We start from the raw sequence: 72089 nt of genomic DNA, 5'->3' as shown, positions 1-72089 counted from the left end.
AATGTATTATTTAATACAAATAATCATTGAATATGTGGTGCAAGAAGGGTTACTAGGAGAAACGTAAATTCTAATCAACAAAAGCATCTGATGTAGCTTTAGTTAGTGATTTCCAATGGACAGTGGTACCTCGGTGGTGTCATTGGACTTTTGCCTAAAGGCTAAGACTTTTAGTGCTGCCGTTCTCTGGGGTATTATAGAATGGATCTGATATGCTCCAATTCTCCAGCCAAGATTTTAATGTGATAACACAACCCTCCCTGCCTATTTACCAAGTGCGATGAAGGTTGATGAACCTTCCATTCCACCAAACTTTTTCCCTCTCTCTGTTTATTACTTCTAAGGGGGGAGGGGGGGTTTGTAGAATGGAGACAATGAGAGGTGAAGGATAGGAAGACAACATGAATGGAGAACAAAGAATGTGAAGCTTTTGTACAGTTCAGGAGAACCCACCTCCAGAATGGTGGAAATTTATCAAGAAAGACCGAGGGATCTCAATATCTACAGCTAGGAAGAAAGAAGAGAGGAGATGTGAAGATAGAACAAAGTACCGAAGGGAAGTTTACTTCGAAGAAGGAGAAATGTTGGAACAAGATGCCAGAATCTAAAACTAGAGGATCAGAGACTTTGATGGAATGGAAGGACGTTTTACTTTGCTGAATGGTAGATAAGTGGAACAGCCTCCAAGCAGAAGTGGTAGAGGGTAATACAGTGAGGGTATTAAACATGCATGGGATAGGCATACGGATCCTGAATCTAAGACGAGGCCAACGACTGATTAAGGGTTGAGTCTTTACAGCAGGAGAAACGGGCCGACTAGAATGATCTGAAGGGGTCTAATCTGCGGGCAAATTCAGTTTCTATGTAGAGAGGGGAATAGAGAGGAGATGGAATGAGGGGGCTATAAATACATAGAGTGAAGAATAATGTAGAAGGGGACCAAGTATCTAGAGAGGGGGATCTAGGAATACCTAGACAGTGAGGACTATAAACAGTAACTCTACTAGTTGACCCTGATTTAAACGGGGGTTTTAAATAACAAAAATAAGAATTAAAATAGGAAAATGTAAGCAGGTAAAGCAGGAAACGCATGCTTTACTATAAATCCTTATTTTAATTAAACATGCTTTCATAACGGAGACATTAGACACAGATATATGTGAATTAACTATAGATATCATCATACACACATCATACATATCTTATTAAAATCATTTAACTATTTCACTAGATATTAACTCAATATAAAACTATATTACATTTTGTTGCTTTTCTTGTAAAAAAAGAAAAGCTTTTTTTTAAATAAATAAAAAGGCGCCTAATATTTTTTATACTAAAAAGAATTCTAGATTTTTGTAATAATTACTATATTGAGTGATTTTTATTGATTTTTGCACCTTTTAGTATTGTATTGTTATTGGGTGAAGAATACTGGAAACTTGCAGGACTCACATTCTCACATTAGGTAGGCAAATGTGCCCCGAGGCTAACCTGCCTCCCATCCAGTTTTATCAGGTGCTATTGTCTCGCTTGATAAATGGGAACAGTAAATCGGCCTCATTTACATGCGCTATAACCCTCTCCACAGATCTAGCTGCCATCTGCTCTACTAGACGGGGGTTACCAAGGACGTGATTAGTGACTCGGTCTTGGCTCCAAAGGCTTTGAGTCTTAATATTCTGCTGCAAACAGAAAAAAAACCAAACGTCTTCAAGGGTTTCAAGACTTAAGTTTATATTTCTTATTTTCCGACCTCCTGCTCTTATTCGCAACCCATTGCATGAAAGGGTTAATGATTTAATAATAAATACAGGCACAGACCAATAGCGCGCCGGTTAAACATGCTAAGCCATCTATTTATGCTAGATAAATAGTAATGAATTAGTAACTAAATTAAAGTCGGAACTTTAAATTAATTATTTAATTTATATAGCAGCAACCTATTCTGCAGCGCTGTACAATAGGAGCTTATTCTTCATCAGGAATACTAGTTTATACATTATATATCCCTTTAGATTGTAAACTCCTTTGAGAAGGGCCCGCCTCACCTGTTTCTTCTTCAAGTCAAATTGTTATATTATATACTACTTGCTATGTCCTGTTTACCCATTGTACAGCGCTACGGAATTTGATGGTGCTATATAAACAATAAATAATATAACTTGCTTCTAGACTGTTATTAAAGGGCCTGTGTAAGTCTTCTACAGCCCTAAAAAAGGTCTGGTCTAAAAAATTTTCATAAAGTATTATGTACATACAAAATATATTATATTTATAGCTTTTTTTAAAAATCTATTTTAATGCAATCTTCCATGCAACCAAAAAACAGAGTAATTATAAATTAAAAATATTTTACTAAATTTGGTTTCTAAAAAGCCCAGATTAGAGCATTTATTTTCTGCCGGGTAAGACAAAAAGATATGTTTGAAAAAATAAGAAATTCTGTTTCAATGTTTTAAACCCTGTTTTATGATTTTATTTTCTCCTAGTATTTTATTCAGCTAAATGTCAAAAATAACCGAAAAATAAAAACTTATTTTTAAACTGCTGGTATCCACAAGTAATTTTTACAGCGTCTCGAATCTGTTTCATCCCTTGTGACATTTTGTACTCCTGTCTTACTCAGAAGTTCAAAGGTGGTTTATATATCTATAATAAAATAATACAAAAAAATGTGTGACTTATATATCTGTAATAAAACAATACCAAAAATATGTGATTTATATTTCTATAATAAACAATACCAAAAATATGTGATTTATATTTCTATAATAAACAATACCAAAAATATGTGATTTATATTTCTATAACAATACCAAAAATATGTGATTTATATATCTATAATAAAATAAAACGCAAAAATAAAAATATGTGTGTGCTGCTGACAGTCATCAATAATAATAACAGAGTTATAAAAGATATAAAAACTATTACTAAAAACTATCAAGTTTTTAAAAAAATATAATATTTGAAAGAATGATGCTATTTATAAGTTTATCAAAGATGTTTCAGTCCAGATACAATCCCAAATCACAGAACGAATCACTTTAAATAATAATAAATAAAAAAAAGCGATGTGTAACTAAAAATCTAAATTTGGGAAAAAAAACAAGAAGAAAATTTTTACTGCATTTCTTTGCATCATTATAATTGTATAAACTAACCCTTCTTTAAAACATGCAATGCCTCTTTCCTCCTCTGATGCCCCTCAGATCAGAATATTTGCTGGGTATGAGGGCATCGCAGGGTTCTACAGCCCTAAAAGCCCAATAATGTGTATAGAAACAGCAGAAAAAGGCTTTATAAATTTCATTGTGTAAATATTACACGTTATTTGTCTCGTAAATTATTCACTTATATGAATAGTGATCAATAGGTCACAAAGTCACATATAAAGTCTTCATAGAGCCCTGCCCCTAGCCACGCCTCTAACCACACCCCTAAAACATAATAGCCCCTGTTTGGCCATTTCCACGCATAAATGTTTCACGTCATAAACGTGTAAGGGCGGCCTGTGAATCAGAAATATATATTAAGTCTTTTAATCATCTGGTTGGTTTATTATAGTCCATACCACCAGGAGTGTGGAATAACCGCAAGGTATCATGGGAGCGTATCAGTTCAGCACGCAATTAATTAGCGCCAAGAATATATTATTCAAGACTTGTGCCATTCTAGAATTCGTTATTCCTTATTCATGGAGCAAGAAGTGAGACGTCTCTGGAGGCTAAGTGAACATACTCAAAGGATGGATTTATTGACCAGTTCCTGCAGTAGGACTATTACTGTGTTCTAACTACTGGTTTCACCGACATTAAACTTAATGGACTCGTGTCGATGACATTGTCATGTAGCTTAATAAGAACATGGAGACATTCTCAGTAAACGACAAAGCAAAAATGAATGAATCAATAAAAATATAAAAAACAAAGCATGCGGCCTCATCACCACCAGTCTGGACCTGCCCAGAAACACAGATTCTTAGTTTATGGTTTTGATTTTTAAAGGTACCTTAAGAGAAACCAAGAACTATAGAATAGAGTGAGATATACATTCCAGCTCTAGAACAAGCTTGTTCAGTAAACAGCATGAGTAAAACCATTTTGGCGAGTTGGTGGCTATGTTTTTAGTACAGCTATGTCTACTATGTTCTAAGCTTCTTCAGGCCACCACGATCCACATGTCTAACCCTACAGAACCTGGTCCCAGCTTCGATCCCACCTACTTATGGTAAGGTAACGTAGAGTAATGGGCTGGAAGCTATATTTTTTGGGACACCTTCTGCTGCTGTAGAATGATTGGTGGAAAGCCAGAATTAGAATTCCTTGGCATTGCTGCCTATGAATTCTACACGTCCTAGGCCGGTCTTTTCCAACCCCTGACTCTCAGTATGCAGAATTCATATAAACCTGAATACTGTGTATCTGTGTGTAACACTGTATACATCTCAATATAGTATAACATATTGGACCTGAGACATTTACCTGACTTAGCTTAGGGTTAAAATATAGTAAAACACACCCAAGTATCAGCAGGTAACACACCCAAAAATCAAGAAGGGATTTGGGCAGGGCTCAAAATTCTCTTTGCATATTTTAAAAGATAAGGAGAAGAAATTCCTACTTAACAGCGGAAGGATTACATTGTTTCCCAACCAGGACAATTAGTAACCTTCAACAAGTCTTCATAAAGTCCCTACTTAGTAAAGACGCACAGTACACGCGTGTGTTGGGCACTCTGATATAGATTTTTTTTCTTTATCTATCGGACATTCTAATACAGAATCGTTTTGATACTCTACTGAACGCATCATGGTGATGTCTTTGCGTACCTCTACATTCTTAATTACCTTAGTGGTAAACACTTGTTAGGTGTGTTTTTGTCCACTATAAAGTTCTTTTTACGGCGCTGCAAAACAACATGTCTCACTACATGTTTAAAACTCCATAATTATATAGGAAGGCAAAACAGTCACCCTGGTGTTTGCGTAGACAGAAAGGGGAATACTTTCCGTATGAAGAATCACTTGGTGCAAGGCCAGATACTTCTCGATACGAGCGATATCCTCACAAAGCATAAACATATAGACATATGTCTTAGTCTGTCAACTCTATATAAAGAAAAGATATTAATGATAAGATAATAATATTCCCCCTTTTTTTGTGTGCGCAAACACCAGGGTCACTCTTTTGCCTACCTATATAATTTCTTATTATTACTCCTCTACCATTAAACTCTTGAGTTGTCGATTATTGAGGATGGGTCCAGGCGGTCTTCCTAAGGGTTGGTGGGGAGAAGAATGCAGAGAACGTCAGGACGGGAAGCCGATGAGATAATGATAGTTGTGTCAGATGGAGACACGGGTCTCAGCTTCCCCAAGGGCCCTTAACATTTAAAGTAAACATTTCCAAAACAATTAAGATGAGGCAAAATCAAAAAGCCATGAAGACGACGGTTCTCATTTAACTTCAGTAAACGGATGGAATTCCTTTGTGTGTGGAGGCCTCTGCTTCTTCTGCATGATGGCGACCTAATCCCTACATCTACATCCCATGTCCGTCTCTTTTTTTGGGGTTTTAGAATTAAGACCACATCATGGTTCAATATATCACGTGGTTTCCTAGAGAGCTTCCTGGTTATATTTAGGGGCCGATTTATACCCTTCTCCAGGAGCACCCATGCACGTTGACTTTCGTGTTAACTACAGGTACTTAACGAACTTAAGTGTTCCCAATGGCAGCCAGAAGCTTGTAAAACTGTGTCTGTCACTTTATTTTCCAATCGTCAGAGACTGAAATCGAATTCCTAAAACCTGATAAACCGGTTTAAGGAGCTTGTTATCTCCAACACATTGCTGTCCCAACAACACATTCCACAGTCTCCAAACATAACCTTAAATCCACTTGTTATTCCAACATCTTCCCATCTCAGTAGAACATGTCTAATTCCTCCTCCACCAATAAACTGAATTCGATCCATACAACACTGTATATGATACATGACCTTCCTCCAAAGGTGTTTATCAAGGCGGTCGATTCTACATTCTGTTAACATTATAATAGTAATAAAGCCAGGGGAACCTAAAATATAACACAGGCCACTTATTTTTCAGAAAAACTTGGAAGGCTATGTATGATTCAAAGTGGTGCAATCACCATAGAAACCGATGTTCCTGCTGGTTGCTCCAAAAATGCCTAGTTTGGTGGGACTACCAAATACTTCATACTGAAAGCTGGAGGAGGTGAGGTTTTTCTTATGGAACATTTGGATGTTACGATTTTCCTGCGGAATAATAGCGGAATCTAAAACCCGGCCACGTCCGGTGGGAAGAGTCGCGTGTACTCTGGTGTCCCCAGTGCTGGACACAGGGATGTTGGTAAGTATGCATCGTGCGAGTGTAGTCGTCACAACTGCCCCTCCAAATTTTGGCCACTATGCTCTTAAATAGAAACAATAATATATTTTTTTATTTCATGGCTTTTTTTGTGCATCTTCCAATCGGATATATATCGCCGTCAGCATCAGACATGTAATAACTCATAAGGCCAAAGCTACGCGCGCACATGGATAAAAATGGATAAGCCTTCTTCCCAAAGGCCGCAGCATTCAATATCTCGTAACTAAATTTACTGTATGTCTACCGGGGGTTCCGGATCCCAACCCCCTACCTGGATTCTATTGCATCATAAGGTCTGAGGTTTAGATTTCATCACCTGAGTGTTTTATTTTCGCTCCCCTCCTCCCCTCCTCAGCCGTTCCCAACAGCTGTCTCCTGGTGAATTAGCAGAGCGGCTGTGCCTAAGGTGTGAGGAGCAGGCAGCTCCTTAATCCAGCACCTGATGCTTCATCGCACCTTCTAGACATCACTTATAAATCACTCATTCCGACGAACACAGGAAGCATGCGCTGTGTCTGTATTCTTAAAATCAGATTAAAAATATACTTTTTAATTTTTTCTAAAACACTTCTAGGTTTTGCCCCATAATATAAAGTTTTCAGGCAGCTGCATATTAGCCGTTTGTATGAGGTTCTCGATCTGTTATCTGAGCCCCGATCTACTAGACAAACACCCCGACTCCTTATCATACTGCCTGTGGGGAACAATAGAATGGCTCAGTCTCGATCACCCAGCCGGCCATTCTCACTGCTGAAAGTCTATGGAGGAAGGGACTTCATTAGCATTGCCATAAAGCGTCAGCTCAGTGTGGTGTTTGAGCCGGGAAAGTCACCCAAAATATCACATGACCGACAGCAATGGCGGCTCCAGGTCTGCAGATAAAGGGAGTTTATTGGAACAAAATGAGATAAAACCAGGTTTTTGTCACCGACCGACATCACTGTATACAGTGCTGTGGGTTATTACTGTATACAGCGCTGGGAGAATACTTTTAATTAAATAAAGTCAAACCGACAATTCTTTGTTAATATAACATTTGGACACACCATAGATTGCTCATGCCACTGGTATTACTTTATAGGGATATCTAATTGCATATTTCTAGAACTGGATAATGTCGCAATAACGAGAGTTGGTAACCCATAAAAAGGTCGGCTCCTAATGGTTCATTTAAAATGCACTGAACATCCATATGATCCCCTAGAAGCAGGAGACATATTATATATCATAGGTATCATGCGACAGGTGTACCCTTGTATGTTACCCCAGTGATTACATTTTGGAATATACATGCAGTAATTATATTTCGGTTACCTCTTTAGGTAATACTTCCGCTCTGATGATGACACAATTCATTAAATTGTTTTTATTTTTCTAATTAGCCGTTGGAATTTTGTAAACAGATGTATAGGAATTTTCAGTGACTCAGTCCAAAACGCTGAATATAACCTAATGCCAGGGAAAATAACGATACAGAATAATGGCTACAATCTTAAACAAGCTTGTTAGAACCGTAGAATTTGTCAGCAGATCGGCCCTATTCGGCCCCCAACTAGTCGCCCATTTTCCTGCTGCAAAGGCCGAAACCTTAATCAGTCGTTGGTCTTGTCGTCTATTCAGAAGCCATAGGCCTACCCCGTGTATTAAAAAAACCCAGTAGTTACCAAGCTTTCTTCTGCATCGGTAACTCCTAGAAGGTCTACTAGATCTTCAGAACTTCAATCATGGTTTTAATGAAAAAGACATCGATGAAAGAGATGGCTGAAAAGCCATGCTCCGCAGAGCTGACACTCTAATATTCATTGCAAGTCATGAACACAGTGGTCATGGTCCACATTATCAATGAGATGAAGCATTTTTCAACAAAAGAACCCATTTTTGGAAGAGGCTTCCAGCACAAGTGGCAGAGGTCAACATAAGACAAGGCCAAAAAGAGGTGTTTTATAGCAGGAAAAACGCGCCGATTAGATGGGCCGAATGGGGCCGATCTCCCGGCTAATTCCAGGTTTCTATTCCTCCATGTCACAAACTCAGGCAATGCCAAGACATTGTCTCCTTAACCACTTAAAAGGGAGACCATTAAGGCAGCTTATGGTTAATTAATTGTCTCTCTGAGTGTGTGCCCTGACCCCCTAGATACATTTCTGCTGTGTATAATTATGACCTCTCTACGAAATCGCTTATCCTGGAGAGCGAGCGTGTGTCAGAGGGCTCTGGAGGTAATACATCGCATATGTCAAGCATCCGGCAAATTCACAAATCTGTCGGCACTATTAATAGGAAAGGTTTACGTGGCTGCCATCCCAAGTTCAATCAGCTCCTTACGGCACAAACGCTTCCCTGTCCTCGCGTGTAATGCGCGAGAAGAAAAAACAAAAATGTCCCGCAAGAAGATTTTAACTGTTAAAACCCGTCCAGGAAATGCAAATTCTGCTTTAAGAATGCTGATTGTGAAATTTGGTTTATTTTCTGTATTCTTTTCCCAAAGGCAGACATGTTTAGCAAGAGGGGTATTGATGATATCCGTATGTTAAAGACTAGACGTCTCATGTGGAATGGGTGATACTTCATATGATCCACCTTATACCCAAGGGCAATTAATGAGCCTATCATTACTAAGAGGGTAGTAGATTAGCGGAACAGTCTCCCGGCAGATGTGGCATGTAAACACGCATGGGATAGGCACATGGCCCCTGAATCTAAGACGAGACCAACGACTGATTAAGGTTTGAGTCTTTACAGCAGGAAAAACAGGGAGACTAGAAGGGGGCCAAATGGGGCCGATCTGCCGGCAGATTCTATGTTTCTATCATTTTCTCTTAAGCCAAGCAGGGCAATAAAGTTCCCTCCTGTTTTTATACCAACTCCTTACACGGAAGGAACAAAGAATGGGATTTCGGTTGAAGGTAACACTGGTTGCTTCAGTTGCAGAATAGATTACCGGCCCCTGTCTCTTTCGCTTCTACAGCTTGTAAGATTTTGAGATGTTTTGGGTACGGACTGTCGAAAAAATGTTCACTGAACTGAAAGTGGATTACGTTCCCATCACAGATACAAATCAGTGATTAACCCTTCCTGCCTTTTCAGGCCCCAGGGGTCAAAGCGACAGAGAGGGCTGGGCAGAGATAGACGCTCTAACTACATAGAATATTATTATTTATTTACATGATGTCATCACAGAATTTGCCGGCGGATCGGCCCTGTTCGGCCCTGTCTAGTCTGATTCAGGAGCCGTTTGCACCCCTGGGAACCCTCAGGGTTTGACCCGGAGTCTCAGGGTTTTTGCCCCAATCTCAGGGTCTCAGGGTGAAGGGACAAATTTTCAGGGTCACACAGTCTGAATTTCTCACAAATTATAACCATAGCTCCCAACATTCCCAAAAGAAAAAAGAGGAGCGATTGTTTTAGGGGGTGTGGTTAGAGAAGTGGCTGAGGGTGGGGCTTCAGCAAAGTTTTTATGTGATTTTCTCACCTATTGATAGCTATTTGTGTAACTAAGTGAGGCATTTACAAAGCAAAAAAAAAAGAAATATTTATTTTTATGCACACAATTCTATAACGGAATAACGGATCTGCCACGAGTATAGAAATTCGTGAAATATGGCATTCCCCTGGTGAGTTTCTGCATTTTCCTGTAATACAGAGTAATGCGGAGCAATGCCACTTTTCTCTGGTTTTTAGACTTAACAAGGGGTTTTCTTTTGAATAAGGAGAACTTTTTTCAGATATAAAAAAAATTAGCAAAAACCCAAAATGGGAGTTTCCGTCCATTCCTAGTCGCAATGGCTGATGCTGAGTCAGGCTGATACTATCCCTGCAATTCCGCGTTCATCTTCTAGAATCGTTTATTATATATATATATATATATATATCTATATATATATATATATCTATATATATATATATATCTATATATATATATTACCCTCTGGTCTCCAAAATAAACAAGAATGGCTAGGAATATATATATATATATATATATATATATATATATATATATATATATATATATATATATAATTTCATGTTTATAAACATTTTAAACTATTTTTTCTTTTTAGAAAAAATAACTCTAAAATACAAATTATTTATTTAATTTTTTTATATAAAAAAAAATGTATTTGGAAACAGGACGTTTTATACGTAATTTGAGCAAAATAAGTAGTCACATGTTTAATATTACTATTCCCTATTGATGTTTTCAGAAGGCTCGCATTCTAAAACCTTTCTTCTCCAAATCATGCATCTGTGCAGACATCTTTCATGAATCCAATGCGTTCATTCATGCACAAATAATTCCTGCTGTTCAAAATTCCAAGGGCAGGGTTTTCTTTTTTTTTTCTTTAATGTCCCAGGGGTGTTGTAATCTGAGGTATCTGACCATGGATTAAAGAGCTGGCAGACATTAGATAACTAAAGGCCGTCCAAAGTATGACGTTAGGACCAAGAACCCGCCAAGACGACGCGTTGTGTTCTTCCGAGGTAGTCTTTGTTTAATTGTGTGCGAGGTGAAGGTTAAAGGGACCGTCTCGTCACAAACTAGGCTGGACACCTGTTCTTAAGTTGCTGTCTTTATGCGAAGAATGAAGTATTTATCCCAATGACTTGTCTGGTAGAAGAAGACCTTTATCAGGCTGCAAGTTTTGATAGGATCTAAAGCAGGGATAGAGGTAGACAGAGACAGCTCTATGGTTTCTACTTCTAGTGGCCTAGGTGAACCATGTTCGAGGTGCCACCAGCATGCACTTTTTTGCCAACATAACTGGGAACTTTAAGGTCCAGCTATCCGTAGCCCTTTCCTTACAGGATGCGGGTATTAATACCCTTCCTTGGGGTATTCATCAATTTACCAGTTGAGGGCCAAAGTCCTACAAAGTGAAACGATCACCAAGAAATCTAATGTTTGAGATTTGGAACATGTAGGTCAAAATTCAGAAAAAAATGCCGTATAATGTTTTATGCCCGAGAACGAGGTAACGAAGGAGGAGAGTTTTTACGCTATAGCGTGAGGCCAGCTCTGAATATATTCACAAAACCATTTGATATTCTTCAGCGATCAAAGCGGACTCAGTCACTCTAAGCACCTTACTGAAATCCCTTAGTAATTACGCTCATCTACCACTCCCTATGACTTTAGTCAATTGCTGGTTTAATGTAGATTTACTATCTGTGTCTATTGTTCTAGGAACTCAGATCTACTGACATTACCTACACCTGTGGTTATTAAGTCATGTTTAAAGGAGAGCCTAAGGTTTTATGATTGAAATCAGGTGTGGAACCTCAGTGCTTAAGGATCACACGTTCTTCCAATACATTGCTCGGCGATGCACAAGGTTACGTGTTAATCATAAATCTCCGTCAGGATTATAATCTTTTTACGTGTCAGTTCAAGGAGAAGAAAATCAGAGTTTTTTTTAAAATTTAAAATAACATGTTTTTAAACTTTATATTAAATTAAAAAAATCCAAAAATGTCAATTTTAAAAAATTATTTTCGTTACATTTTTTTTGTGCGTTCCTAGATCTTATGTTTCATACACTTCCTGTCCAATAAAACTTCCCAGCATGCATCTGGCCTCTTTTTTCCATTTTAAATTATGTTGCTATTCAGGATGCTTAGTTGGCATTCAATTTTAAATATCTAAAGTTTTATGGTATAAATTATATTTATGTATTCTATAAATTATATATATATATATATATATATATATATGCTTTTCAAAATTTCTGTAGAAAGAACCTATGTGCCTACTTTTGGACCACATGATAAAAAAAAATTAATCAGCCTAAATTTGACACAAATAATTATTACTAAATAAATAATCAAATTTAAAGCTGATCTGATTTTTTATTTATTTATTATTATTATTTATTATATTTATGAACAGATGGTCCAATCAGAAGAATATTGTCTGAAAAAAAATTATGTTGCATTCAAACATAACTAAACAGCTTAAAAATGTTAACTTATATGCAGTGAGTTTGTTATATTGTTATATATCTCGATATTCTGTTGAGTCAATAACGGCATTTTAGGATTAATTGTAATTTTTTCTTATAAAGTAACCACCGGAACCGGTTATAAGGGACCTGACTATACTACGTCCTAAATATTCTATCACGGGGCGATACATCCCAAGCTTTTACCTGCCTGATCTGAGCACACCCATATATTCACATGCTATATCACCCGTATTTTACATACTATGAGTCATATCCTGTTTGCTGTAAACGTTCAATAAAATTCACGTCTCACGTGTGGATTTTACGTATATTTTTGTAAGATACTGGATACAAGATGATAAATCGCTCAGGTGCCTTGTACTGAGAAGAGTAATTATGATTACTTGCATTAATATATATATATCTATATATATATATATATATACACAGTAAATATACAGTATATATATATATATATACTGAACTGAAATATATACTTGCATTAATATATATATATACAGTAAATATACAGTATATATATATATATACTGAACTGAAATATATACTTGCATTAATATATATATATATATATATATATATATATATACACAGTAAAGATACAGTATATATATATATATATACTGAACTGAAATATATACTTGCATTAATATATATATATATATATATACAGTAAATATACAGTATATATATATATATATATATATATATATATATACTGAACTGAAATATATACTTGCATTAATATATATATATATATATACACAGTAAATATACAGTATATATATATATATATGTATATATATATATATTAATAAAACATTCATATTTATTTATAAGGTGGCCAAACTTTGGTAAAGGGCTGGATAGGATTGGACGAGCTGAAAGGAGGAGGACATGGCATGAAACTAAAAGTGTCTGGTGCCAGGGGTGTAACTAGAAACCACATGGTTTCAGTGCAAAAATTGCCCCGGGCTTCCCACCCCCGACTTCACGAAGCAACATGTCCCGCAGAGCCAACTTTGTCCCCAAACAGCCTTTTTTTGCCATCTTAGCCCCCAAACACTCTGTTTGTGCCATCTTTGTCCCCTCGGGTGATCTGTATGCTCTCCATGCAGGTGTTACCCGCAGCTAGCAGCTTTTAAAGGGGAGGTTACAGGGGTCGACCGGGCCCCCTAGAGTGGTGGATCCGCTCGCAGTTGCTTACTTTTGAGATTATGATTCTCGTCCCTGTCTGGTGCTGTTAAAAATCATGGAAGCAAGTATTTTCTTCTTTTTTTTTACCGAGAAGGTAAGAAGGTAGTGGGTAAGAGGAAGAGCCTTCCAGCAAATGTGGTAGCAGTTAATACAGTTACCTTCACTAATCTCTGTTGTGCAGGCAAGAAGACTTTCACTTATTGTACCTCGGCCGCGCTCAGGGATCGAACGCACCAATCCAATTCTACTACGGCTTACCCAACAATTCAGACCCAGCAAAGAAGGGGTTAATTGAAATGAGCAGTCAGTGTTTGCCTGCATTCTGCGGGGCAGCTGAGAAAACAAGACCAGTTAGTTAGGCATGTTTTTGTCTGCTATGTAAGCAAATTAGCAGCAGCTCCTGCGACTCGTCTTATATCCTTTACCAAAGAACCCAGGAATCTTAGGTGTGTGCAGGACACGCATGTAACTATTCCCATCTTACATGTCGTTGGCGAGGACATAAGGTGTCAGCTGATTCTAGACACGTCTGCCAGCGGACTCAGAAGTCTACAGATCGAGAGCAGATTCTTCTCTCCTCCCTCATGTACATAACCAAATATGAAGCATATGTATCAATTTTTTGTTATAAATTAGGATAAAATAAACAAGAAAGGTAAAAAACATAAAATATGTTAATATATGTTGCCAATTTGTATCTTTTTTTTTATGTTTGAGATACAATGAACCAGAATATAAATAAATAAAAATCATATTTTTGTACTTTGTTTCCTAATCGCAGCATCATTTGTATACATTTCCCTAATCACTGCTCAAACTGTTCACTGCAATCATTCTCATTACAGATGGATTTTCTACTGCTGCAATTTGACCAATATTTCACACGTATATAAACACGTTCTTAATGGCCCTATTTGGCAACGTGGCTAATATTTTGTAAATATATTATGCTCACATGCTTGCTTAATTTATTATTTGCCCCGGAGAGTCCCTCAATGCCACTCTATATTACGGGGCAAAAACTACAACTCTTTTAAAAAAAAAAGAAAAACAATACAAAATATTTTCAAAATGTATAAGAATAAAAATTCTTGTGGGCTGGTAGAATTTTTAAACGGTTCACATTTTTTAAGATAAACCCGATTTTGTAGCGTTAAAGATTTTGTCTGCCTGTCCGACTGAGTTATTTCCGATCGGAGGAAACCACATCCTACCTGCCCGGGTGCTCCATCTGCCCCGACGACGAGTGGTTAATGTGTGAAGGCAGCGGAGGAAAAGATTTCATAAACCCTGATGTTTTGACACTTGAAAGTGTTTAAAATCTTTATTTTCTCCAAATCTATAATTTTTCCCAAGATATATATATATATTTTTTTTCAATAAGCAATTTTCTGCTTCATATCATTTCTTTGCGTGGATGAAGGACTGGCATTCCCATCAAGCATGTCTGACCCGGGTTAAGATTTTAGGCACCCGTCGGGAGCCACGATGGGAACATGGTCTGGGAAGAGCTGCTATTCTACAATAAAAATGACAATATAAATGCAAATAAATACTGCTATTATTCTTATTATTATTATTCTTATTTTTATTATTATTGTTATCATTATTATTATTATTTTAAACATTGACAGGCCAACGTTCATGGCAAAAAAAGCATATCTTTTTTGGCAGACTATTACCTATACAGAATCTGCCAGAAGATCGGCCCCCATTCGGCCCCCGTCTAGTCTCCCCGTTTCTCCAGACTCAAACCTTAATCAGTCGTTGGTCTCGTCTTAGATTCAGGAGCCGTACTGGCGGACCAAACCCGGGGGCCGAATGGGACCGACCTGCTGGGAAATTATTATTTTTTAATTAACATTTAATAGCAATAAAAAATTATATATATATAGTGTAGGAGGTGTAGAAATGGTTTCCAGCACGTAAAGGGTTAACTGCCTCCAAACCGTATTTCTTTTAAAGGCATTTAACGAGGGTACTGAGTTGCTTGAGTGTTTTTTTTTCCCACCATGAAGTTGGATGGAGCCAACACTGACCACGGGTCACGCGTGTTCTTTGCATCGCAGCCTTTGTCTCGTAAATGTGCGCCCCCCCCCGGGCTCTTCTCACTAAACAGTGCTTAAAAACATCTTGCATGACTGCACCGCCTTCTACACCCAGCTGATAGAACTCCGTCCATTTTTATTTTATTTTAATAAATAGATTTTAGTGACATTTTAATGGCAGTTACAAAAGAAAGCAATGGCCACATTTACCGATTTCTATGACCTTTGAGTTCTGATTGACGTTTAAGAACAATTATCTCAACAAGAGGGGGGGTAGGATGTGAAATAATTCACAAACATTTGTTTCCCACCCATTAAATCAATGAATTTTAAGAAAAAAGTTTAATTTTGATATGACTAGCCATTATATTTCTTCTTTTTTAATTAATTAATTAATTGATATATTTCAATATTAATTGGAAAATCTTTTAGGAAATACAGAGAGATCGGTGACGTTTTGCGTTTTGTCCTTGTGTACCCGTCAATAATGGAAATAAATATAATAATATATCTGTCTAAAATAATTTATTAATTTAAAATTAATTTATTATATATATTTATATAATATATTAATATATATGATGTATATATAATATTTTCTGTGTTAAATAAATAATAAATGTATTAATAAATTTTTGCCTGCCTGCTACCTGAAATTCTAGATTTTTGGTTTATTGGATGCAAATTAAGCAGCCAATTAGGAAGAATAGACCAGATGCATGCTGGGAAATGTTCCTCATGTATGTTATTTTCATTTATCTATGACCTTCCTCTCTGTAAAATAAAACTGACATCTAAGCCTCTGATCCTCTAGCTTCTTGTTGTAACATTTCTTAAACCGTCGATTAAAGTCGCCTCCCACGAGCCCCCCCCGCCAACGATTTCCTTTTTTAAGACAGATAACGTTTCCGTGTCCTGTGAAATGTTTGTGTCAATCACTTCATGCCGATCTTTCCAGTTTCGCATGTAACAGGGGAACCCTTCATTTTGAAGACGCTGCCGGGACCTTCATTTTAAATATTTTTAATGACGGTGTTTCTAATGACTCACATCGGAAACAATTAAATACAAAAACAATAAAAAAAAAACAATAATAAAACAAAGTAACAAAAAAGACACAAAACAAATAAAATACATTCTTTTCTTTCGTTGTGTTTAAAGAACTAATTCACGTGACATTGGCAATAATTGAAAAAAGAATGTCCAATTTTTTGTGATTTTTCCTAATTTCCATACATTATTATTATTATTATTTATTGTTTTATATCGTGCCATCATATTCCGTAGAGCAGTGACACAGACTCCCAGTGGTCTTCTCTCTATATAGATGGTGGGAGGGTATGGCTAGTTGCAGGTTGGTTGTAGCCACCACGTGTACTCCACATTTCCATATTGTCCCTTTTGCATGGGGGGGATCTATAGAACCCCCTGCCCCATATGCATTTGCCACTATGGCCACCCCCCAGCTATTTATGTGCAGGAGCTGTGTCCGGCCAAACCCCTGCATGTGATATACGTACCTCCAACGCTGGCGTCACAAACACTGTCAGTGGGAGTCTGTTGAGACCCCCTATGCCCACTTTTAAGATTTTAATGGGAAAGCTTTCCTGCCACTGACTGGCCTTTTCGAGCAGCCAATCACTGATGAGGACTCTACATCAGGTAAGTGTTTAAAAAAAAAATCTTTCTAGGTATTCAAAGAGTATATTAGCACACGTTCTTCTTTAGCGGGGGTTTCAGGGACTGTCCCTTTAAACAAGGATTGGGTGGAGTGCAACACTATAAACCCCCCAGTACTACCCCCCACCGAGATCTGACATGCTTAGAGACACATGGGCAAATCTATCATGTTCCCTCGTCCACTCACACTTATACACTCATACACTCACACCCGTTGCAGTACTCCCAGCCTGTACTTTGTCCTACAAGTTGATGAGCATTTTGAAAGTTTTTTTTTCTTAGGCGACAAATGATTTGGGAAGAGTGAAAGAATAGAGGAATCAGAGGCAGGGCGAGTTTTGTAGACGGTTGAAGACAGGAAACAGGAACACGTTTACCAGAAAAGGGAAGTGGGGAAAGAAAAGGGACCTTTAGGCTGACAGCTATTGAGAAAAGAGAGGAAACTATTATTATAGAACACACAGTGGATACATGGAGCAGTTTCCCAGTAGAGCTGGTTGAGCCAAACATAGCAATACCATTTAACCTGGTTAGAAAGAACAAAAAAAAAAATGGGATTTTGATGCTCCGATGCCCTTCTTGCCTCCTTTTGATTCTTCTCTTTTCTAGGAGGTCAGAATGTTTTCTGGGTATGAGGGTATCACAGGGTTCTACAGCCCTAAAAGCCCCGATAATGTGTCTTAAATGTCTCAAACTGGAAAAACAGGCTTTGATTTCATTCGTTCAGATGCCTCATCAGCCACTCTGCATGATCTTAAAGCCATAAAAACCCTACTTGCCAGTCTCTGCTCTATGAGTGATTAGGCTGAGACCTTTTGGCACACGCATCGAACTCAATGCCTACCGAGTTCCACAAAGACGCACTTGAGTTTTGACCGAACGAATAATGTGAATAACAGAACATTCCCAAGGACTATGTGTAACGCCATATTCCCCCATTGACCCGTAGAAGGGACACTCCGGCCGCCATATTCACTTTAATGCATATGATAACCGAGCGCGCCCTTAAAATGATGCAGTCCCAGCTTAAAACGTCATCTGTTTGCCGTGCAGGACGTGTTCAGCCAAACACACCTCCCAACATGTGATACACTTACCGTCGATGAGCTCCAGCATTGGCTTGGCCAACGTTCCAAGGAATGGGTGGTCTAATGACACCATGTGCAGAAACCGATCCCATTGAATTCAACGGGAGTGCTTTCCTTCCACTGATTGGCTGCTTCAAACACAAAATACTTTAACATAGATTCTTCTTTGGTAAGCCTACCATGGACATTAAACTGCCCCTTTGGGTTGCACCCACATCCTACTGAAGAACTTTGATGACTCCAGAAGAGTTGTTTTCGAGTTCAACTTTGGTAAAAGCCCAACTAGACACAGATAAGGTTTATGAAGACATTTACCAACCCGAGGATGTTGGGTAAATCGGTGAAGCCACTTCTTTATATGCCATAGCATATTTTACTTTTCTTTAGAAATAATTAAGGGGATTGGTTTATTTAAAGGATGTGGTTAGAGGGAAGCGCAGTACATTTCAGCACAGGAAGGACCACGCAGTACGGGCAATGAGGATCAGGGCCTGGACTGGCGAGGCAGCCCATTTTTACGGTCACGTAGCTTGTGGCCTCACGGCATCGCCCACCGGCCCACCAAGAATTTGCTCGGTGTGTCAGAAAGTAGATACTAGGAACGGCCTTCCATTAGAAAACTTTGGTCTATAATAAAGAATGTAGATGCCCCATATTTTGAAGGGTATCCCAAAAAGCTTTGTCGGGAAATTAGGTTTTTATTTGTCTTCTTATTGTAGATTTTTGTCGCCCGGGTGTCTTAAAATAAGTAAAAGTAAAAATACAAGGAGGAATAAGGGCTTTTCAGGGCAGGTAGGACAATAACAAACTTTATTGGTTATTCTATCTTGTGTTTTGTAAATTTATACGGTCTCCCTTTGCCGCCAGCAGACGCTTTCAGTTTATAATCTAATGGACTATATACCATGTTTGTTATCACAAAGGTCATTTTTTAGAGCTTTTTTTTTCTTGGTTTTTTTTCTTGCGATAACAATAATGCTACAAAATGCTGCCCTCTAGTGGTAGTCAGCCACAACGCCACCAGGAGGGATTTTCCATATATGGAAATGGGACTTTTTGGAGTTTTATTTTTTTTCTGGATAACTAAAAAAAAATTTAATTATTTTGGGGATCAATGTCTTGAATTCTACTTTTTCACTATCCCTTCTTGATTTCTGATATGTCCTGCGTAATCTCTGCAGTGACCTTGTAGATGGCATTATTGGGTTATTATTTTAAGGTTAATCCTATGTACAGAAGGCAACCTTGATCTACCCCCTGAAAAAAAAGTAAAGGAGCTGTTCCGCTACTTTGCAGAATTGAACACCTTTGTAACTGAACGTAGCGTTATCAACATCATTCTTTCCATTGCTGGATTCCAAAACCTTTACAGGAAATAATTCCTTAATTACCGTATATCCGGAACACTTAATTGTATCATGTGATATAAAAGCAGGCATTGATAGGCTGTTGCCATAGAAAATTGAAAAAAAAAAGCTTCTTAAAAGTTCCTGTGTTGTTTTGAAGTAAGCACGTTATCAGAGAAAAGAAAAAAATGACTGATATGCTGAAGGTTTAGTTGTCTAACTTACAAGAGAGTGTTCTTAATGTCTTGTCTTGAAGTGTTCTTCAGTGTTGTACGTCAAACACGACATCCAATCATGTTGACGGTATGTATGCTTGACACAAGAGTCTTCCAGATAAGCCTCTGTTCCAATGAAATCAGTCATTGGGTAAGTCTAGACGGGAAAAGAGGTCCAGGATAAAGCAGGTCTAGTTGATCTTGGAATAAGACAGCTGCATAAGGTAATGATTTGGAAGAGAAAGATTGTTACAGACATGAGACTCCAGAGACCGGGGTTGAGTCATCTGAACAGGCTCTGAGATGTTTTTCTTCTCCCTAAAAGTCGTAAAAAAACTTAATAGCTCTGGTAATGTGCCTTCCAGCCCTAAAACCGAGCCTTGACATCCTTAATAGAGTCAACAGCTGTCACTACATAGTGCTACTGACTCTGCATTTATTGCCCCAAATGTAGGAGTAACGCATCTATGTGAATAAATCGGTAATTGTCTCGCCTCTGGATGTCTCTGGGACTGGGCTTCTTCCGCCATTGATAAAATTCTATGAAGAGTCACCTTCAATCTCAGTGGCGCGACCGGCATCCCATCTCGGGCATCGCCATTTGTAACAGCGCCACCTAGCAACGGAGAGGTGCATTACACCAAAAAACCCTGCATGTCAATATGTGATGTCCTACCTAAATTACTCCAAGATCTAACCCGAAGGATGTACTGTCCTTGAATTTACTTTTTGGGGCTCTTAAACTTGACTTACTTGGTTACTCAGCATCTACCTGGGAAGTGACATCTTTCCTGCATCACATTCAGAGACTCAACATCCATTAGACCTCACTGTGGACCCTGCTAGTAATTGTACATCACAAGTTGTATGTCACTTGAAGACATTGTATTTTTCGGTACAATATCTCTTTAACAGAAAGCCAAATAGCATATTTTGTTTGCCAAGATGAAGAAAGAGCATTGTGTTAGAGTCATCCATAAGTTTGTTTTATAGTTCGATAGGTGGGTGGGAAAGTAATTTATAACTATTAAAATCCCCCCAAATTCTGCCAAACTAAGGCATTTACTGAGATAAAACTCCCAGCATCTGGCCATGTTTGAAATATACACTTCGGTTCGAAAGCGGTTTTCATGGAAAACAAGGACATTTCTGGCTGTAACATAATAACAAAAGGGGTTTTCTAACCATCAATTTGCCTTTAAACTTAAACTAGGATCAGCGAACACAACTTGCCATTGGAACACAGGAGTGATGGGAGTAATAGGAGTGATGGGAGTGATAAAGGGCCATTGGAACACAGGAGTGATGGGAGTAACAGGAGTGATGGGAGTGATAAAGGGCCTCGGTATGCTTATGAAGAGATTCCATAAAAAATCAGCTGTTTCCGGCTACAATAGTCATTTACAACATTAACCCCGTCTGCGCTGGATTCGATCTCAGGGAGAGTTCTGTATAAAAAGAACTATTAAGCAGAAAAACAAATTGATGGTGGCTTATAGGAAATCAATTAATTTATTTAATCTCTGTACACTAAATATACTTTATTTCACATGCTAAAATAAGTTGTACGGTACAGTTATTTGTTTTATTAAGTAAACAATAAAACCATTTTTTATTGTATCAAATATGTATAATGTGTCGTTAGAGTAACAATGAAAAAAGTGGATTATCTGATCAGTTAGTTTTCAATTAGATCATCAAACAAATACAGCGTTCATTAGACTGTCTATATTAACTAGATGCAGAGATATCAGCGGCGGCATTCTCCAGATGTCTCAGAACGAATGAGCGTTTGGTAATGATGCGCCCCCTACTGGAGGTTAGCATAACTACACTTTAAAAATATCATTTAAAACTATAACCAGAAAGCAAATTTCCATACATTTTGGATTATTCCCTGCTCGGACACACGAAATACTGAAAAAAATGTGTTTTTCTGATTTCCTTGTAAATTTATTAATTTTCCATAAAAAAAAACATTCTTTATATTAATGTAATTTAAGACTGCATATCCACAATTTAGCGTGCAAACTGAAACTATAACCTCCGTTTACCTTCATTTTGACCCAAAAGTGGGATCGTTGTGGGAGATCCATCCCTGAGCTGTCTGTGGGCTAAATTAAATTACTGAAAAAAGCTATTTTTTGCCTTTTTTTACTTTGATGGGTCACTACTTGCGTTTCACCTCCTTTAAACAACATAAATCTCCATATCTTTCACTTATGAGCAAATCATCTGTAAGAGTTGTGTGAAGGCTCGTATTATGGGTGAGATAACCCAACCCAACGGTGCAGACCAGTAAATCAGCTAGGATATGTTTATGGGCTATAATTTTGTGTATTGCTATGATTTATTGTTTCCGAATTATTTATGTACAAGTGACACCTGAAAAATATAATTTTTTTTGTGAACGCTCATGCTTTTGCTCTCTTTCCGGATGGATTTACTTGACTTTTTCCGCGGGAAGAATGGAGACAGGGTCGGTTTGAACTTCTGCGTCACACATTCTCTTGGGTCCCTGGAATTGAATAAAAAAGAGAAAGGAAAATGAATAAGTTCTGTACACACTGGCTGCTGGTTTGTATTTAAAACATTTACCCCCCTTTAAGTTAAACTAGGCTCGTAAACTACTCCAGATGGACTCCTTGGTTACTTATCTAGGACCCTTGAACACTTTTATAGCACTTGTCATGAAGATGTATAATCCCTTTATATTTAAAACCTAGAACAATTGTGTTTCGTCACAGGCCCTGATTTTTGAGCACCATGCCGTAGAATGTGAGCTTTGCTCTCCACCTTCTTGCGTCTACCTACAACGCTTACAGAGAATGAAACAACTTACAATTGCCTTGAAGAAGCTTCCGAGTGACTGCCTCTTCTCGGTCCTCTTCATCTGACTTTCTGAGTCGCCTCCATTCTGTGCCACGGCCGGCTCCGGAACTTGCTGTTGGACCGAGCTGCTGGTGGCTTCGGGGCATTCTTTGATCTCCTGCTTGGTGGCTTTTTCCGCTATTGTTTTCTTGTCCTTTGAGTTCTCTTTGCTTTTCTGAGCTGGAGTTTCTACCACAGCTGAGACCACAGTTTTTTCATTTTTACTGACCTCCACCCCGTCTGAGATGTCAAGTGTCTAATATACAAAGACAAATGCCACAGGGATATGTTGGATTTATCTGTTTGAATCATTCTGCTGGGAATTTTTTATTTTTTGGGGAAAAAAAATTCTAAGTAGGTCAGCTTATACTTGATGATGGACTTACCAAATATTTAGAGTTTGAAGGTAATTTTTATGCCCCGGAAAAATTATAATATAATTCAATAGAGGTAGGATATTCTAAAATGACGTTTAGGGCCAACTAACCCTTCCGCATAAAATGTACCCAACTATGGGGGTTTGACTGAACCAGAGCTACTACCCCTTCTGCTTAATATTGGGGCTGCACTAACCTCTACGACATTAGAAAGAGGCAGTGGTGTAAGCAGACTTATGGGTAAAGCATTGTCGAAAAGACCCAATAATCATTTCTAATGCCCGAAGCCTCCAGGGCAACCCGTCAAGAGGCATTGAAATTCTCCTGTGCCGTTGGACCTAGCAGGACTAAAATCCATATGGCCAGAAAATACATTCCAATTTTATCATGTTAGATGCAGAAAGTAGATTTGAGATCAGACATTACAAACCAATAAAAAAATTTAGAGCTGTAAATAATTTTCCTAATACTTCTTGATCTAGATTCTTCCAATCGGAAAGAGCAAATATTTCAAAATGGCTTCCCCAAACTCAATAAATGTAGGAAATGTCGAGAGGGCATGTAGGGGAGGTATTTTTAAGTCAGGAAAATTATGTCGTTATCAAGAGCGTAAGAGGTGAGTACCAGTCAGATCTTATGGCTATTTTATAGTGTAATAAAAATATCTAAAAATAAAAAATATAATATATATTTTTTGAAGTTTTACATTCATTTAGAACATATTGAATCAAGCGACTTATTTCACTAAATATTTCTGTAGGGTTTAGAATGCCCACGGTCCACAATTTTGGTTGAAATTGTCACTCTAGGAAGGAAGAGCTCAATATATTATTATTAGTATTCATATTATATTTACTTTTGGAGACAGAAGATAGACAGATTACAAACCATCACCAGTATAAACCATGAGAATTTATTAGCACTTACTGGTGGGCTAGCCTTTTGCTGGTTAGTCTCCTCAGAATTGGTATTACCGCCATCCCCAATGACTGACTAAAATTACAAACAAGTATTTTTTTTTACAGTTGAATGGTTTCAAATAAACAAGGAAGCACAACAGTAAAATATTCACATTTCCCAACAATAGGTTTTTTTGTGGCTAAGTAAAAAAAAAAAAAGTAAAATATCAAGTTGTTAAAACCAAATCAAAGACATATTGTTGCGTCATCTGCATGGTGTGCAGTCAACCATATTTATCTTCGGCGTTAGGCCTAACCCAGGGAAGTGCCACTGCCACCCATTCTGCGATGTGGTCCTTAATGTGGAGTGCTGGGCTATGATGTCATATCCCAACACAACACTTTTTACAGATGTGTGACGTTGGGGGGAGTAAGCTTGGCACAATCCTCCATAGTGTTAACGGGTCATTTGGGAATCAGTGATCTCTTTTTGTAACTGGCCCATTCAACAGTGACGCTAAAGGTAGCCTGATTGCCCAAAAGGGTGTAGCAGAGGGGCTGGTGCTACCCTAGCCATGGTTGGCCTAGGCCGCCATGGTTGGCCTAGGCCACCATGGCCAGAAGTTTGAAAAGGAGGGGCAAATTCTAAAGTGAGGATTCATTGTATTCGGGGTCAGCCCTTTCAAAACAATTTCTTGGTTCTATTCATCAGAAAGTTGGTAGTAAGTAATCACAATACAATCATCCCATTGAGGAAAGATGAACGTTGCTTATGGAGACATCTCTGTTTGTATCCAATATAAATGCAGTTCTTTGCAGTGTGTGACATTTTATCACTGAACTGGTGAACATACCATTTATTAATGCTTAGTACTTCTATAAGTATTGGATGGAGATAAGCTGGATGGAGATAATAAACATCTGATGGGTGTAATTATCATCTGAATTCCCACAGGGTCTGAAATGCATTATTCATCTTCAACGGAAAATATTAAAGGGTCTTAAAGGGATAGTAAAATTCATGACAAGTGCTAGAACACATTTGATTTAGCAGATATGTTGAGACATATGTAGGGGCCCTAGGTAGAGTCCTTGGATGCTAATTAGTGCTGAAGGCAACCAACCAGTGTATGTTATGTGTACGGACTATGAGTCAAAATTCTGATTGGTCGATGGTCTTACCAGCTGCTTGAAAAACATCATCAGTTTGGGTTTAGCGTTTTTCCCATCTTCAGGTTTCTTCTGTTTGTCTTGAGTCTCCTGTCCTTTGGGGCCGGTGCCGGCAGCTGCTGCTGCTGCATCAGTATTGGCTTTGGCCTCTGGTTTTGCTGATGCCTGTTCAGCAACAGGGAAACAAGGAAAATAAAGGGTTAATATCTCATTTTTCTAAGGTCTACACCAAGGGACAAAAGATTGCACCATTTAACAGAACATTATTTAGAACATATATCCTATTATTATTTATATAGTGCCAACAATTTACGCAACACTGGTACATGAGGTAAAGAGGGCACGGCTTGCAATCTAAAAGGGTGAGGAGAAACACGAGGTAAAGAGAAAGGTGAGAGGTAGTGTGGGGGGTGTATTAGTGGCAGAGAGGAGCAGTGTTATAGAGGGCCTTATATATTAGTAGAAGAATTTTAAATTTAAGTCTTGGGGTATTAGGGAGCCAGTGGAGGGTTTCACAGAGTGGGGAAGCAGAACAACAATGTTTTGGATAAACTGCAGAAGAAAGAGTCGAGACAGAGGAATGCCAACCGGAAGAGTGTTGCAATAGTCGAGGCGGGAAATGATAAGAAAACAAACCAGAGTTTTTGGGTGAGGAATAGACGGATGCCAGATATGTTTTTTTTAGGTGCAAGCATCAGGATCTGGTGAGGGACTGAATGTGAGGGATGAAGGAGAGGTTTGAGTAAAGGATGACCCCAAGGCATCGGCTCTGGTTGGTGGGAGGGATAGGTTTGTTGTTAATGGAGATAGAGAATTCAGGTAGTATGGTGGAGATGGAAGAAGAGAATATAATGAGTTCAGTTTTGGAAAGATGAAGTTTCAGGTAGTGTGGTGACATCCATGAAGAAATAGCAGACACCGAGAGAGATCAGGAGAAGACTTTGGTAGATTTGGGTGTCATCTGCACTTAGATGATATAGGCCAAATGAGTTGAGTAGTTTTCCAAAAGATGAAATCTTAAGAGAGAACAGCAGAGGGCCAGAGGGGAAGCCAACAGAAAGTGGAAGAGGTGAAGATGTTTAGCCAGAGAAGCTGACAGATATGAGGAGATCCAGGAGATAGCTGTATCTCTGCATACAAACCTTGGTAAAGAGAGGATAAGTTGATAAGAAGAGCAGCCTTATATTTCTAATGGTTACTATGTTCCTTTGGCATATATAATGACGTGTTAAAAAAAGTACATTTTGGTATAACGCCATACCCCTTTTATCTTCACCATGCCCCATGACATGACATGACAGAGGGAATGATAAGGCATGGCCAACCAAGGTAACTGATTGATTAGCCATAATTCACACAATATTTACTTCTATTTTTTGTATTCATTTTTATTTTTCATAATGCTGCATAAAGGAGATTATATATATATATATATATATATATATATATATATATACGCCTCCTAATATTAATACGGTTAAAGGTGATTTTCCTAATACCTTTTAGTAAAACACCTATATATTAATGTTACAGAGGTCACTTACATTCACTGTTAGTTGAATGACTTGTGGATCTTCTTTTAAAGACTAAAGAAACAACAGTACAGGATAAAAATCTTACTGTGATATTCATTACATCATAGGTATGTTTTACATAACAAAAAAACGTGAAAAAAAGAAAAAATAAGCAAAGAAAAGTCCACAACAAAAGAATCCCAGAAAAGCAATGTAAATACTGAAGATGTATTATTTATTTTTTCACAAACTTACGTTTTCCTTGATCTTTATAGACTGTGGATCAGCCTTAAATGACTAAAGAGGGCAAAAAAAAAAGTGGAATAATAGAAAAAGTTATGACAAATTTGTTTAGGCTTGTTTAGGATTTATTTTTATGTTTTCCTTTTTCAAAGAAAAACCGTCCAGAGAAAAAGAAAGAACATATTTAAATTTGTATCATGTGTGATACAGGAAGATGGGGAAAAAAAAGTGCCGAATCCCCGAAGATAGATGACAGATTATATATAGGTAAAAAAATGAAGCTGAAAAGCTTTGCAAGATGGAAAAAAATGAAAGAAAAGTATAAGTCTGTACCTTAAATACAAAATTCAATTACCCAGAATAGCAAAGACCAAAGAAGGAAAAACCTTTGCTCCTTGAGAGACTTCCAAGACTTTTCTGTACCCTTCTGGTGCGATAGTGGCTAGGAATAGTATGCAAAATGGATAGTAAGCAAGTTTTTAAGCCCATTTACAAAGCTTATAACAAGAATCGTTAGTTCGCCACAGAAGGGTTATGCTCCAGAGATGATTATCCAACATATTCAAGGAGAAAATCATTGGAACCAACCAAAGAGATACTGTAACGCAAAGAACTTTTGGAAAATAAAACTACGGTAATTTCATTGTGAAAGGAGCTTTCATTTTTACAGAAAAGAACAGTCGGGAAGAGGGTTAGTGTGTAATACGGGTTTGTATTTATAAGTTAAATAAGGCCCACTATGAGCTGCTGTATGGACCAAACCATGTTTGGGGAGAAACCATTCATCTTAAAATACTGAGCCAAGTCCAAATTAAGGACAAAAAGCACTCAGCTAGGTTCGTCTTGGCATTCCCCAATGGAGAACTTGAGTTGTGTCTACCAACTTCAGCGTGACTTACCGAGGTTTCATATAACTGTCTTGGTTCATTGGATTAGCCCGAAGCCAAAAGGAGTTTAAAGGAGGATAAAGCACTTGTAAGATGGGCATAGAATAGAGGCAAGCAGTACATGCTACTAAATGATTGGTGGATCGTGGTAAGCCTCCACCCCTTAGCTTTTCAATGTACACCCAAAATATATAAAATACTGTTGGCACTATGGGAGGTCTTATTGGAGCAGGCTATGGTTTTTACTTAAACAGACACTGTTGGCACTGTGAAGGCAAAGAGACCCTATAATCATATCTGAGATATCCCTGCATATCCCTCTTCTCTTTCTCTGGGTAGGTGACCGATGTTTGACCATGAGACTCCCTTACCCACCTCCTCTCCTACTCTCAGCTAATTTAAAGCTATCTGGGGCTAGCCCTACCATATGCGACCAGAGCCACCATCATAAGAAGAGGGAGAGCTCCAACACTGGGAAGTTCACAGCTATTCCTATAATGTTGCAAATCAGTTTTTGCCAACCTTTCTCCAAAATGGAACAGGTCCTGGAGACGATTCATTAATTGGTTTCCCTTCATCCTTCGAGATGTTGCCTGTGTTCTGTGATTGTAAGTTAGGAGTAGTGTCCTGAATTAGTATTGGTTCTGGAGCTGATTTCTCTACGTTTACAGACACAGATACAGCTGCCTGTTCCTGTGCAACCTAGAAGACATGTCAGCTATTAGGCAAGGAATAAGATGGTACAGGAGATTCAACTAAACAAGGTCATGTCCGTGCCCCTCTAGCTTTGCATGTGGTAATAAGCAAGGAAAGATATATACCCCAACCCCCCCCCCCCCCCACAGATACACAGGGCTTGATTCTATGAACAGTCTAAAATCTAGATTTTGGGAAAAAATGAAGACTGTATATTAAAATCATGACTAAAGATACAGAATGCCATGTGTTGGATCAAATGCTAATATTATTGTTTCAACATTAACTTACATTCTCTTGGATCTTAACGGGTGAAGGGTCGCCCTTAAAAGACTAAAGACAAATTAGTTAGTAAGGTTATGTATAAAAGTAAAAACACAAGATTCTATCATTCGATCATAAAGGTTCTTTTTAATAATGGGGCCAGCCTGAGATCTTAAAATATAAGCCACTTGGAAATTGGCCCAGAGGAGGGACAGGGTCTAGATATCAGAGGAAGTCAAGTCAGTTTTGAAGACGGAAGAGAAACATCATCCAAGAAGATATCTGATTATTATCTTCAGGATTTAATTTGCGTGTTTCTTTTGTGATTAACAGAAAACAAGCCACCATGAAGAAGAGGAATATTTCCAAAGGAATAGTTGTACTTCCAGAGCAAAATCTGGATAAAGAGATAAAGACAAAAAAATATAATGATATGGAGAGAGGAAACAGGTTTCCTTCAACGGTACCAATGAAGACCACCATTTGTGAAATTGTGTTGGAAAGAAAGGTTTGACATGGAGTTAACTTCAGGAATATTTTATTGGACTCCATGATAAATGCTTCACATTTGCCAATCAGATCCACAAAAAATTGGCTGGGACCACCTCAGATGGACCTAAATGAACCTTTTAAGGTTTGTCTTAAAAAGACAAAAGAGTTATAGATGTTACATTCACCTTCAGACTACCCAAAGCTTTAGTTATTTCTTGGTAGAACTGGTGAACCCTACGTTATAGAAAAACAATGATGGCCAACCTTTCTCCAAAAGGGAATAGGTCGAGAGGAGGATTCCTTGGTCGTTTTTCCGTCATCCTTTGAACTTTGTGTTGAGTAAGGAGTAGTGTCCTGAGCTAGTACTTGCTCAGGAGCGGATTTCTGTGAGTTTACAGACACAGATACAACTGCCTGTTCCTCTGCAACCTAAAAGACATATTATTCATTGGGTGAGGTATCCGTTGTGACGACGCGGCCTAGCTAACAAGGCGACGTGACTTCGTACCATGAAATCATGTACGGTATTCTTAAATACATCTAGAGCCAAACACTTACATGTCCAGTGGGTTGAATGACTTGCAGATCTCCATTAACAGACTGAAGAAAGAATTAGTACAATAAATATAAATGTAGTATCACCCGTGTTATACCGGTAGATGCTAACTATATGAGCCATCCCTTAAAATTTAGAATGTAAGAAGAAAAAATCAGTAGAACCCTAGAGCATATGTTAAAGTCCACGTTTCCATACAAGATTGTAGAACAAGATAGGATTTCCTGACATGCGGCCATCTCGACAGAAGACAGAATTCCAAGGAATTGCTCAATGATAGACAGAAGAACCCACACCGGTCTTCAATAATTATAATTAGACAGATAATTATAGATAGAATAGGTATTTTTATATCTCAAATGTAGGTAAATCAACTTGATTAGAATTGATTTTATGTCCTTTGAAGTCTGGAATGATGTTGCATGGCAATATGAAGTCAAACTCACGTTTTCTTGAATCTTTACAGATGGAGGATCTCCTTTAAAGGACTGAAGATAAATCAGTTATAAGTTTTGATGCATAAAAAAAATGAAAAACTTAAGTAGAATTTCCATGCGGCTAATTACCGCCTAACAAAAAAGTATTACATGACAAGGAGTATCGACTACTTTAAAAAAACAAAAAGTTAGCGATTCATTTGGTAAAGTAAATAAATCTACTGATCGTTGCTCAAGTAGCTCCAAAAAAAGCTTGAGGATTATGCAGAACATTAGTTGAAGTTTAGAAGAAATTCTATGACCAAAACAGGTGAAATTTGCCCAGGACAAAAAAAAGAGCCCATAATTATTATTATCGTAAAGTTCTCTATCGACGAAACCAAATAAAACAACTCCTTGTCTACAGAACGTTAATTGGATTTCATTCGCTGGTGGTAGCACTAGATCGATTTGTCTCTGAAAGCCTAGGAGAACAAGATTCAAGATGATTTCTATTCTATTCTATTACAATTTCAAGAATGCTCTTTCTTTTTTTCCCTAAATCATACGAGCTGTTTTTCTTTTTTTTATATTATATCCTCCTGAAAAAAATATATCATAAAATTAATTCTTAAAAGAAAAAGCCAAATGAAGTCTAAATTGCCTGAGAATTATCACACCTATCCATAATGTGTAGCTTAAGAGATAGAGTCCACCTATAAGACAGATCAAACCAAGGTAAATCCTGTCAGAGCAAATGAAATATCGCCAACCTTTCTCCAGAAAGGCAAAGGACGTGGGGTGGGTTCCTTTGCATTTTTCACTTCATCGTTGGTGGGCTGTATGGAGGTTTGCGACTGTTCTTTGGGGTTTGGTGCCTCCTTTAGTACCGGTTGCGGTGCGGCATTTACAGACACAACATTCTGCTCTCGTACCACCTAAAACACAGATATTAGTAAACAGCGGGGTATTTGGTGCTACGAGACAATGGGCTGGAATCAGCGACGGAGCTTGGTCTATCTCAACTAATTGAATAGCTATCCATGCATGGGTTTGAGAGAAAAGAAGACAAAAACCAGTGATATATTTGGCCAAATATATCTGTTTTTATCTCATTTTTATGCAATTGCAACACAGATCTACACACTAAACTAAGATTTCCATGTTTCTCCTACAGCATACTTAATTCATTATTTTTTTAAAAAAATAATAATTTTAATTTAATAGTTAAATAGTAGATCAAAATTGACTGAAACTCTATATTAAAAAGTAATTTAAAAAGTAGTACAATTTAGACAAAACATCAATTGAACTTGTTAAGAGCTAACAAATAACCCCTATAAAATCAGTTTATTTGTTCGTTTTAAGTTTTGACTTTCTCTGGAAAGAAGTTGTCGGTGCCTGTTCTTGTTTACATGATCTCAAAATGTTTCCGACCCCAAAATTCTGACTGCTACTAAATTTTACATGATTAAATAATTGGGGGGGGGGTTGGGGGGCGGCGAAATTTTGGAATTCAACAGTACCAGGAGTGATGTTTCTAAGGCTGCATTTTGGTTACAAAAACTGTTAAATTCAGTAGGTGGGATATAATTTTTAAATTAATGTAAACAGATGTAAGACTTTTCGATTTCAAACGGAATTTTATATGGGTTTCCTGTATTGCCTGTGAACGTCACGCAGAGTAGAAATAGAGGAACCGTTTTGATCTCATGAGACCGTCTGTTTGTTCGTGAACAAAATGTATAAATAGAAATGAATAACAGAAATCCCCCAAATTAGAAGCAAAAGTAGATTGCTAAACTGAAATTACAGTCTGTAAAATAGAAAGAAAACAGCTGACAAATTAAAACGCCATCATTAACCTGTTGTTTTATTGTAACGATGGCCAGCTGTGCCCAATTATTGCTTTATTATATGGATTAAAAATGGACTTACACTCTCTTGAACCTTATTGGGCGGAGGATCTGATTTGAAAGACTGAAGAGAAAATTATTTTGTTAATATTAATTTGCTAATATAGGAATTTACAGTTTTACATGAAACGGGCAATAGAGTGCGATACATTGACATATTTAGAATTGAAAACTAAAAATGATTTATTTGGTAAAACAAAAATCTAGTATATGCTTAAAATTTAATTTATGATTTTTTTTTAGAGCCAAGTCATAAGCCATGCCGGTAAGATTTTTGTATGTAAGAAATCGAAGATTAATAATGGAATTCAAAGGACTGTATAGGTGGACATACTTGGCTTGTGAAGAGCAGAGGACTGCCGAGGTGGCTGTAATTCCCCCCCTCGTTTAGTATTTTGGTGTTCACAAGGATCCACACAGACACTCAAGGGGACTTAAGGCTGACAAGCCTTACAAGCCTGTGTTAGCATGCTTGTGTCTCATTGAGCTGTGCCTGGTCCATGGCTTGGCTCATACATGGAACCAATGGGTTGGTCTACCTCTAACCGCACATAAAAAAACTCACTATCTTGCTTTATAACTGATACTATTGTCCAAGAGAAAAGAAAAAGTCCCCAAGATCATCTCAAGAGGTGGAAAGAAAAGCAAAAAAAAACCAAAAACATTTAAAAGAACAAATATTTCACAAGAAAATAATCTTTCTAAAAAAAACCCGAAGATAGTTTAAAGATGTATCACAGGTTTTCGGGTGACATCTTGGGAAGTTAACTCAACGTCGACAAGATTTTACTAGTTTATTTATTATTTCTGCAATGGTAGAAATGCTAACAAGAGGTAACCAGATAGTTCCAAAAACCCTCTTGCAATTTTCAAATTCCAAAATTGTTTTTGAATTTTTGAAGAAACTCGTAACTGTGAAAAGGTTTTTCAACTTCGAAATTCAACTATTTAATTCAAATATGCACTCAGGCTATTTCTAACCTTTCTCCAAAACAGTTTAGGCAGCGGTGTTGGTTCTTTGGCAGTTTTTCCTTCCTCCTTTAATGGCACATTGGTTTCAGAGGGTATAGGGTCCTGTGCTAGTACTTGGACAGGAGCGGCCGCTTTCTCTGAGTCTATAGACAGAGATACAACAGCCGGTTCCTGCACAACCTAAAATACACATATGTTATCAAGACGTCATGTGTCGCTAATATTGGCAGATTTTATGTTAACTAAGAATATAAATAAACATGAAAAAATACAGTTTCCTGTAAATCTCTAGTCTTCAAATCAGTACTCAAGTAAACTGGTAGTCCAGAATTTTGTTCCAATGATGATATCCAAAAAAACATCAACATCATCGTTGGTCAACCACGTTGACCGGTTTGAGAACCACTGCTCTATAGCGCCATGCAGCAGAGCAAAATCTCTAAAAACGCCTATGTGAATTCTAATAACTGAAGCCCAAACGGCCTAATGATCCTAAGAAGTAAAAAAAAAAGAGATCTTCCATAGAAAGCCAGAAAGCAAGAGATGACGACCATGGTTTAGAATCTTCATACTTTGTATTGTGTTTATCATTTCCTGCCATCTTCACACGTTATTTATAATGTTAATTCTTGACACAAAGTTCACTTACATTCTGTGTTAGTTGGTTAGTCTGAGGATCTTCTTTGAAGGACTGGAGAAAGAAAACAGTAAATAAATCAAAGGCTCCGGTATTCTGATACAACAGAGATGTCCTATGATCCCCTGCTACCCCAGCTCATTAAAAGGGTACAGATGAATTACATTATGGGTAAGGCCTTAGTGTGGACGGGACTGGTTGGGCCATGACCCAACATGGGCCATGACCCAACATGGGCCATGACCCAACATGGATCCTAGTAGCCAAGTAGACACATCATTGGTGCCCCTAAGACATTAGTTTTTCTTAAGACTGAAACATCTAGCAAAAGTGATCCAAGCATACAGTATATTGGTAAGTTCTAGTAGTAAAATATTCTGTGAAATATCTTTCAAAAACATCATAAAAAACAAATGGAAAATATAGGAAATGTACTAATTATATTAAAATATACCACCAATAGCAAAATGAAGAACTCACTGGCACAAAAATAAAAGGGTTCTGTCCATGCCAAGTCTCATTAGAACATAATAAGGCTGCTCCTTGCACTATTAAGTAATAGATTTTTTTTCTAGTTTTCTATATGTAATTATATTTCAGATAAGAGATGAGTAAAAGTTGTGCCCCTATCGGGGGTGGAGCCATGACGTAAGACGCGAATACGCGCCGTGCGTGGCGAACTGAGCCTAGGCCGCGGCATGTCTAATGGTCTCTGACGACTTACTGTCCGAGATCCCGTCCGAGATTCCTGGAGAGCCGGTAGACCGGACCCGCTGTGGAGCATCGTCGACGCGAATGTGAACGCTGCCGATGCGAGCACACACGGATGGGCACGGATGCATATATGGTGCTGATTCGATACGCTGCTGATCCGAACACGGACACGGACGCTGCTGATGCGACGCGATTGCTGAGGTTGGCTGGAGGAGGGAAGGTGTGAAGTGCTCGGCGTTTGGTGTGGAGTGCTTTGAGTTCGGGGCTTGCGGCGGATGAAGTAGTATGCTTCTTTCCGCCGCGTGTTTAAAGTTTTTACCACAGGAAGAATGTGGATGGATGTTTTTTTGTGCCGAGGGGAAAAGCCTTAATTACCTACCGGCAATATAATCTATTCCTATTCCACCCAATTTCGGCAAGCTTAATGTTACTCCCTGAGGATCGTTATTTCTGAGGAACTCCCTTGATGACTTGAATTGGAGCGATTTTTCCTCAATTGCCACTTAGATAAGTAGATCTTCTCATAATTTTACTATTTTCTCGTCTTTGAATTGCACTTTTGCATATTGTCTGTTTAAAAAGCAATGCTCTCGAATACATGAAATTTGAATATCTAATGATATATGGTTATTGACTGAACATCAATATTGTCCAAGTTTTTTTTCTCTTTTCTCCTCCATTAACTTTATTAAATATTATAAAGGGGAACTATAATTTAGGTTTCAAATTGATTCCTGAAGAAATATCCCCCCCTAAAATTTAATATGGCGGCAAAAAAACCTACTGATAAATCCTCTAGAAGAGAAAAAAGAGATGATAAAAAAGATAAACCAGAGAAAAGGCTGTCTTTCTTTTCTCCACAAATTTCAAAAGTGGACAGTGAAAGATCAGAGTTGGAACATACGATGAACAGATCAAGCTCCGGAGAGGAAGAACAACATAAAACTATAACATCTATATCAGATATAACACCTTTAATTCAGGATCAGCTAAGATCTGCATTAGATTTCCAATTCGAGAGAATAAAACACGAGATTCAAATCCAGATACAAGACCTGAGAAATGATCTCTTATCAGTGGCAACCCGAGTGAAATCAAATGAGGAAAAAATTGAGTCCTTATTCTCACAGGATTTGATACAGCAGGATAACATTAAACATAATAACACTAAAATAGAGGCTCTGGAACAAAAGCTAGCGGATTATGAAGACCGCGCCCGACGTGAGAACTTAAGGATAAGAGGAGTACCAGAAAACCTCATAAATGAAAACCTAGATTCTTTTCTAAAGGATTTTTTCCAAAAATTGGGAGTTGTACAAGATGGACATATTCCACTATGGGAACGTCATTACAGGCTTATAAAAGGTTCTGGAATTCCAGTAGACATACCTCGAGATATTTTATTACGCTGCGCCAATTTACAAATTCGGGAGAAGATCATAAAAGCATCTAGAGAAGGCCCTCTGGGAGAACCATATAAAAAAATAAATATATTTCCAGACCTGTCATACTTCACAAGATCAAGAAGACGGCAATATGCTCATTTTACGGAGATCTTGAGGAGAAACCAAATCCGCTATAAATGGTTATATCCTGTTAAAATTACTCTAACCTATGAGCACAAAGTGCGGACTTTTGACAATGTAGAAGATCTTGAGAAGTGGCTCCAACAGAAAAAAATTCAGTAATCTCAAGAATACCAGGAAACATCAAGAAAGAACATTTATGGATCTTGGACTTTTTTTTTTTTTTCTTCTTCTCACTCCCATGAGGGGTTATTCTTCACATATATATATTTACATTATTTAAGTTCAGATTCACTTACTTGGTCACACATTTTACCTTTAATGGTGATACACTGATTTCACAGGATTTACTCACTACAAACACGTAAGAAGGAACGAGAGGCAAAGAATAAGAGGAGAGAGAAGAAGGAGTAGGGATAGACACGATTGTCTGGACATGATAAGACATTATATATTCACACTACACATATATATCTTTTTTTTTTTTTTTATTTTTTTTATTTTTTTTTTTTCTTCTCTTTTACACGAGGGGCTACCAATAATAGATATCTTCTATATAAATATTTACCTTATATAATTTATGCAATTATCACGTGATCACATATTTAATTTTTAATTGTTGACATATTGATTTCACATGATAGGAGTTAGTTTTCACTAATACGTTAGAAGGTAGAAAAAGAAAAGAGTAGGGAGGAGAAGGAGAAGGGAAAGATATGACAAGACACTATATATTCACATATATTATACGTATACTTACATATTCGCATATCCGTTTATATATTTTTTTTTTTTTTTTCTTCGTCTTAGACTCATTAATTAACAAGATTAAATCGTAATATAGGCCTAGACTCAAATGCCATCGTAAAGATGGCAATATTTATTCGTAGTAATAATGAAGGGATGTTCTGCAGATGTAAGTGGTGTGTTCAGGGTATGCCCCACTTAATGTCTGTTTTATGTTATATGTCAATTGTTTTTTTATGTGGATCCTATACTTTCGTATTACAAAATATTTTTGGTCTGGCAACTAAGCGGAGTACTAATAATTTCCTAAAGAAACAGATATGATAAAATTCGGCACGATAAATACTCAAGGTCTGAACTCGAAAAAAAAAAAGGCCATAGTGTTACAAAGATTATGGCAAGAAAGATTAAACATATGTTTCTTGCAGGAAACACATTGGCGGTCTGTAGATAAATTAGATATTAGTAATTATAGATTTCCTTTTACTATTACAGCATCTTTAAAAACAAACAAAAAACGAGGTGTGGCCATTCTTTTTTCTAAAGGTTTAAATTTTAATTTTAAACATGTAGAAACTGATCCGGAAGGTAGATATATAATAGCCATAGTAACTATCAATAACATGCTTTTTACATTAGTTAACGTGTATGCACCCAACCATGCACCAGTCAAATATCTGACTAAGTTATTAGATAAAGTACTAAAAATCAAACAAGGTCTTTTAGTGTGGATGGGTGACTTTAATTGCGTCTTAGATCCTCAACTAGATAAACTATCCTCTAAAGGTACTATAAAAGGACGAGGCCTAATATTACAGGCCCATAGATTTCAATTATTACTTAAAAGGCATGTACTTTATGATATATGGCGGACTTTCCATCCGACGGATAGAGACTATACTTGTTTTTCAAAAACGCATTGTGCATACTCGCGTATTGACTTAATAGTGGGAGACAGTAATTTGATTTCTAAGGTTAAAGATATAAGTATACACGAAGTAACCTGGTCGGACCATAATCTGCTCTCAATGAATATTGATGAAAGTGTAGGGAGATGCAGATTTGAATGGAGATTAAACCCAAATTTGATGAAAAAAGAGACAGACATTGAGCATATAAAGATGATAACAAAGTATTTCTTCATCGAAAATGATAAAGAGGGTATATCCCCTTTAAATCTATGGTGTGCCTATAAGGCCGTAATCAGAGGTCATTTTATCAAATTAGGTGCTAATGCAAAAAAAAAGACAGAAGCTAAATTGTCTGATTTATATATAAAACTTTCACAAATAACTAAGCTTAATAAAAATAATCCTACAAAATACAACTCTGATAGAATTACAGAATTAAAAGATAAAATAAATCTTCAACTCCTAGAAAATACTAATAAAGCTTTAATGACTTTAAACTCCAAACGCTACTATAAAGGAAATAAAGCTGATAAAATGCTATCTAATCAACTCAATAAGAGAAGAGAAGATAGGATCATTTCTAAAATTATATATGAAGATAAAACCTTGCTAGCGCCTAAAGATATAGGTCAGGCCTTCAATCATTTTTATGAAGAGTTATATAATTTATCTACCAAAGCTACTGAAACAGACATAAAGCAGTATTTTCTGGAAAGAACGTTTATAAAACTTTCCAATCAGTCTACAGATAGATTAAATGGGGAAATTTCTCTAGAAGAAGTACAAAGAGAAATTCGTAGACTTAAGGAGAGGAAATCCCTTGGACCAGATGGCTTTGATGCCACATTTTATAAGGTTTTTATAGAAGATCTGGCTCCACAACTAGTTTTTGTTTTTAATGAGATTATGGACAAAGGGTTTATTCCAGAAGAACTTCTGCGAGGAAATATTATTCCAATATTAAAAGAAGGTAAAAACCCAGAAAATATAACTAGCTATAGACCCATCTCTCTATTAAACACTGATATAAAAATATATGCAGGAGTTCTGGCCCAGAGACTTAATCCCGTACTGCCTCAGTTGATATACAGTGATCAGGTTGGGTTTATAAAAGGTAGGCTAGCGACAAATCATATAAGGGCACTAGTGGGCCAAATGGAACATACTTTACAAGAAGCAGTTCCCCAGCTGACCCTGTCATTGGATGCCGAGAAGGCTTTCGACAGGGTCAGCTGGAAATTTATGGCTGAAACTCTGAATGCCTTTGGAATACAAGGGAAGTTTCATCAGGCGGTTATGGCCATGTATAGTAACCCCAAAGGCAGAGTGTTTGGCTCGGGTATAAATTCCAACTGGTTTCCCCTTACCAATGGAACAAGGCAGGGTTGTCCCCTCTCCCCTTTGCTCTATATTCTCTCACTAGAACCTCTGGCGAGAGATATTAGAGCCTGTCCGAATATAGTCGGCTGTGGAGTGGGAGATCTCCAGAAAATAAAACTTTATGCTGATGATATATTAATCACAATTAAAGACCCTCTAAATTCATTAAAATATGTTTTGGATTTAATACATAAATATAGTTTTGTTGCTAATTATAAACTAAACATAAATAAATCTATCGCACTCCCACTACATTTAGACGCAGAACAAAGGCATGAAATAGAGAAAATGGGTCTGAGCTGGGCCAATGAATCTCTTTGTTTCCTGGGAGTTAAAATCTCAAATACTCCAAGAAATTGGATGGAAATCAATCTTATGCCTTTGATAAAAGAAATAAACCTCTCCCTTAAAAAATGGCGAGGTTTATTTATCTCGTGGTGGGGGAGGATAAATATAATCAAAGCATATATTTTACCTAAGTTCTTATATTTATTTAGGATGATCCCTTTGAGTGTTCCTTCTAGTTGGTTAGAGCTAATTCAATGCTCCTTTAATAAATTTATATGGGGTCCTAAAAAACCAAGAATAAATCTCCATCTGATATCTAAGAATAAACTGCAAGGGGGCCTTAGTGTCCCACTGATACAGGATTATTCTCAAGCAGCCTTATTACTTCATGCTTGTTTAACTCAGAGACAGGAAGCATCCTCAGAAGCCTGGTATAAAGGGGAGATTCCAATGGGATATCCATATAAAGACTTACTAACTCTCTTCTGGATCCCGACTAAAAAAATTTCTGAGATAATGGAAAACACTATCAGTTTAACATTAAGACATCTTCTTATTTTTTGGAATCGAATTAAAAAGCGTGCAGGGTTAAAGGATAAAATTATAAATACGCTTCCTCTCTGTCTTATAGAAAGAACTATTGGAAATTTGAACTTAAATCTTTGGAGACAAAAAGGTATACTCAGGATAGAACATCTGCTGGTGGGAACTACCATCAAATCTTTTTCGCAAATTCAAATTGAGTTTAACCTTCCAACTAAGGAACTTTTTAACTATCTAAGCGTTAAAAGCTTCTTAATGGATTCAGTAAATTGGAATCAGATCCCAAAAACACAAGAATTATTTTCTTATATAATTACAGGAAACTCTCAAAAAAAATTACTTGCAAAAGCATTAAAACTGATTACCCTACTTAAAAAAGATTATGGTCCTCCGGCATTAAAAAAATGGGAGAATGATTTAGGAAGACTAATAATTGAAGAGGAATGGAATAAAGCACTGAATTTAACTTATAAAGATATCCATTGTTTCAACCTGAACGAGTTGCAATACAAAGTAATGAACCGTTGGTACCTTGTGCCGACAATATTAATGAAAATTTCTTCTAAGAATATATCTAACTGTTGGAGATGTGGATGTACTAAAGGTGATTTTTTTCATATATGGTGGAATTGCTTTCCATTAAAGAAAGTTTGGATGAAAGTTTCATCCAAACTTATAGATTTATTTGGCACCCATTGGAATCTGACTCCAGACTGAGCTTTATTGCACCTAAATCTTCCTAAAGTGTCCACTCAAGAAAGGAAATTTCTATTACACCTGCTGACTGCTATTAAAATAACAATAGCCAGAAATTGGAGAACGTCAGAACCAATTCTTTGGGAAACCCAGCTTTTATATCAATGCCACATGGAGAAACTGATCCTTTCCCAAGAAAGAAGAACTTATGTATACCAAAAACATTGGGAAAAATGGATCAAAATACTCCAAGAGGGAAAATTAGATTGATAATATGTTCAGTCCTTGATATAGTATAGTTTTTAGCCAGAAATACTTTGTAATATCTCAATTGCTACATAATTGTCTCAATATATGTAATGATATTTATTCTATTTATTCTAGTATTATATCTCAATTATCTAGATACATAAGTTCCGGATCCAATATATAAAAAGAAAAAAAAAAAAAAAAAAGTTGTGCCCCTATCTGAAAACAGCAGGGAAGTAGATACATGACATAAGCATCCATGTAAAATGATTATTAATTATTTTATAAAATAATATATATATATATATATATATATATATATATATATATATATAATATTATTAGAAGCTGCATAAAAATGGTGGTATGCTCACCATAGAGCTGGATCAGGTCCTCTCCCTAGACACCATTAATGAGCCACTTGTATGGTAGAAGGGGTGCTTCACAATTAACAATAACATGTAAACTAGATAGTTGACTAAGGTGTTGAACTGGTTGGGTGCACCACCATTGGAGCTCTAAATAGGCCAAGCCGTGGACATGGGTATGGATTAGAGTCTCACAAAACAGAAGAGTATATGTGTTGGGGCTTTATTAGCTCATCCTTTGCTCAGGTCCTTAAGATGGAAGGCACATTGGGATCTACCATCATATCCTGGAACTCTCTTCTATTATGTCCCATGATCCTTTCCCATGCGCTCTGCTTATACATCTCCATCACAGTATATCATTCTAAACAAACACAGTTTATACGACAGTATGCTGAGTTATTAAAACATCAATCCATGTTGCCAACCTTTCTCCAAAATGGCCTTGGTCGGGGTGCGGACTCTTTGGAAGCCTTTTCTCCATCCTTGGAGGTCTGTGCTGTAATCTGCGATTGTACGGTAGAGTCAGAAGGTAGAAGGTCCTGGGTTAGTATTTGCACAGGAGCGGCTGCTTTCTCTGAATTTACAGAGACAGACATAACAGTTGGTTCTTCCACAACCTAAAACACATATTAGTCATTACAGGAGGTGTTAGTGGTTACTCGTCAGTTGGGTAGACGTGATGTTATGTTTCATGCACTCAAGACCTGAAAATAATTGTACGTGATAGAGGGCTGTTAATAGGATATTAATATAAGCTGTAAACATCATTGTCTTATTTTATATAATGAAACTGTGGGTTTCAGTAAAAAAAAAATTTTTAAATATGAACAATCATGGTTTGACCAATTTTCCATTGAGGATATCTATGACTGCTATACCAAGTAATCTAATGGGGGAGTCTTAGGGTATCTTACCCTACATCTCTGAACATCTAATAAAGCCACCGAAATCCCCCCGAGTTACATCGAGTCTCCAATTCAAGGATGACTAAACCCAGAGCAGCATTTGAGGTTCCTCAGGTGGTAAAACATTTAAAATGGGACCTCCAGAAACTGGTCTGGATTACATTATGGAAGCCCCTAGGCAATAATGGTAGCCCTTCATACCCTATTTAAAAATGTAGATGGGGCTACCATTAAGCCATTCTGCTATATTGGCATCTGATCCTTCTCAGTCGTCAAAAAGAAACATTTACATGAACAAAAAAGATTTAAGGTGTGCATTCTCTTTCATGTTCATCCCTGAAATGAGGAGCCATCACAAACAATTGTTAATTCCAATAATATTTGTTAGAGGACGTTAAGATGATGAAACCATTGGCAAATAGAACGACTTGGCTTGTAACCAAACCTTCTTTCCCACTTACTTTATTTTCACTTCCTTGTTGTTCCTCCTTTTTGGACTAGAGTAAAGAAAAAAACACGCATTACCACGTTTGCATTCGGTCATTATCCAGTTAAAGTAGGCGTTTTGGGTTTAACAGTAAGTTTTTGTAAATGCCGGCGTGTACAAACACCAAAATATTAATATATTAGAATTTAGTTTGATGAAATGTATAAGATGTATCATACAATATGTCCTATGCAGCCATGCTAAATTTAACACTAATTCCCCCTTAGGTGAAAAAATAAAACAGTTGATACATTTCTTTAAGTTAAATTATCAAAATTCTTATTGTAGGCCAATAATATATCATATAATCGAGTATTTAATTCTTCCACTTGAGAAATCGTACTACACATAATTTGTGTCCAACACTGCCCCACTGTGGACATGCCTGAAAACACACATTTTAATAACAACGTAACTACTTAAACCGCAACGCTATATATATAAATATAAATAAATAAATATATATATATATATATATATATATATATATATATATATATATATAAAGGTTAACTACAAAGTAAAATGAATATCCGTAAATTGTTAAAAAGTGTCTGTGTTTTTGAACACAAACTCCTTTCTCGATGGAATAAATTTTTTTTTTTTTTTTGGTACTGATGTGCTGGCCCTTTAATTGATGATGTAATAAAGAAAACATTTATGATGGCGTTCTGTATCAGCCTGATTTTCTATGATTATCAATGTCAGTGTAAGCAGCTACCATCACTCCACTCATCACACATTTTAAAAAGTTTGCCATGATGTTCTATGATGGAAGGCGGTTATTAGTACACACTTGATATAAATCTACCTTATACACAGATTATTATTATGATGTACAGTTAACTGCTTAAATTAGATACAGCATGCTAAAAAAAAGGTTAAAAAGAATGTTACGTGTTATAGTATAGGAGTAGTATGAGCTGGAAGTGGCCTGGTGGTTGGGTACACGTGGGCCATCCTCCTGTTTGAGAAAATTCTCTGATGGGGCTTTACAAGTGTTCTAGAGAAGATTGTGGTCCTTATGCAAGCCAAGTTGTATGCCCAATTAGACTTGAAACTATTTTTGGCGTAGATTAAGACAAGGGTATTAGTCCCTCCTTGATACTACAAGTAATGGATACAAGTGGTGGGACCCTTAAGATGTTGGAGGCCTTCAATGGTTATTAAAACACGGGCAATCTGAATTCAGTATTAACACATAATAAGGAGGGTCAGGAGGTATGGGTACAAAGCTTTGTGTCCCACGCTGAAGGTTTATTAGTTCTTTAACGTGACTTTCATAGTCTAACCTATTCTGTAGAACCTTTTTCACCCCATCGATGATCACATTGTTAAAATATCCGTGGCTCGTTAAAGTGATTATGAAGAACCTCAACACAAGGCACTTCGTTTTCTTAAGTGGATTAGTAGGAAACGTCTAAAAATCCTGACTCCCAGATGGTAAAGGAGCTATATGTGATTATTTTGGCGCTCTGGTAAGAAACGGCCACTCTGGAAGTTACCATCTGTTGCCAGGATTTTTGACCGCGGTCTTTCGTACAAACCTTCTGTTTAAAAAATCTAGAAAGTGTCCTAGTTTTGGAGCTCTCGGTATTCTTTGATCCTTTGGATTCCGCGTCCAGCGTTTGTTCCGAAAAGCTCTTTGATTTCTCCTTTTTTATGGGTGACTTTCTCAATCCTCCGTTCTCTTTTTTCTTTCAACCAAATGGCGAGAAACTTATCAGTTACATTGAACCTTGTGCCCCCCCCTTTATAACACATTTTTAGACACCTCCTTATGGAATAACAAGTCTGATTTACCCATTTGAGAGATTCTGGAAGCAACTAAAGTCTTGGTTTAGTGAAACCATTTATGAAACAAACCCTACATTCATCTTTGTAGGAGCTTCATGGGTGGATCCAAAAAAACAATTTGTGTTCTGCATTCATCACGAAAAAGGGTAAATGTCTCGGTTATTGTTACTGAATGTAACTTATGGAAACACAAGGCAGCGGAACTCTTTTCACCAATCAACCCTGCTCGAGTAACCCACAGTAATAATTATTATGACATACTTGGTAATCCTAAAACTCCAACAAGGTGCCACGACGTAAGGATTTTGACCCTCCAGCCCTTTATATTAATCTGTATACTCGGCATGTCCCGACGGATGGCGACGTTTCTCAATGTAGGTTAATGACTTGTCATACAATGTTCCACTCTTGTGTTCTTATTGGTTGATTGTTTGGAAGTCTTTGTAAGACCTCGTGTAGACCTCTGCACCACCCCTCTGTGCCACCGTCTTTACTACTGACCACTTGAGATATGATCCCACTTATTGGGACGCCTAGTAAATAAGCAAACTATGGAGGTTGTACTGAATCAGAACAGTCCTCCATAGTCCCTTTATGATACCATAGGCAGCCTGATCACTCAATAGGGCGACTGGCTCCTTCTTTAGAGGCTTGGACCTGCCGCCCTAACCCTAGTCCGGAATACACCACTTTATCAAACAGTTCTACTTGGGCTAAAGTATTTTTATAGAATTATTTAAAAGAAAAAAATTCTTTTTAATTTTTTAAAATTCTGTTAAAAAAATATGTTTTAATATTAAAATCCTACAAATTCAAATAAACGTCCTGAAGGGGCTACAAGGTGAGGGGCAAAACCAAGGCAGCATCACATAACTTTGCGAACTACCTCAAGTTCTGTAAGATTATTCCTACCTTCTCATCTGCTTCATTCTTTATCTCATCCTCAGATTTTGTCGCGGGCTTATTAGGGGAGACCTTTAAAATTCGAAAATATAAACAATTAAAAAAACAATATAAAAAATCCTACAGGTCTTCAGGTACATCAAAGCAACATTGAGACAATACATTATGAATCTTTTCTGATAAAGGTCAAGAATACAGGGCAGAAAATAGCTATTTGGTAGAGGTCTATAGTCTTCATGATAAAAATTAGAATAATTCAAGTATATGCTCTGAAAGCCGTGACGTATCCTGGTCTAGGCCTAGGAGACGTTCTCAGGCTGTTAAGCCCCCCCGGTGTCCCGCTTCATAATGGGCCAGTTAAAATGGAGATCTTTGGTCTCCCCAACTGGCCAATTTATGTTATGGAGGCTGTATCGTCTATAGACTCCATTAAAAGAGAAGTTGTTAAGATCCCATCCCAACAAACCAAGGCTTGTAAGGTCGACGGAGGAGGACATCACTCCTGGGAACCCCTGGCAAATGGTTAATTTCCATATTACATGATACTAATTCCTATTAATATTTTCTAATTTCAAAGCAAGAGAGAGGTCCACGTTTCATGCCTCCTTGGAGAAATCCTTACTATGATAGCAGTCATTCCAAGCATCACCACCAGGGGGCCACGCGTTCCCGAATACGGCTAAACCAGTCATATTCAATATTTTCGTTACAACGTGTAATTATACATTATTATTTTAAGAGGTTCCTTTTGACTTGGGTGACATTAAAAAACAAAATACCATAGAATAGAAAAAAATCTGCCAAAAATATGTAAGCTCAAGAAACAAAAAACAAATAAAACCAGGAAAGCTGTTGTCCATCTCAAAATTAAATTTATTTTTGTTGTTGATGGAAACCAAATTTCTGTGCTTTACAAGGAAGCCCCTAACATTACTCTAGTTAAAAAAAACTCAGAAAAAGCCCTGAGGTCATATGAACTCTGCAAGTCTCTATTACTGCAGCATAAAATGCAACAAGGTCCCAGCCCCCACCAAGGTCAAGGTCGCCACAATAAGTTGATATATTGCCATGATGATTATCATACAATTATTATCAACATAAGCATAGAATAATTTGCTTGTACAAAAAGTTTTCGAGATGATCTGAGGGGCACGTTTAAGCATCCATCTAACATGTTTTAGTGAATAAATCAGCATTTTGGAAACTCTTAAACAGGTTAATGAAAATAAATGTTTCATTAACTTCCTTACGTGCCTTATACCAAGACAAGCAGGCATTAACCGCATTCTCCTTTTTAAATTAAATTAAAAGCAAAATGGGTAGATGTCAACGATGACATCACTGGAAAAAACAATTGAGAACTACAGGATTCACTTCACTATTTGTATCAATTAAAAGACACAAGGATCTGATACCCATCCTATTCTGGGTATGTAAATAATCTCTGATACCGATCACTGAGCGTAACAACCTAAGCAGTAAAAATATTCATATAATAAAGCAGTAATTCACCAAATACGGTTAAATAAAAACAACATTATTAACTCATTAGTTAACTGCACAAATACATACAGTACATATTATACAGGTCACTCCATATGTATTTTCATATTATTGTTATTAATATTATTATTATATGAGAAGCTCATTGGCCCTTCATAATGCGTTGTGAAGTTTATGAGTTAAAGTCCAGGTGGACACCACAAGGTTAACTAACCCTATCCTGTATGCATGAATGTATTCAAATAGATAGATAGATATAAATATATATATATAATAAATATATTCCAATATGTTATATTAATAGGATAGCTTCTAAGTGTTCACTATATCCGTTTACGTCAATGCATTCTATTCCACAAATTACATATCATTTCGTCTTACTCAATATGCCAGTATTTTACATTAAAAACTTTTAACTGTTTCAGTTAACCGGTAACAGCCTGAAAGAGTTTATCAAACTAATATCAAAGTGATGGACTCGATATCATTATTACATAAAGCATAAAGCAATCTTCTAGTCCCTTGTGGCTTAATATGCATACAAATAATGTAGAAGTAGCTATTTTATTGCCTTAAAATTAGTGATTTATCCAAATAAAGTCTTCAACAATTAAGACCTTGTTACAACGTACAACAAGAGTTGGATAAAAGATATGTAGATTCATTTCCAAGGTCACCAAGAAAGAGCGTCTATCCCTCAGATTAAAAAAATATATAAACATTGAGATGAAAAACCACGTATTAAACATTCCTCGTGTAGCTTTAGAACTTCATGTTTTGAGGACTTCAATATAATCTTGCTATTAAAGTTTTAGACAGAAGGTTGCAATAAGAAAAGTATACCAAAAAAACCTACCAAGGTTTTGAAGAAACTCATGACTGGGTGGACCTCTTCTGTAGGGGTCGTTTGGGTGGCTTCCGACCTGGTTTGCGTGGCTTTGGTGTCTGTTGTCGTCGACAGTGTTACAGCATCAGCGTTCAGCACCTGCACAGACGCTTGCTTGGAACCATCTGTGTTCTGCGAAGGAAAAACAGGCAACTGAACACCAAGATCCTGTTTATTTAGTGCAGTCCAAGAGTACGATTCCTTATTTCAATTAGTTCTGTCTCACAACTCCTAATTCCACTCATTCTTCAACCCACATGCGACGGACAATGGGGCATTCACGTTAAATTGTTACTGCCTTCTCGCTAATATATTCAGAGCTTGCGACTGGTTAAAGTAACATTTTGTCCTCTGTAGAAGGACCCTGTACAGATATTAACATGCATACAGCCTTCAAAACAAGCCCCCTTTCTTTTTTTTTGCCCAGTTCCACAGTTGTGCGATAAGACACGTGCCTGTATTATTGGGCCAATCCTTTCAATGGCCGATTATCCAGATACAAAGCTAGCCTCTTCTATTCAACGTCGCATACTCTTCACCAACAAGTGCCTTTTTTTATGAAATATTCTGGTGTACGAAGCACATATACATTCCCTATACTGAAATCTGGAAAATCTACAAGGGTCAACCACAATCGGTTTCTCCTGGGAGAAGGTCTGGATTGGATCTCTGCATAACGGATAGATCATTTGGAGAAAAATTGGCAGCTCGCTGTAACTCGTCTACAACTCACTACTTAGGAGTTAATACCAGTTAAAGAGGAAGTTCCACCTTAGCTTTATAAATGCGGAAATTTGGTAGACTGCCCACGTTATTGTTACGAATATAAATTCAGTAGCGTCTCGAACTGGTCAATAATGAGATTTACATAAGGTGTGGGGAGTTGGCATTTGGAATTGACACAGCTGTAAGGTACTGTAAACAGTAAGAGAGAGAAGGAGACAGGGAGAAAGAGAGGAGACAGAGAAAAAGAGGGGGAGACATGTCTGATGATTCACTTAAGGTCACGTTGACCAAGTTGACGCTCAACTCAAACTTTGTTTCATGAAATTCAGCAGCTCAACTATTCGTGTCTTTAGTTGGTCCTTAAACCAGCCAAGTAGACTAGATTTATTTATACACCATTTGGGACACCTGGAAGATGTCCGATGGGCTGCTGGCCGAGAGTGCTGAAGGAGCATAAAAATGTAATGGTCAGCTTTTCATATCCAGCAGTCAGTCACGCTTATACCGTGTGGTGGCCAGCAGCCTTAAACTGTCAGGGCCACCTCTTCATCTCTAGTACAGCCCTGATAGTGCCTACTATATATTTCATATAATAGAAGATATTCAACAATAATTACCAAAGACAATTGTTATTGGGAACTTACAATCTACCGACGCAGAGATGCCAAAAAATATGATTGACCTGGTTTTTCTTCTCATATCCCTCCATACACCCCATGGAAAGAGGCCTAATGCTTTATTGCTAGTTTGATAGCCTAAAAAACACTTGCACTGATATGTGGAAAACACATATCTCCGGGACGGCTGAGGAAACATCCATTATTTGACTGGTTTCATATTTTTATTGCACTGAGAAAAGCCTACCACCTGCTCCATTTATAACAAGAAGCCATAAAACCGCTAGGCCATAAATTCTGTAAACAAGTTTAACACCCTTTCTGGGAAAATATACCCCAACATTAAGTACGTCTTAATGGCCTTTAGATAATGTGTACTGTAACCAACCTGTTACTTCCGTAAGCTACAATTATATATATATATTTATTATTATTTTCAAATATAATGATTTTAGAGTGATTTGGGGAACCCGTGGCCTGCAGGGTTGACTATTGGCGAATAAAAGTCAATAATTTTGGTTTTGGTAAAAAAATAAATTAAGATGGATATTCATGTGTGTTTTTTGGGTGTTTTTCATTAATAGGTACATACTGGGAATATACTGCCTTCTTGATAAATCACTCATCATCATTATATATGGACTGCTCAGCAAATACAACGTTTGGTGTGGGGGAGGTGGGACGTCGTGGCCCGCATTAATGGTAAGTTTCAGCATTTCGATATGACAATGAAAGGTCTCATCGGCAACATAAAGTAAACAATGGACATCACACAAGTTCTACATACATGACATTTATGTATGCTAATGGGCTGTAGGGATCGGGTGCATCGTAAAACAATACTACAGCTACACTGCTTGCTTTTTGCTTGCGAATAAATAAAGTGGTAAGATCTCAGTGGCTGCCTTCAGTGAGAGGTGGATTTCGTTATGAAGCCCACCATCGGCATTCCACATGAACTTGAGGTCACATTGTTATGAAGTTCTGGAATTCTAAACGGTTAGTATTGTAACACAACATGGAAATTGCCAATGTTTGACTTTGGAATTCTTCAACGGCAAGCGTAGAAAAACTACTTTTCCAGCACTTTTTTGGGTGGGATTATTAGCCTCCTGGGACCTAAGATGTAGCCTCCTTCCAAAAATGGCCCAAATTATCACCCGAGATGACTTGATAATGCGATGTCATTCAATGTCATTATTAACCATCAGCAACTCTTATACTTATGTTAACAAAGGTTGATACAGTCATGAGCCTGCCCCCCTAATCAATAAAAATATTTTTAATACCCCATTCTCCATTCACTCTACATGTTCAGCGTCTGCTTAACCGGTTTGACCCAATACAAGCCGCAGTGGTCCATCTTCCATGGGTTGATATAAAACTCCAGGGAAACTCTAAATATATCAGGCGTGTTGGTTTTTTTAATTTCATTGAACTTTTGGGGGTCTTATAAGTAGTTTAGTGAATAAGCCCTTGTTTAAAACATGTCCTCAAAAAGAGAACCTACAAAATTTAGGTTGATGCCAAAATTATTAAAATAAGGAATAAAATAATAAAAAATTCCTCTTAATTACTTTGAAACTGAATGTTCGGCAGCCATCAGCGTTATCCACGGACCCATTACTTCTTTACTAAACTGGTATAATCCGGTGTTTGTTTAGCCAGGAGACATTAGCTGCTCCGGCGGTGGCTTTTAGGATGTTGTTATTGAACAAACGAACACGTTTCTAAATATCATCCACATCAGACTTTCTGCTCTTGGCTTAGTTTTGTGTTTGCCGACAGATCGTCGTCTATTGTTCCCAAAGCTGTGATCGCTAACACTTGCAGTACAGGAAAAGCTGGAATTTAATTGGCCACAAGCCTTCGAGACAATGATATAAAAATATCATTGTATGTATGGTTTTCAGTAATAAAATACGAGACACGGAAAAACAAATTATCTAACGTTTTTCATTTGACAAATATGTCGTCTTTATTCTGTGGGAATAACTCGGTTGGCCGTGTATAATGGAGAATTCAAACTTTTCCAGTGCCACCTCACCAATTGCCAGGTTTGGCCCTTTATAATACATAATTAAGTAAGTGGGCTGGAACCATAGTTCTCCTGAATCTCCCACTTTAGTGGATAAACCTCAATAAACTATAGGGGGCCCTGAATTTGTGGGTCCAGGAGCACTGCTGGTGGTGTAGGTTCTTGAGAAGGCCACCTGTCTTCCCAAACATCATATCTTCCACATAGAAGGGACAGTCTCTCTTTGTTCCCTCTTTTCCTCCCCTGATACCCCTCTCTTCTAGGAGCGCAGAATGTTTTCAGGTGTTTTGCCACCGTTTGCCACACATCACGCTTAATGATACGCCAAGCTGTGAAGACGACGGACCTCCTTTAAGTTAAATTCCAACTCGTTCCAGTAAAACCCAAGCAATAAGGCGCTCTTGCTACAATTTGGGCTCTGTTCAAGTTATCACAAGGATTTTGTCACTGCAAAATGAACCAACTCCTTTGTTAGCCGGCATTCGCTGCCACAAAAGCCTACTGTTTGTCGTCATTGTTTTCAATGTAAAATGACACTGTCCGTGTCCGCTTCAGCTCACACTCTGATAAAGAATTATTACTTTACTGAAAACAAGATATATTTTAATGCCTAAATCCTATCGATGAATCACAGCTACTGTAAGTAAAAGTTACTAGAAAAATATAACAAAGAACCATGAATTCGCATGAAATATTCCCCTAGAAAAAGCTTAGAATGGTATTACGCCGCACATATGAGTGCGCTATAAGACGTCCTATACCCCGTGGGTGATGGACACCCATCAAAGGTACAGAATTTAAAAAAACAAAACATTTTGTGTGAGTTGTCGTACATTGAGGGCCACACTGAGGTCCTTCTTTTTCTGTGGAAATATAATTACACTTTTTTAACTTAAAAACACAGTCTAGTTTCCAGAAATGTATTTTTATTGTTGAACGCGTGTTGGAGTCCTTTCACTCATGTATTTTACCCCATGAGTCCTCCCTGTGGGTGCCTCTACTGAAGCCAGGAAAAACAATCTCGCACATGCTCAGTAGAGATCGCACTGAAGTCATTGAGACAGCAACCAATCACATGTATGCAAGCAAAACATCACTATTCAGATAGCTTACATGGAATTGGCTGCTGCTTCTCCCATTGGTTTGACTAGAGTGGGCGTGTGACTGAACACGTGCAAGGAGCATACTGAGGTACGCTTCCTGCTTTGAGTAGAGGCTGTTGGGGAGGAGTTAAACGAGACAAAAGTCTAATTTTCTAACTCCAACAACAAAAGAATAGTCACACATATTTGCATGCAATAAAATTCAATGGAGTCCATGCGAAATGGTGCATTTAACACAAACCATCATCCTTAACAACCTCCTAGTTGATTTATACTATCTGGTGTGGCCTACCTGTAATTGTGGAGTATTGTTCTGTGGAAGACTTTGTAACTGAGAGTTCTGTTCCACTTTGATGCCGGCCTCCTTGTTTACCTCTGTCTCAGGTTGAAGAGTGTCCTCAATTTGTACCTTCTTTTCTGGCATAAAAAGTCTCTGAAATAAACTCATTTCCTTTATTTCCTTGGGTTTGGAGGATGTGTCTTCACCTTGTGTGGATATTGTTACAGAGGCATCTTCTGCGGGTAACGTAGAAGGTGGAGGCTGGTTTTGGATGCCACTGACATTGGTTTGTAGAACAACTGGGGTGTCATTCGAAACTTGGACAACGGGTTGGTCTCCTAATGTCACCACCGGTTTCTCAACCTCAATGTCTGGGCCGTTGGCTTGGAATGCGGCGGGTCCCGGGGTAGGCCGAGTGATGGTCATCCTGAATTTAGATTTAGCGGATGGTTGATTATTAGTAATTCCATTTGAGATGGGACTGATTATAATGGTCTTTTGAGAAGAAGTTATCACATTTTCCTGTTGGACAATTTTTGTGTCCACTGCAAAAATAAATAAATACATCCATATAAGTCACATATAAACGAACATGGGAACTAAATTAAGTGCACTGTTTTACAACACACTGTGGGAAACAAATATCCGAAGCACCAATAACTTCCTGATCCTTCCTATACAGTGCAGGAAGTATATGGTGCATCCCGAAAATGATTCCCTCATTTCTTTTTTTTTTTATTTGTACCCCATAGGACCCTTTCTGCAGAACGTATATGATTGTATATGCTGTCAAACTAGGAAGGTACCAAGCAAACCCAGGGCCTCTTACATCTATCAACATGGAATACAATCACTTTCCTCTAATCTGCCAGCAATAGGACGAGAGCCAGAAACACACCTTAAAAAATGAACATGAATGCGCAGAGCAATAAAAATTATATACTGTCTTAAGAATTTTTAAATGGTGTGCCTGCTTGCTGCTGAGCAACTCATTATCACAAGTAATCTAACCACTCACGTTATACTGGATCTGTCTATACAGATAGTCTTCATTCCAACGTAGACATTGGCGATATGTCTACCTACTCGATTGTATGCACTGGACCTTAGACGCACAACTTAATTTGTTCCTCTTATTATGAAGACTTAACTCATTTTGCTAAAGGCATAAAAATAGTGTTAGTGGAGGAAAGGCCGTCTCTGGCCTTCCAACCAAGTAGACCAACCGGTTCTTATATGCTGTCAAGCGAATTGTGACTCACAGAAAAAGTATTTCAGGTTTTTATAATTCATTCTATGGCTTGAATTGGATGAAAAATGGTATTAGGCTTTGTTTTTAATGTAGGAAGCACGAAAGAGATATTTTAAGGAAATTCCCGTTCTAATTAAATAACATTTGGACCCCAACTTGTCAATCAACCAGGTCCAGAGGTTGACGGCCCCTGGGCCAATTTACTATGGGCCAATTGTCCTATTGTCTTCACCACTGCATCCAACCCTCGATGGTGAGGATATCAAAGCTCACCCTTGAAACCAGTTTATTTATACTGCGGTGGTCTTTTACATACCACCTACTGGGGAACATCCTGATGACAAGAGGGACCCCTTCAGCATGGTAGGCAACAAACAAGCCTGGGGCAACAAACCCCCACAGATCATTTCTTATACATTTTAAGAACTACCATGCACTTCTGTGCCTAAATGTTTGCCACCAAGCAAAAACATCCAAACCTACAATCAGTGCTAAAAAAAAACATGAAAAAATTTGTTGCCCCAGAATTTGTATGAATATGTCTCATAATGGTTTAAATAAGTGGGACTGGTATGACACCTTGTAGACAGACAATAACTGTGCAATTGTGTTTGTGCGGCGTTGGAAGGTTTCCAAATAATACACGGGTTCAATGCTAATAATTTATCGCGTTTACATTAGTCACACATGGTAGATAAAGAAGGTGGCAACCTCAGACATAACACCCATTAGCCAAATACAAATATGTGTATCTATCCAGCAAGAAAAAGATTTCATGGATATGTATAAACAGGGATTTGGATTAAGGATATGAATGTGTGACGAGGTTTGTTGATACTAAATGGCAATCATTGCCGGTGGGTTTCAAAATATATTAGGAGACCGGGCAAAGAAGCTGGAAACAATGGTGGTTGAGGAAATTGTTGGAGGACCAATCTTTATGGTGAAACTGGAGTTCATGGTCCAGGACACCTACATCTACTGCATCGGGAACCTGGCCCGGTCTAGAGATCAGCCCATACACACCTAATTTGCCTGCGGTGCATCATATACAGCCGTCAGCCATACTTACAGCATCGGTAGCCGCCGGCCTTAAAGTGCCATGGCCACCTTGTCGTCCCCAGTCCAAGATGTCTGAGAACAGTATATCCCTGACATCTCTGCCCCCATTGCTCTCACTTATTGGCGGCTTCTCGGCTGCTATATTGGGGTCTATTTCATGAAAAAATTCCTTTACATCATTATTTATCATGAAGAATGAGTAATTCAATGGGTGAGAAGTCCATGTCACTACTGCATTAGCCTTCTTCTGCTTTAGATAATGCCATCTAATGAATTTATGTATGGTAAAAAAACTTACTAAATGCAATATGAAAAAACATAACTCCCAGTACTGTTAGATGCCTAAAACCCTTCTCAGAAATAATTGTTTAATCATGTCAAATTCTGCATGGTTTGTCATTTTTGCCGGGAAGACTTAATAGTCATGTGATAAAAAACTTAGACCATGATAGGATATTGCCATAGACACTGAAAAAAAATAAAATGCTCCTGTGCTGTTTTTTTTTATGTGGTTAAACGTTTAAAAGGACGGATCTGCTAAGATTTATTGCCTAAGGCACTAGAGAGTATGGTCAAAGTAGAACCGCATCTTTAATGACTAAAACACATGTGTTCAAGCACGGAGGTCTAAAAAAGACGGCCAACTCTGACAAGCCCTGCCCTAGTTTGTATAATGACGCTCTCTCTTCGGAACGAAAATCAGGTGAGAATATTTGTGTATTAACTGTCTACCCAGATGCTCACACCCTGAATATATACAGGAATGTTGACAGATCAAAATATAAAAGAGCGAGAGAGAGTGAGTGAGAGAGAATGTCCCAGCCCAGTTGTGATAAACGTTACAATTGCAGAATTTGGCTGGGGGCAGCGAGTGACTTTTCATTCTTTGACGTTCGCATTGATGTCAGCCAGCGCATGGATTGCTCTTAATGCCTACATAGTATGGAAACACGAAGTGCTTTGAACAAAAAGTCCAATAGGAAAGCAGGAACATGATCACATGCAAACCCCCCCCACCCAAAAAAGATCGTTGTCCTTCCTGGTTGAACATCATCGGGTCCTGTCTGAATATCGGAACGCTTCTGATAAGCCTCTTATTTTAGTTTACGTTATTTCCTTACCTTGGTCATTGGACTTCATAGCGTTTAATCCAGGTGGGCTTTGTTGTGTGACTGGTCCATTCTTAACTCCAACTACTAGCTACAAAGAAAATCAAATATGTAGGTTTTTATTATTATCATTTTATACAGAAAGCTGTCAATAATCAAAGTAGCAAGACCACTACATAGTTTGGCCGATGTGACCGCTTCTCACAGTATACTCTGCCTCCAGCCTCCCATGAGATCTACAAAGTCCCAATGGGTTTGCTCTTTGATGAAGCTGAAGCCTCAGCTCCCTCTCTATGCCTGCTCTGGTATACCCCTAAATAAACTATGACTTCAACTCTGTGTGTACTGGAAACCGGCAATAAAATGTACAAAAAAGGGATTGTAATGTCTGCTTCATGGATGTAAAATGAATAGATTTACCTCCCACCTCCCAAAACATTCAAGGACATGGAATTCCCAGAGGAGAACGTTAGACAGGCATGACTGTAACATTGTTTCGAAGGGATACACCTAGCTGTGAACTTATTTTCTCGCTCCTACAAGAAATCCAGTTGTAAATACAATCCTAAATCAACACTTTTTTATCCAACCTTTCTGGGGTATTAATTTAAGACCGGGGTTTGCAGGAGAGTCCAACGTTCCAGCTCTCTGATATCGCCATCACGCAAAAACCCCAATGAGCTTCTCCTGCAAGAATGGCTGAGCTGGTTGCGTATAACGCAGTAAGGGGTGGCTATGCCTTATGGAGGGTCCTCTCACGCCTTCTTTTCGGAAGGAGCTCACTGTGGTTTGTCCTTAACAATGTATATTGAGATCTTCAACTCTCTTGCAAACCTTCCTGGTCCTTGTCTACTGGTACCAAACCATTAACTTGCCCAAGAGAATTTGTGATGTACCTCTGAGTCATTTTCTGGTAGACCTTCTTCTTGGTCCTCCCTTTCTTGCGTCTTGCTTAATTCATTCCCCATTTTAACTGACCTATGGGGGACAAAATAAAACAAATAAAAAGCTCATACTTATAGAATGTTGCACATCTTGAAGAGTAACAAGTAGACCATGGAAATTTGGCTTGATTACATTTGCATTCTTTTATCTAGTATTCCAAACCATTTTCCTTGTAAATTGTATGAAAACATTAAATCACTTAGTTATCATCTTATAAAATTTAGGATGTTCTTTGAGTGCCATTGGGCTTTTGGTTGGGTTTTAGTTCTAGTTAATGAACGTTAAATGAATGATAGAATGAGATGTTGTTGTTTTTATGACCCAGCCTTGTCCAGATTCAGACGAGTGATTAAAACAATGCGGAACTAGAACACTGAGAACATTTAGGTAGCGATTAGCTAATGTGTAACAGAGTAAAAGCGTATCCAAGATTTGTTTTGGATGAAACGTTGCAGTCTAGAGACAAGTTAAATGGACTTTTATGGAATAATGAAATATTTGGGGTTCTGATGTGAGGGATGGTTGTGTGGGAAGGTGCAGAAAGCAGAGAATTTGGTCGTTTAATGGATAAAAAAGGAAGAGCAGCTCTAGGAGACGTGGAGAAGACACCAAGAGGTTGATGAGATTGTTTGGCAAATATGGAGATCACAGGTATATTTTGGTCTATAATGACTACCCCAAGGCCTAGGGGCCATCTATGAGGAACTAGAGGTCCATGCTCCTACTCTTCTCTGTCATATCCAGATAGCTACACTCTAGAGCCACAGGAGGGTACAATATTTAGACACCTGGTGTCTCGATTTCACTCCCATCTACCGGATTCTACTCAGTTAAAAAGTAGTAGTAGAGAATCCTTTGCTTTCATGTCATGTTCACAAACACATAACCCCAAGCGAGGAGAACCCGGGCTTTCAGCGCAGCACACACCATGGCCGAGCACCTAGCTTACTACACCCCATCAAATGCACTCCGCGCCGAAGTCACTTATTTGGAGGGGGATCCTTACAGATGTCGTTGAGTTTGTGAGTGAGAACAGACAACAAACACTGGGTATCTGATTGACATATTTCCACAGCTCAGAGTAAAGTTACTCATGGAGAGCAAACACACACCCTGAGTCAATTTCACCTGGCAGGAGCAGTATTTTCAACATAGAGCATCCTATTAACCTGAAATAACACTCGTCTCAAAACAGCAGAAGACTGCAAGCTCTTTGTCCCAAAGACTCTTCAGAGTCTTTAGTCAATGGTGTCTTTCATTGGACCTACATGGAATGGAGTGCATAAGAACTTATATAATTACTTATATAAAAGGTATCACCTTCAACTCCGTCTTCTCCTGGACCAATACGGCTATATTCTCCTTCCATATTATACTCACAATGATATAGTAAGAAATTATTATAAGAGGTGGTTATATAGTGATATTTTATTATGTAAGGCAAGCTATAGTATAACGTTCTTGGAATCACTGAGAAAATACTTATTTTTAATCTGTTTGTGAATGAAATGTGCCCAAATTTTGGTAGGATAGGTCAAAATGTTTTTTTGGGGGGGGTTTGATTGCAACAGACAGCTCTTAATTTTAAAAATTAAGCAATATATGGGTTAATCTGTGGTTTTCATGCTGAGATATGACAATATACGGGGCGGGCGGTGTTCTATTACATAATAATAATAACAATAATAATAATAATAATAATCATAATGACTCGTTATTCACATCCCTTCAAATCTACCAAACCATCTACCGCTAGCAATTCTCTTAAAACCGCTTCCCTCGTTAACTTTTTTTAATCACTATTTGATTTATTTCTATCACGTCTCCTCGCTCTCCCAGGGTAAACATATTAAAGAATCTCGGTCTTCGCTTGTACGTTTTGTTAGTAACATTACCGATGACCTGTTAGATTGGTATGATATCTGATAGGACACAGTACTTTCCAAAACAGGCCGAAGCAATACTTACAGCGTCCTAAAGCATTCTATATTATTGTGCTTGATGGTGTCAGCTTCGAAGAGCTGCCATGTGTTACAATATGATATTTTAGAGTTTTAGTAAGTTCTAGTAATACAATATGGTTAGCAAAATGTGATCCACCCATTTCTCTTCTCACGCTTTATTTCTCTCTCTTTCTCTCACTCTCTGTCTCTCTTTACCCCTCTCTGTCCCTCTGTTTCTCTTTCATTCTCTGTCTCGTTTTTTCTTTCTTACTCTATCTTCATGTCTTTCTCTCCCTCTTTCTACTTCTATCTCTCTATTCCTCAATTACCATTTCTTTCTCACTCTCTCTTCTTCCCTCTGTCTCTCTTCATCTGTTTTCTCCTCTATCTCTCTCTTCTTATCTCTGTTTACCTCTCTCTCTTACTCTCTCTATTTCTTTCTTTCTTTATCTCTATCATTCTCTCTTTCCCTCTTTATCTCTCTCTTATTCATCGTGTTTTTTGTGTTCTCTCTCTTTCTCTCATTCTCTCTCTCTCTCCCCAGGTTATAAGACATAATGATTATTTTGCAAAGTATAAGCGTGCACCTTTAGCACAATGAACACCAAAATGCTGGCTACACTTCCTATCACTGAAAGGGTTAATTCCATTCACTTGCTGTTGCAGTTGTAATTCCTTCGCTGCAACAAATGAGAGAAATTGAGATGTTTGCCGGAGCCAAAACAACCAAAATGCTTGCCCTTCCTTACCTTGCGGTGAGTTAATTCTCTGTTTTGCCTAAGAACTGCCAAAAGATGGTCAGGTGTAGAAGCGGAGGCTTGCGATCACATGCGTAGACTACCTGCTGAATGATTAGAGGCTGGGTGTATTCTGTGCTGTGCATGGGGTGGAGCACCCACTGCCTTCAGCATACTTATACCTTACACAAATGGCAATGCTGGATTGTTGCAATGTAACCCTTCGACCTGGGGGCAAATTTATCAATAGGAATGGCTGAAGGAACTTGATTTTCACACCGAGCCTCTGGTCATCCCTGAAGTTAAGGGTAAAAGCTAAAATGTATCGTCTCTGAATTAAACCCCAAATGAATCAAGACAAACTTCATATGACTCTTTAAAGTTGGGGGGAAACTCATATTCATTCTTATTCTAAAAAAAATTCTGTAAATTGGAACCTTTCTGCCAAGAGTCTCCATGGCCAGTTACATTAAGCATACCTTGGAGCTGTCCGGGTTTCGCCCCGAAGACTCTGAGTGAAGTGCCCTTTTTTTCGGGTCTCTGGGTCACCGCAAGGAAACTTCGGGTCACGGGAGCGGCGCTGCAGCACACCCCATTCCCAGCCCACCCCATTCCCAGCCCACTTCCCCTACAAAAATGGCGCGTGTCCAAAAACATCAGCGAGACCAGCCACCAACGTCAACCTGCTTCCCGCAAGGCAGTTATACCAATCAATTTCTCCTGCAGGAATGGCAGAGTTCACCCCCTATTAAAATACTAAATACATAGCTAACATACTGGGATCCAACGGCACCACCAGGGCCAGTCTGGGAGGAATAGACTTACGGTAAATTCTCTTTAAACCCTGGGAGAAAGGGGACAATGCATTGCTTGCTCCTCAGGCATTGATACGATTAAAGATACAGAACATTTGCAAGCTGTAAGACTTGTAAAAATACCCAAGACTCATACACTACATAAACAGGTTCTAGTTCCACTAAGATGGTATCTTCACAAAACACAGACAGGTGTGAAAGGCACTAGGAACTCTCTGATGCGCCCCTGTGGTCATATGTGGAACTGCAGGTAAGACTTGATTCTAACCCTTTTCTGCTGTAGCGCCCGCTGGGAACACCGATGCATGTGAAAGCGGAAAAAAAAATCCTGCATCCAAACATGATATTTCTTTCCCTGAGGTTGCAACGTTTTGCTCATGTCTAGTCTTATACGTATTGGCCCCATCTTAAACAAAATGCTTCTAAGGTAAATAAAACTTTTTTCTTAAACGTATATTATTAAAAATAACCAAGCACGGGAGAAAACCATTCCAGCAAGCTGGAAACCTGCCAACAAATGCTGTGTATTTAGTGCTATGCACACAGTCTTATCTCCTGCCACACCTGCTATATATATATATATATATATATATAGTATTTTTCAGCACAGAACAGGTTAAAAACATTTACAGGACACAAAACATAGCCATTCACGAGGTAGAATGTACACAAGCTTGAGAACAGGATCTGCACTCTCGGAAACCGTCCTCGTGACTTGGTTGCTGTGTCAAAAGCATTTCTTCGGCCATTTAAACAAAAGAGAAGGTTCTCCGACCAGGTGAAAGCCAAAGTCTTGTCACACTTCAGCACACATGTATGGGAACGTGGCCTTCACCGGCACTCCACGATTGTGTAAGGATAATTAGAGTGCTTGTTTTACAAAATAACATTGCTCTTCACATCAAAGTGAATTGAAGTGATCAATGGGAGCTAAGTGTCACTGGTATGATGTCATATCACACCAATTCAGCAGTGACAACCCACGAGCATTGGCTTTCTCTGCAACCCCACTGGGACCACCCCCTACCTTGCTAAGAAGAAAGGGTTAATGTTTTACCTTCATAATGCATAGTTTCAAATGTTTCAATTCATAAAAAAGTTGTCTGGTGAGACCCTTTCGTCAAAAAATCTAAATCAAGGATATTCTTTATCCTGGTTATCTCAGAGAAAGATGGACAACACAGGGGCAGCTTATAGCCTAGGAGGCAAGCCACAGTTATTAGGCTTGTTTGTCTTGTAGACTATGCCAACAAGCTCAATGAACACCCTTTCATTTGTTTAAAGTGTCCATAAAGCCCATTTTATTTTTGGTGCCAGAACCTCCCTTTCAAGAAGAAACAATACAGAAGAAATCTCCCTCCAGGACAGATGTTCCTTTAAAATGAATATGAAACATATTATAATCTTGGCGAATACAACATACAAAAAAACATTCCCCCTTTTATACAAATCCAAAACATAAACAAGCTATTTATCACTGAGGAGGGTCAAGGTCAACGACTCTACGTGAAAGTCAATAGTGTTGGTTAAAACAGAGGAGATGATTGTTCGCGAAGCGGCCCTGTGGGTGGAAAAACATTTGTTGCATCGGTATTTTTTCTTTGCAACATTTCATGTTCCCACAAGAAATAACCATACTATGAGAAATATGTCATTTTTATTAATATAGTTTCAATATGATATGATAATAGGGCAATCCATGCCAGAGAGCAAGTCATACAATGGCTACAACAGGATGAATCGGCAAATTGGGATTAACATGGTACTTGATTTAACTCTTAAATGCTGAGATTATTCCACATCTACAAGGAAAGGTACTTCTGGTATGTTATCAAAGACCAAATTCACCAAAAGACACTACACGTTTTTTAGGCTGTGGAGGACATGCATGCCCAGGGACATATTCTGACCTAGGCCGACTAGATCTAAGCAAAGGGCAGCAGGTTCAGGGGGCTCATTGCTTCCCAGGATGATGGCCGCAGAGGTGACGACTGGGGGCACTGTCCAGGGTCAGGCCTAGGGCAGCACTTGAGGTAACTATACTCCTGTGTATCCCTAGGGGTACCTAGAACTTCAACCAACTTTTGCAATTGGTCCTCAGAGATGGATTATTAGAGAGGCGACTGCAGGCATCATTACCAAAATCAAGACATGAAAGTGTAATTTGGTGATGAATTAAGTGGGAAGAAGGTTTGATTGAGTACCCCATGAGCAACAATGACTTCCACAAGGTTTGTCATGGAACCTGACTGAGTACAGAGCATTTGCCTTCTACTAGTGACAAGTAGAGTTTAAAGCTATCCAGCTGGAAAGAAATTGCTACCCTCTAGTGGCCGGAGCTGGTATGGACGTAAAGTGTTAAAAATATATATGACCAAAAGTATGTGGACACGGCTCCTACTTATTTAGTTTAGATTTTTCAGCTGCAGCCATTGCTAGCAGGTGCATAAAATAAAGCACATAGGCAGCTATCTCCATAGCCAAGCATTGGCAGTAGAGCGGGTCATACTAAAAAGTTTGGTGAATGAGGTTAATGACCCGAGGCTGTTTTTCAGAGCTGGTGCCCCTTAGTTTTTTTTCCTTCTTTTCCTTTTTACCTTTTCTGTTATTTGCTCTTTCCTCTATACCTGCTTTACCCACTCCTGGCGCAGGCCTACACACGTTACCGCATGAATATATTTGGCCTGCCCAGAGCCCGAAAATTTTTCAAAAGCCAGTCTGACTTTAACCGTTCCGCTCGTAAAGGTGGGAACATGGTGAAGTCACGCATTGTGATGGTACATAACCCTGCAGTAAAGGCAAGGCTGTTCGCGCATGTGGAAAGAAGGCTCCAAGCAGGGTAAGTGAGTGAGTGAGTAAGAGAGTGAGAGGGTTAAGGAGGTAGGGAGTAAGTATGTGTGTGTGTGTGTGCATGTGTGTTAGCATGAGTGTGTATTTGTTAGTGTTTATTAGCATGTGTGTATATGTAAGTGAATAGTGTAACTATTTGTTAAAGTTTCTATAAATGAATGTGTGTTAGCATGAGTGTGTAAGTATGTGTGTGTCAGCATGAATGTGCATGCATGTGTGTGTGTGTTACAGGGAGTGTCTGTTACCATGTGTGTAAGAAGGGACCTGTTAGTGTGAGAGTATGTGTGTGTCAGTATATGTATGTGTGTGTGTTAACATGAGTGTATAAGTATGGGTCTGTTAGTGTGAGAGTATGTGTGTGTGTTAGTGTATTTATGTGTGTGTTAGCATGAGTGTGTAAATATGGGTCTGTGAGAGTGTGTATGTTAGGGGGCAAAGGGCTGATGGGACCACTTAAAAGGTTTAAGCCCCCGTCTGACAATGCATGAATTAGTCTTGTTGTACTACCATTACTTTTTGACATGTATATCCTAGCTTGCAAACATATTATTATTATGAATACCATTTGAGGCCACTGGATTCAACATAATCCAGCTGTTACGCTGTCATGAAAAGCATAGCAGTTTGTCTAGTAACAGGTTAAAAAGGAGTTAAAGACTGAACTCCAACTGGAGGAGTTGACCTAGAACCTCTTAAGTTGGACTCCATGGCCAACTATACCATTCATGATCACCAACGCTCATGACGACCCATGGACTCACTTGATGAAAGACAAACAACGTCCAAGCTGACTATTTTTTAAAAGCTGCTATACAACTTGTAATAATAATAATATTTTTATTTAATTAAGCGCCATAAGTGTAAATATAAATTACAATTGAAATTCCATTAAAATCTAGATATTACAGTAAATGGCCACTGGATGGTGGTGCAGGATATTACATTTGTTGATTACTTTGTCTTTTTATTCTTTTTTCTTTGCAGTAAAATCATTGATATTGCTAATAATGCCATTACAGTAAAGGAGAGATCTGGGGAAGGCTGGCTCAAGTGGAAGAGGAACCCCCCCCCGCTGTACACTGGGTGGACAGGACATAACAAGTAGTATGTAACATAACAATTTGACTTACAGAGACAACAGACGAGGAGGGCCCAGATCCAAGAGCTTACAATCTAGAGGAGGTGGAGTGCAGTAGGTCAAGTAATGTCAGGTTAGATGACCCCACAGTGGTAGAACATGGGATCATGGGGCACAACGGGCTTCAGGTAATTGTAAGGAGGAGTGTGCACAAACATGGAGGGGTAGGTAAGGAGGGGCACTTGCTTACTCCCTGTTTCGAAATGTGCCTGCCTTCCTCTGGGTAAGTTATTGATGATATTTTTCATAAGAGAGTTTTAATGCAATGTCTTGTAGGTACTAAGTTCACCGCAGAAGGTGTCATCAAGCCTTTCAGTTCCGTTGGGGTTGATGTAGTTCTAGGTCGCTTCCAGTTTATTGTCCTACTGATCGAAGAGAAAATCCATGAGAAGCTGAATGAGTCTCTGGCGAGTCAGTAATCGTCTGGATAACGAGCACAGATCTCCTCCCCGGCTGATCGTGAAGTGCCGAGATTCCGCCATGAAATTCCCGGCGTGTAGAAAGATGTGGAGTATAAACCGGAAAGGTTGCTTTCACTCAAGCTTTGCACTGTGTTGCCGTTAGCGCATCGATGTGAAACGTGCGACAGGATTGTGTTAAATTGTCTACCGACACAGTCAATAAGGACAAAGAAGAACGGGCTGTCGTCTAGAAAGACAGCAAAATGTTTAAAATGCGGCCATTTCTGACAGAGCAAACGCACGCGAGTCGGACTCCTTTTGCCCGAGGATTCTGACTTAAAGATCACCGAATAATACAGCAGATAGTTCTGCGGCGCCGAGTCGCTCGACCGGTTCTAGTTCCAGTCGCTAACTTAGAATCGCCTACAGAGGAACTCGAATGATTCACCTGAAGGATTATTTTGCCCTTAGCATGTCGATTGGAAAAGCTGTCGGAGTCGTTAAAGTGCCCGTCAGAATTGTGTCAATTACCTGATACCTGTTGCCGGACCCTGCTTGATACCTGACTACGTTTACCTGATACCTGTTGCCGAACCTTGCTTGCTACCTGACTACGTTTACCTGATACCTGTTGCCGGACCCTGCTTGTTACCTGACTACGCTTACCTGAAACCTGTTGCCAGATCTTGCTTGCTACCTAACTACGAGTACTTGATACCTGTTGCCGTACCCTGCCTGATACATGGATACTCTGGACTTGATACCTGTTGCCAGACCTCGCTTGCTACCTGGCTGCTCTGGTTCTGGTACGTGTTACTGGACTTTGCCTACATTCGGCTATACACCTCACCCCTATCCCTGCATACTGGTTTCCTCACCTGACCCCAGCATAATACCTACAGAGGAACTCAAATTATTCACTTGAAGGATTTTTTTGCCCTTACCATGTCGATTGGAGTCGTTAAAGCGCCCGTCAGGATTGTGTCAATTAACACAAAGAAGACCGGGCTGAGCCGAGAAAGGCAGCGGAATGTTTGAGATACCGGAGCCGCTGACAGAACAAACATACAGGAGTTGGACTCTTTCTGCCCGAGAATCTAAACATGAAGATCGGCTGCGGTCGTTCCAACACAATGCAGCGGGTAATTTCACAATGCCGCGTCGCTACACCGGCTATACTCTTCTAATTACAGACCAGGTGTCAGGATTCTATCTTGACTGCAGGATAGTTAAAGTTTTACCCTTCGCTTGCTATAATGAATGTGCTGTGTATTTCTGTTCAGCTGTGTATTTCTGTTCAGCTGTGTTTTGTTCTGCTATTACCCTGCCTCCCTCACCTGAAGCCTAGACCACTCACACCTGACCTAATGAACAGGCTTTATATCCCTGCCTCCCAGTAACAGAGTTCATGCCAACTGGATCTGTCTATTGGACAGTATTTACCTGTCTGTCTGTTACCTGTTTGACCCAGACTGCCTAGGGGATATTTCCTTTTTGCTTGCTACCTGTCCCAGAACCTTTTGAATACTTACCAGGACTCTTCTACCTTCACACACCTCAACAGTCTGTATACATGATATGGCTCCTACTCTGCTGCTTATGGTGAGATGTCTGCTTTGCGTAATATACCTATAACCAAACATTCCGCTTGTGTCATTTGTGAAGTGTGTTTCTATCACTGCGTTCTTACACTCCTGCGCTCTTGAAGCTTCTGGAACAAGTGCAGCTTAGTGGAGGTAGCCTTGACAGAGCTACGAGGTGGGCCTATGGGGTTTTGTTTTAATTTTATTGGCTTGCCAGGTTAGGTGCTGGGTCATTTAAATAGTGGGTAGCCATTTTGTGAGCTCATTTTATAATCAGCTTTTCAGACCTGTGGTTGTCCCTCCCTCCCTATTTATGGTTTATGGGGGGGTTCCCGTTTTGTCACAGCGGCGGGGTGGAGAGGCAAGTTTGGAGAGTTTGAATGGGGGTTTGAATGGTAAAAGTTAACTAAAGGTTGTTGGTTGGTATGTTTCGTGGGTTTCGAGCTGGTCTGAACATGGGGGTGTAGGGGTATCTGGGTATACCCCTATTAGGAATTTTGGCAAAGTAAAGCACTTTATTGTTATGTTTTTTGGTTATTGTTAAATTATTGTTTGGGGTCATTGTCATGGTGTGGGTGGTGTTGGGATACTATTGTTCTATTGTATTTTGTATGACAATGACTTTTTGTGAATGGTGTTTTTTAAACTGTGGACTTATAAATAATTTTCCACTGCAAAATTGGTGTCCGTGTCTTATTTCGGGGGATTTGGGTATTATGGTGGGTTTTTTCCTAGGAGGGCCCACGGATCGACTATGCGCCTGTCAGGACTCCAACATCCAATTAAGGGCTAAGATATGATGAGCCTGACACCAGGACAGAGTGCGTACGCGAGTCAGACTTCTTTTGCCCGAGGATCCTGACTTAAAGATCAGCCGCCGAAGTTTCCAAACAATACAGCAGATAGTTCTGCGATACCAACTCAGAAAGAACGGACAATCTGTAAAGCAACTTCTCATCACAACCAGCAGCAACATGTCGTTATCTAGAGGAGAACATTCACCTAATTAACATGGATTGTGACGTAAACGATACATTTTTTTTTACTAATTCTATGGTCTTTAGAAATAGTTAAACTTTTGCAAAGTAGAAAAGACCTCGGGCGGGTTTTGGTGATATTCATCCAGTGACGGCTTCTCCCTGATCTCCTGAAACACTCGTGTAGTTAACTATTTCACGCAGTTTAGTTTATAAGTTCAGGAGAAACCTGAAAATAGAAAATATAGAAGTTCAAATAAACCAATTATGAATACGAGACATTTATTCTGAACATCTAAAGAAACTGTAAAGAATAATTTAATTTCTTCTGCTTTACATTTATTTAAGGTAATTATTATTTTCATTAACAATCACCGTCCTTTTGGTGCAATTGAGGCAAACTTGAAGATCATCGCACTCAAACCAAGGAACGGCTCAAATCTTTATGAAATCATGGATCATATTGTCCCGCTGATAGAAGAAAAAATCTATGAGAAGCTGAATTAGTCTCTGGCAAGTCAGTAATCGACCGGTAACGAGCACAGATCTCCTCCCCGGCTGATCGTGAAATTCCCAGTGTATGTGGAAGGTGTGGTATATACTGTAAAGGTTTCTTTCAATCATGCGCTGCAATGTTCTGTGAAAAAAGAAAACCCTGAATACCAGAAAGGGGTTGGGCTAGCACATAAGCCACGCCCACACTCTAGGTGCACCCTATAAATACAGCACGAAGCAGTCAGTTCTGTCGCAGAAGACAGAGTTGGGCTGTCATCTAGGAAGGCAGTGAAATGATACGACAGACGGGCTGATGCCTCACAGGTTCCGTCACATCGCTTCTGAGACAGAACAATCACACAGGAGGAGAGTTGAAGGATTTTTCTGCCCTTGGGATGAAGATTTGAAAAGCTGCCCGAGTCGTTAAACTCTGCGACAGGATTGTGTCGAGCTGCAGGTTATCGGCTTCAAACCTGAAACAAGTTTAAAGACGCCTGATGAAGCCACGCGGTCTCTACGCAGCATCTCTGCATCTCTGCGGCGCCGAGTCGCTCGACCGGTTCTAGTTCTAGTTCTCTTACCTGATACCTGTTGCCGAACCTTGCTTGCTACCTGACTACGTTTACCTGATACCTGTTGCCGGACCCTGCTTGTTACCTGACTACGCTTACCTGAAACCTGTTGCCAGATCTTGCTTCCTACCTAACTACGAGTACTTGATACCTGTTGCCGTACCCTGCCTGATACCTGGATACTCTGGACTTGATACCTGTTGCCAGACCTCGCTTGCTACCTGGCTGCTCTGGTTCTGGTACGTGTTACTGGACTTTGCCTACATTCGGCTATACACCTCACCCCTATCCCTGCATACTGGTTTCCTCACCTGACCCCAGCATAATACCTACAGAGGAACTCGAATTATTCACTTGAAGGATTTTGTTCCCCTTACCATGTCGATTGGAAAAGCCATCGGAGTCATTAAAGTGCCCGTCAGGATTGTGTCAATTAAGACAAAGAAGACCGAGCTGAGCCGAGAAAGGCAGCGGAATGTTTGAGATACCGGAGCCGCTGACAGAACAAACATACAGGAGTCGGACTCTTTCTGCCCGAGAATCTAAACATGAAGTTCGGCTGCAGCCGTTCCTAAACATTACAGCGGGTAATTTCCTAATGACGCGTCGCTACACCGGCTATACTCTTCTAATTGTAGACCAGGACAGAGTGCGTACGCGAGTCAAATTTTTTTTGCCCGAGGATCCTGACTTAAAGATCAGCCGCCGAAGTTTCCAAACAATACAGCAGATAGTTCTGCGATACCAAATCAGAAAGAACGGACAATCTGTAAAGCATCTTCTCATCACAACCAGCAGCAACATGTCGTTATCTAGAGGAGAACATTCACCTAATTAATACGGACTTTGCCGTAAACTTTATTATTTTTTTACTAATTCTATGGTCTTTGGAAACAGTTAAACTTTTGCAAAGTAGAAAAGGCCTCGGGCGAGTTTTGGATATTTTCACCCAGTGATCTCCTGAAACACTCGTGTAGTTAACTATTTCATGCAGTTTAGTTTATAAATTCAGGAGAAACCTGAAAATAGAAAATATAGAAGTTCAAATAAACCAATTATGAATACGAGACATTTATTCTGAACATCTAGAGAAACTGTAAAGAATAATTTCTTCTGCTTTACATTTATTTAAGGTAATTATTATTTTCATTAACAATCACCGTCCTTTTGGTGCAATTGAGGTAAACTTGAAGATCATCGCACTCAAACCAAGGAACGGCTCAAATCTTTATGAAATCATGGATCATGTTGTCCCGCTGATAGAAGAAAAAATCAATGAGAAGCAGAATTAGTCTCTGGCGAGTCAGTAATCGACCGGTAACGAGCACAGATCTCCTCCCCGGCTGATCGTGAAGTGCCGAGATGTAAGAGGAATTCCCAGTGTATGTGGAAGGTGTGGTATATACCGTAAAGGTTTTGGGCTTTTATGAGTTGGGCTGTCATCTAGGAAGGCAGTGAAATTAAACAACGGACGGGCTGCTGAGACAGAACAATCGCACAGGAGGCGAGTTGAAGGATTTTTCTGCCCTTGGGATGAAGATTAAACTCTGCGACAGGATTGTGTCGACCTGCAGGTTATAGGCTTCAAACCTGAAACAAGTTTAAAGACGCCTAAAGAAACCATGCGGTATCTACGCAGCATCTTTGAATATTGCCCAACTCTTCGTCTTCGTGAGGGAAAAAATTCTCCATATTCCACAAATATTTACCCGTTCCTGTGTTCGTTTGGGCGAATATACGTGTACTTTGTGTTCGTTAATACGGGGTTAACAAGGTATGCACTACACAGCAGCTTGATTTTAATGGTCTGTACGAGCAACTCTATTAGTCGCCAGCAGGGGCCTCCTCTGCCATGAGCCAATGAAGTGCACATGCACTTGATTCGTTGGTGGCAAACGAGCCCCCTGCTGGTGACCAATAGAGTCGCTTGTACAGACTTTTAATATCCTGGTGCCGAAACTCGGCCTGGTGAGACTACTGGACTCTCGTAGTGGGGAGGCCAAGTTCCGCCGTCACGTTAAAGGTCCGTGCAAGCGACACTATTGGTCGCCTACAGCAGCCTCCTCTGGCATCAACTATTGGCCGCTGCCAGGTAGGAGAGTGAGAAACCATGCTGAAAAACAAAACTGAGAAAAAAAAGGTTGGTGAAAAAAAAAAAGATAAAAAAAAAAAGATATAAAAAAGATAATAATAATAAAAAAAGAAAAAAGACCTTACATCCCATTGCCCTAACACAACATAAGCATAAAAATTCTACGAATAATGTACACCTTATAGTATGTTCCCTATAAGTGCTGTGAAAGAAAGGAAAATCTACATAAATTAAATTGTAATTTTGTGAGGATTCAGAGGGAAAATTTATAAAAAATTAGGTGTTTTTTTTTTCAAATTTTTTACTAAATTTCTCATTCTAAATTTCCAGCTAATCATCTAACTATGGTATCATCTCTCCTTGAAAAAACAATATATAGTTTACATGGGTACACGATTCACAGGAAAAGAGAATAATCGCTGAACCGACAGAGCGACTTGAGGTACCAAAAACCCCTGGGATTGAAGGGGTTAAAAGAAAAGTATAAACCACTTCATATACGCGCACCTTCACTATTACTATAAATGAAAACACATCTGTTTAGCATCGTCGTGCACAATGAATGAATTTCTTCACCTAAAACACAAAGAATGATTTACCTGAAGGGGTTTTTGCCGCCAGCGCGTCGATTTGAAACGTGCGACGGGATTGTGTCAAACCGTCTACCGGCTGCAGCGCCAAATAGTCATTTACCACGAGGAAGACGACAAAATGTTTAAGACTCGGCCGTTTCTGGCAGAACAAACGCACGCGAGTCAGACACCTTTTGCCCGAGGGTCCTGACTTAAAGATCAGCCGCCGTAGTTACCGTATAATACAGCAGATAGCTCTGGGTCACAAACCCCGATGAAGATATTTCTACCAGCAACACCAGCCATACCTCTCTGAGGAGTCAGTAATGAATCCATACACAAGTCTGGAGTTCAGAAGCAGTTGTACGACTCTGAAAATGATTATTTTGAATCAGCCGCATGTTGACCATTCTGCGTGTTCTGGAGAACCTTGGGTAGAATGCGCTATGAAATCCTCCGGGTGTAGGGAAGGTGTTATATACAGTAAAGGTTGCCTTCAAACGTGGGCTACAGCTTCCTGTAAAAAAAATCCAAAACAACCTCCTGAAATGGGTTGGGATCCACAGTCACTTTGTAGGCGCACCGATGTACCGTTACCCACTGGGGTGACAATTACCCCACCCAATATTACTCCATGTCTTCTGGTATAAATATAAGTAAGAAAAGATGGGGATAACGTGTTCTCGAGAAAATGTTCTCCTCTTCATACCTTAAGGTTCTCCTTACCCTGAGTATGGTTTCATGCACCTACTCTACCACCTGCAAATTGCTCAGTTATGAAGGGGAAAAGATGGACAAGCTGCTTCACATGGTGCGTTTCTGCTACAAGTATACATGAGACGAGTTGAAGAAATTTTGGCCCTTGGCTTGTCGATTGGAAAAACCTCCCAAGTCGCTAAACTATGCGACAAGATTGTTAGTGTTGTTGATGTTAGTGTCAGAGTGGGTATGTCAGTGTTGTTGATGTTAGTGTCAGAGTGCCGAACCTTGCTTGCTACCTGACTACGTTTACCTGATACCTGTTGCCGGACCCTG

The sequence above is a fragment of the Sceloporus occidentalis genome, unplaced genomic scaffold (assembly GCF_023333645.1).
Source record: "Sceloporus occidentalis isolate IW3139 unplaced genomic scaffold, rSceOcc1.0.p SCAF_143, whole genome shotgun sequence".
NCBI classification, from domain to species: Eukaryota; Metazoa; Chordata; class Lepidosauria; order Squamata; family Phrynosomatidae; genus Sceloporus; species Sceloporus occidentalis.
This window is presented reverse-complemented; position numbering follows the sequence as displayed.